The sequence below is a fragment of the Salvia hispanica genome, chromosome 4 (assembly GCF_023119035.1).
Source record: "Salvia hispanica cultivar TCC Black 2014 chromosome 4, UniMelb_Shisp_WGS_1.0, whole genome shotgun sequence".
NCBI classification, from domain to species: domain Eukaryota; kingdom Viridiplantae; phylum Streptophyta; class Magnoliopsida; order Lamiales; family Lamiaceae; genus Salvia; species Salvia hispanica.
In genome coordinates, this window is record NC_062968.1 from 3,064,693 (window position 1) to 3,133,351 (window position 68,659).

General features: G+C 35.8%; 11 protein-coding genes across 17 annotated transcripts; 8 read left to right on the top strand and 3 right to left on the bottom strand.

The window, feature by feature from the left end:
- Positions 1-1,941: 1,941 nt before the first annotated feature.
- Positions 1,942-6,733, top strand: LOC125222019 (transcription initiation factor TFIID subunit 6). 2 transcript variants are annotated; one of them, XM_048124402.1, is made up of 13 exons: positions 1,942-2,085; positions 2,160-2,323; positions 2,438-2,524; positions 2,707-2,808; positions 2,897-3,014; positions 3,216-3,319; positions 3,403-3,540; positions 3,614-3,709; positions 4,038-4,162; positions 4,329-4,461; positions 4,666-4,791; positions 5,670-5,778; positions 6,139-6,733. In XM_048124402.1, exons 2-13 carry the CDS (start codon positions 2,198-2,200, stop codon positions 6,492-6,494), a joined length of 1,620 nt encoding a protein of 539 aa, XP_047980359.1. In that variant the 5' UTR covers positions 1,942-2,085; positions 2,160-2,197; the 3' UTR covers positions 6,495-6,733. The 2 variants fall into 2 exon arrangements, with proteins under 2 accessions (XP_047980359.1, XP_047980358.1); XM_048124401.1 differs by having other exon boundaries at positions 2,175-2,323.
- A 325-nt stretch (positions 6,734-7,058) lies between these two features.
- On the bottom strand, positions 7,059-9,408 carry LOC125222020 (V-type proton ATPase subunit e1-like). Its single transcript, XM_048124403.1, has 4 exons — positions 9,248-9,408; positions 8,897-9,037; positions 8,473-8,520; positions 7,059-7,370 (listed from the first exon to the last, which is right to left on the bottom strand). Exons 2-4 carry the CDS (start codon positions 8,992-8,994, stop codon positions 7,304-7,306), a joined length of 213 nt encoding a protein of 70 aa, XP_047980360.1. The 5' UTR covers positions 8,995-9,037; positions 9,248-9,408; the 3' UTR covers positions 7,059-7,303.
- A 1,227-nt stretch (positions 9,409-10,635) lies between these two features.
- Positions 10,636-11,397, top strand: LOC125217928. Its single transcript, XM_048119505.1, has 2 exons — positions 10,636-10,963; positions 11,051-11,397. The coding sequence occupies exons 1-2, from the start codon at positions 10,636-10,638 to the stop codon at positions 11,395-11,397; spliced, it is 675 nt and encodes a 224-aa protein (XP_047975462.1).
- Positions 11,398-13,663: 2,266 nt separating this feature from the next.
- Positions 13,664-17,409, top strand: LOC125185338 (sodium/hydrogen exchanger 4). 4 transcript variants are annotated; one of them, XM_048081862.1, is made up of 14 exons: positions 13,664-14,038; positions 14,107-14,225; positions 14,299-14,396; positions 14,477-14,536; positions 14,622-14,668; positions 14,741-14,935; positions 15,028-15,074; positions 15,164-15,230; positions 15,380-15,480; positions 15,709-15,810; positions 16,229-16,320; positions 16,605-16,667; positions 16,753-16,836; positions 16,960-17,052. In XM_048081862.1, the coding sequence occupies exons 1-13, from the start codon at positions 13,874-13,876 to the stop codon at positions 16,827-16,829; spliced, it is 1,233 nt and encodes a 410-aa protein (XP_047937819.1). In that variant the 5' UTR covers positions 13,664-13,873; the 3' UTR covers positions 16,830-16,836; positions 16,960-17,052. The 4 variants fall into 4 exon arrangements, with proteins under 4 accessions (XP_047937819.1, XP_047937817.1, XP_047937816.1 ...); XM_048081860.1 differs by having other exon boundaries at positions 13,667-14,038; positions 16,912-17,012; XM_048081859.1 differs by having other exon boundaries at positions 13,675-14,038; positions 16,176-16,320; positions 16,960-17,409.
- A 1,257-nt stretch (positions 17,410-18,666) lies between these two features.
- Positions 18,667-20,721, top strand: LOC125224222 (rho GDP-dissociation inhibitor 1-like). Of its 2 annotated transcripts, XM_048127587.1 has the most exons (6): positions 18,667-18,800; positions 18,975-19,158; positions 19,279-19,345; positions 19,447-19,665; positions 19,749-19,873; positions 20,432-20,721. In XM_048127587.1, exons 2-6 carry the CDS (start codon positions 18,988-18,990, stop codon positions 20,507-20,509), a joined length of 660 nt encoding a protein of 219 aa, XP_047983544.1. In that variant the 5' UTR covers positions 18,667-18,800; positions 18,975-18,987; the 3' UTR covers positions 20,510-20,721. The 2 variants fall into 2 exon arrangements, with proteins under 2 accessions (XP_047983544.1, XP_047983543.1); XM_048127586.1 differs by lacking the exon at positions 18,667-18,800 and having other exon boundaries at positions 18,879-19,158.
- Positions 20,722-21,857: 1,136 nt separating this feature from the next.
- Positions 21,858-25,534, top strand: LOC125185411 (serine/threonine-protein phosphatase PP-X isozyme 2). Its single transcript, XM_048081933.1, has 8 exons — positions 21,858-22,204; positions 23,715-23,867; positions 24,012-24,074; positions 24,148-24,233; positions 24,534-24,609; positions 24,689-24,957; positions 25,031-25,109; positions 25,244-25,534. Exons 1-8 carry the CDS (start codon positions 22,064-22,066, stop codon positions 25,292-25,294), a joined length of 918 nt encoding a protein of 305 aa, XP_047937890.1. The 5' UTR covers positions 21,858-22,063; the 3' UTR covers positions 25,295-25,534.
- A 2,156-nt stretch (positions 25,535-27,690) lies between these two features.
- LOC125217945 lies at positions 27,691-28,269 on the top strand. Its single transcript, XM_048119526.1, has one exon. It carries the CDS (start codon positions 27,691-27,693, stop codon positions 28,267-28,269), a length of 579 nt encoding a protein of 192 aa, XP_047975483.1.
- A 2,619-nt stretch (positions 28,270-30,888) lies between these two features.
- On the bottom strand, positions 30,889-31,600 carry LOC125217954 (xanthotoxol synthase-like). Its single transcript, XM_048119534.1, has 2 exons — positions 31,137-31,600; positions 30,889-31,090 (listed from the first exon to the last, which is right to left on the bottom strand). The coding sequence occupies exons 1-2, from the start codon at positions 31,598-31,600 to the stop codon at positions 30,889-30,891; spliced, it is 666 nt and encodes a 221-aa protein (XP_047975491.1).
- Positions 31,601-43,077: 11,477 nt separating this feature from the next.
- LOC125222423 lies at positions 43,078-49,577 on the top strand. Of its 2 annotated transcripts, none has more exons than XM_048125016.1 (8): positions 43,078-43,227; positions 43,357-43,832; positions 45,415-45,754; positions 46,067-47,358; positions 48,090-48,203; positions 48,343-48,497; positions 49,032-49,101; positions 49,372-49,577. In XM_048125016.1, exons 2-7 carry the CDS (start codon positions 43,404-43,406, stop codon positions 49,078-49,080), a joined length of 2,379 nt encoding a protein of 792 aa, XP_047980973.1. In that variant the 5' UTR covers positions 43,078-43,227; positions 43,357-43,403; the 3' UTR covers positions 49,081-49,101; positions 49,372-49,577. The 2 variants fall into 2 exon arrangements, with proteins under 2 accessions (XP_047980973.1, XP_047980974.1); XM_048125017.1 differs by having other exon boundaries at positions 49,380-49,577.
- Positions 49,578-58,635: 9,058 nt separating this feature from the next.
- On the top strand, positions 58,636-61,242 carry LOC125219683 (indole-3-acetate O-methyltransferase 1). Its single transcript, XM_048121727.1, has 4 exons — positions 58,636-58,823; positions 59,017-59,433; positions 60,134-60,409; positions 60,638-61,242. The coding sequence occupies exons 1-4, from the start codon at positions 58,713-58,715 to the stop codon at positions 60,989-60,991; spliced, it is 1,158 nt and encodes a 385-aa protein (XP_047977684.1). The 5' UTR covers positions 58,636-58,712; the 3' UTR covers positions 60,992-61,242.
- Positions 61,243-65,155: 3,913 nt separating this feature from the next.
- LOC125223227 (protein HOMOLOG OF MAMMALIAN LYST-INTERACTING PROTEIN 5-like) lies at positions 65,156-68,588 on the bottom strand. The gene is made up of 6 exons (XM_048126264.1): positions 68,425-68,588; positions 68,176-68,276; positions 67,850-67,959; positions 66,942-67,017; positions 66,729-66,869; positions 65,156-66,198 (listed from the first exon to the last, which is right to left on the bottom strand). The coding sequence occupies exons 1-6, from the start codon at positions 68,516-68,518 to the stop codon at positions 65,290-65,292; spliced, it is 1,431 nt and encodes a 476-aa protein (XP_047982221.1). The 5' UTR covers positions 68,519-68,588; the 3' UTR covers positions 65,156-65,289.
- Positions 68,589-68,659: the final 71 nt, after the last annotated feature.

The window sequence follows — 68,659 nt, forward strand, 5'->3', positions numbered from 1 at the left end:
ATTAGGAGTCACTTTGATTTTTATGTCATCGTTGAGACCGCCAACTGCTGCCTCTACATTTAACATCGTCGTCTCCAACTCTAGTTCTATCTCAAATTTTGCTTGTCTTGGAATTTTGACATATTTTAGAGACTATATATTCACAAAAACTTTGGTAAGTGCTAATATAATGTCTTCCACAAAATACTCTTTTATTAGAAAGATGTCACGGATATAATACTCAGTTCCGGCGTTAGATTGTGAAAGATGCATTCCCCTTTGCTTGTTTTTTTAAAATCAAGTTTTTGAGTATCTTAGTATTTTTCAGGACTGGATACTCAAGTCATGGTACCCGAAAAAATTTCAGAACCAGGTATTAGTAGGCAAAAAATCAGATTTCGGCTTCGGATACCTGCAAATCAGATCGAGTATTTGCAAAGACACATTTGGACTTCTGTGCCCGCACTTACGAGTTTGGATAAGGGTGGGAATATAGATACTCGTGGTTACTCGACCCGAAAATATCAATTACCCGTACCCGAAAATTAACGTATACACAAACCTGACCCGAAGTGTGTATTGGGTATTCGATATTCGACACAAGTATCTAAACCTGATGAATCGGGTACCCAAATACCTGATATTGTTTATATACTAGGAATTGAATTCTCCTTTTCAATAAAAATGAATGAAATTCTTTTATTTGTTATGCAAATAATACGATTTACTATGTCTTTTTGATGCTGGAAAATACAAAATACAATAATAATAAATATAACTACTTTGTTGTATTTATTTTATTTTCAAGACAGATTAATATTACGTGAAAATTCAAATTGACTAATATCTTTTATATTACATTTATTTTATATAAAACTAAAAAAGGTAGTTGTCACGTTTAATTTAAAACTCACGAATAACTTAATGAGAATTGACAATGCAAAATGTAAAAATTAATAAATAAGCAATCAAATAGTATAATTCATAAATCATAGTAATAGTTAAATAAAAAAAATCATGCTAGTGATTAATAAATGGGGCGTGGCACGCTTTAAAAATATGCAGTTCTTGTTTAAATGATCTCTACAATGAGAATTATACATTATATAGATGGAAAAAAATTTTAAACAATAAAGTGGGTGTTAATTGGGTATTTGGATATATCCGATACCCAAAAGTGTTACCCAATACTCATTATTTCTTAAACTCTATTACTCAAATTTGTACCCGGTCACATAAAATTGGATATTGGGTATCTAATACCCTACGACTATTGAGTCGGGTACGGGTAAATTTAATTACCGATATTCATATTCCCACTCTTTGGTTTGGTCATGAAATTAGGTAACTACGGTGTAGAATTTGTTTAATAGAAGTAGATTAAAATATTCGATATATAAATATTTGTACTTTGCATGTTTTTTTAGGGTCTTTATTTAGTCAATTTTAAATGATAGTCAAATATGTCATTTAATTATATATTTTATACATTTTTATATTTTACGTATTTTCTTCTATTCGAACCAACGACAAAGAAGAGTCCAGTACCACGATGATCTGGATAAAGTTTATCATTTCATTGTTTTTACTTTAGATGCTGATTAAAATTAGATTTATTTTGATGTCATCTTATTTTGCCAAATTTCATAATTTTAGAGGTAATTATATAGTATTAAATGAATGACATATATGCTTTTTTTCAATTCAAACACTCCTATATTGTAGATTTTTAAAATTGTTTGTTAACTTGAATTTTTACTATCCAGACATGAATAAATTTAGATTGAATTTGTTTCATATCTAACCTAGCCAAGTTTGTATTAAATTATTGACTTAGGTTCGACTTGAAAATAATAAATTGTTGGAATTTTGGAATATACTTGTATTTTAAAATTAAAATACTACAGTAGTAAAATCGTTAAAATTGCAAAACCGCACCATTAGTCTCTCGCCATTGTTTTTCAGTTCACTTTTTTTTATTTTTCGCATCCCTCTTCGTGAACACAAGCGATTTCAAGCCTGAATTTCTCCCCATTCTTGCCGGTACGCCAGCAGCCGGCACAGCTGCTGCCGCCCTCACTGCCTCCTTTTTCAACCATCGAATAAGTAAGAAATTCATGCTCCTTTTCAATTTTAGGTTAATCAGCTGTTTTTCTACCGTTTAATCATAGTATTGATAGAATTCGAAATCTCAGAAAGCGCTGAAGTTTCCGTGACGATGAGCATCGTACCGAAGGAAACAATTGAGGTTATAGCCCAGAGCATTGGCATCAGCAATTTATCTCCCGATGTGTTGCCTGCTCTGGCTGCCGATGTCGAGTACCGTATTCGAGAAATAATGCAGGTCAATAAAATTTCCGTCTTTGATATTTTCTCGATTGTTGATTTTGCTTTTTGTGCGCAATTTTGATGTATACGGTTGGTGCCTGTAAGGTTTAAAATTGTGAATTTGTTGCAGGAATCTATCAAATGCATGAGGCATTCGAAGAGAACTACTTTAACTACGGATGACGTTGATAGTGCCCTCGGTTTAAGAAATGTCGAGGTGCTTTTATTCAAATAGAATTTCATTTATACACTCATGATAGTATTTGATGGAATAATGTAATTCTCGATGTGTCCTTCGAAGTATATTGCTCTACTTTGTTGTGCATTTCATGGTTCTTGTTGGTGCAACTATTGGTCATTGTTTGTGACTGTTGGTTGTGGGTTTTGACAATTGTGTAGCCAATATATGGATTTGCTTCTGGAGATCCACTGCGATTCAAACGGGCAGCAGGGCACAAGGATTTGTTCTATATAGAAGAAAAGGATGTGGAATTCAAGGAAGTATGTGATCATGAATGCCTGCTGAATAAAATCTTAGACAATTGTTGTAAAATTATTAGTCACAATTGTATGGTTTTACCTTACTTAGGTGATTGAAGCTCCTCTACCTAAGGCCCCACTGGACACCACAGTAGTTGCTCATTGGTTAGCTATTGAGGGAGTTCAACCTGCTATTCCTGAAAATCCCCCTCCCGAAGCTCTTCAAAGTATGTATATATCATAGCACCGGTATCTTACATTTGTATGCACGTGTTAAATACTGTCGATCAGCATGTTCCTTTTATGATATTCCTCTATCCTCTTCCACCTTCCTGTTCTTGCCGGACCAAATAATTACTCCATATGGCAATGCATATGTGTTTCTTAAAGTTCAGTTTTTGTAAAATGATGAGTTGTTTTTCTGGAAGTGCTTTCACTTCCTGCGGATAACAGAAAGACTGAAGTCAAAGAGGATGGAGCATCTGTTGACATTAAATTACCTATAAAGCATGTGGTTTCACAGGAACTTCAGGTGCTGCTGATGGTTTTATTTATTTTTTTATATGCCTGTCGAGAAGATAATACATCTCATGTTTTTCTTGCCTTGTGCTGCAGCTTTACTTTGAAAAAATTACCGAGTTGACTGTGACCAGATCCGAGTCCCCTTTATTTAAAGCTGCATTAGTGAGCTTGGCAACTGACTCAGGGATTCACCCCTTGGTTCCTTATTTTACACTTTTTGTTGCTGATGAGGTAAAACTAATGTAATCTCCATCTAGACTAACAACGGTTCCAGATTATAAATGCTGAACAGTAACAATGGCAGGTTTCTCGGAATTTGAATAACTTTTCTCTACTTTTTGCTTTGATGCGTCTTGTCCGGAGCCTTCTTCGGAATCCTCATATACACATCGAGCCATATGTAAGTTATTCTTGCATATACTCCCTTTTCATTTATTTTGCCCAGTTCAGATTTTCTTGCTTTCTGATTTATATAGTGTGTGTCACAGTGTTCTCCTAGTACTAGGTGACTTTAATCTTAGTATAAAATTAGTCTTTGGATTCTTTATTTAGTTATATGTTGGCGTGTAGTAGTTTCTTTGCTCCTTAGGCCTCATTTAAACACTTGAGGTTGCAATTTGTGTATCTTATGGTGCATGATCTTTTGCTTCTCAAGCAGCAATTTACTTTTTCTTTTTTGAATTGATCTCCATGAATGTTGAATTCTGATACTTCAAACTTCTAATTAGCTGCACCAACTGATGCCCTCGGTGCTGACATGCCTGGTTGCTAAAAGATTAGGAAATAAGTTCTCTGACAATCACTGGGAACTGAGAAATTTCACCGCTAGTCTAGTTGCCTCAATATGCAAGAGGTGAGAGATCGTCATATATACCTTCCATTACATAATGTATGATGTGGCTCTCTTCTGTTTCTCTATAAAAGTTGGGTGCATCACGTGTCTTTGCAATTTGCATCAACCTGCTATCTATCATCTCAATAAATTTTTAGGTTAACTTCTTTATGACACTACTCTGCAGATTTGGCCAGGTTTATTACAATCTCCAGCCACGTGTGACCAAGACAATGTTGACTGCTTTCATCGATCCATCAAAAACTCTCCCTCAACATTATGGTGCTGTTCGGGGGATAGCAGCCCTTGGAGCTAATGTGGTATTTCCCCCTTTTTACCCCTCTCGATGTGTGTGACTATGTATGTACTCTTTGTAATATCCATGATAATTTATATTTTATTTGCAAAAAAATGCACAATGTTAAAATACGAGACTTTGTGCACACTACCAGAACTATATGTTGTGTTGTTTAATACTGTCCCTTAACTATCCTAAGATGACCTCTGTTAAACATGCTAACCAGGTTCGATTACTTATTCTTCCCAATCTTGATCCTTATTTGCGGCTTCTGGAGCCAGAAATGCAACTAGAGAAGCAAAAGAATGAGATCAAGAGGCATGAAGCCTGGCTTGTATATGGGGCTCTATTGGTAAGATATGTTGACCCATTTTTCCGTGACAAAGAATGGTTACTAAAAATATCTTGTGCAATGTGCATCTGGTGCTATCTGAGAAGGTTCTTCCAGATATATATGAGATTGTTTTTTTTCCAAATTCCTGTTGTCTTTGATGATACTTTGACTTTGTTTTTCTGCTGCCATCTGTAGAAGTGTATTGAGGACCTTATTTGAAAGATGTCTTCTAATCCTCTTACTATTTTTGTACATTCTCTTTCAAGAAGTTCATTAACTGGAAATATAGCAAATGCCGTAAATTGGTACTTATACTTCCAGTTTCTTTGTCTGAAGATAATTTGAGGGTGAGTGGCTTGTTAATAATGACAGTTGGCAACTGTTAAAACTGCATGATGTGTGCAAACTATTAACGAGCCTACTATTTCTCATAGGGGACTTTTGCATTATAAATTATCTTCTTTGGGGGCACATGGGAGTTGTTGGCTACTATGTTAGTTCGGACTAGTGATATTCTATGGTGTATTCTAAGCATGGAAAGTTCTATTATCTCGAAAAGATTTGGGAGGATTCAAATTAGTATAACACTGGTCTTGTTAATACTGAAATACTAGTAGAGTGTTCTAAGCCCTGAAGTAGATCAAGATGCATTATCATAAACAAAGGCCACTTACTATTCTTCCACTCAGTACAACAAGTGGAGGACCAATGAATTTATAATTATTGAATTTCAACATCTGAACTGCATTTCATTTGTTGCTATGATTGTGGAATGGAATAGCTGTATGTACCCCCAAAGGTTGTATTTAGTGGTAGCTCTGTCCTTTCTTGTACCTAGATTGTCATTGCACATTTGGCCCCAGCTGAATCTAACTAATGAGATACTATCTTATCAGCGCGCAGCTGGTTTGTGCGTCTATGATCGGCTGAAGATGCTACCTTCTCTGCCATCTCCACCAGCACGTACTGTCTGTAGGAGCAATAGCAAAGTCGTGACTACTTCAAGTATGTTTCTCTTCAGCTTCACTTACTGATTCAATGAAACTGTTCATCATTTGATGTCTTAGTACTCTTGTGTAACTAATATTTGGGGTTTGGGGTGGCTCTTGGTGTTTTAGTACTCTTGTGTAACTAATATTTAAAATAATGTATATATGCTTAGTTTCAACTACTTGTTCTTCTGTTTAAAGTAGTATTCTGAACTCAAAATATGACCAGCATGAAAATGAATAAATCGTTTGCTGTCTCGCTAGCTCTATCCTAGGAGGCTGATTAATTTTTGGGACTATTTACAATTTTGAAATTGCACTTCCTTCCATCAATGTTGAGAGTCTAATGCATTTATCTGCTCCAAATTGTGTTCAGATAAACGTAAAGCCACCATGGATAACATGATGCACCAAGCACCGTTGAAGAAACTGGCAACAGACAGTTCTATGGGTGCAAACTCTCTGCCGGCAGACATAGCAGGAGCTAGTGGTGGATATTCAACAAATACTGGAGCTGCAGACTCATCAAGGGCCTCAGGGAACAACAATGTGGCTGGATCAAGCAGCAGAAGAGAGATAGTTGGTGGTCAAGGATTCAAGACTTCATCTGCTCTTGAGCAGGCGTGGAAGGAGGATACAGATGCCGCACAATTGCTGCCCTCACTGTATGAATATTTTGGTGAAAGCATGTTAACATTTGTTCCTTTACCCGAAGCGTCCTTATTCTTGTGATCTTTCCTCCACCCCAATGCCTACACAAGAGAATTAGTGTTTGCTGTCGTCTTTTTACAGATATGTTCTCCCTGGTTAGTGTTCTGTTCTTCGGGAACGAAGATCACATTTCCAAAATACTAATGTAGATTCATTCGCATAATTAGGAAAGATTGTTAGATTATATGCTATCTATGTTTTGTAGAACTCTGCACAGATTATGGTATTTTCTGAAATTCAAGTAATTTCATAAACTACAATTTTCCACTGCTATATTTACTGCTCCAGTCCAGTTGTATGCACCCGTGCTTCATAACATGTTCTCATTTTTCCAAAGGATAAATTTGATTGACCCATTGAAGGTTTGTAGTGATAAATCACAAAATTAATCTGATTCGTCATGTAAAATTATATATAGTTAATTGCCAGAAGACGAAAACATATAGTACTAGATTCTTTTGTTTCAATTAAGTTGAATTTGATTTGATTCAACGATTCGAAGATTAAACACAACAAAGATGATCATGTTGTTGGTGCAGTGTAGAAGGAAACATGGAAGTTTTCAAGCAGAAAACAGATACACAATAACACAAACCATATTTATTCTCTCTCAAGGTACATAAACCAAGATAGCAACGTTCAAATGAATAAGATCCATGGAAAGGATTACAAATAGGAAAATGGCGTACAATCTGATAAATACTTCGAAGATGTTTTCATTAACAAAAATGTAATATAAATATTACATAAGAGGGTTCCAATGTAATTCACTGCTTTTGGCTTACCCCTGTAACACTCAACGATGCAGGGTTCATGGGCACTTGGAGATCTCATTCCTCTTCATTCAGAATGGGAACAATCAGAGGGTTCATCTGTGCCAAGTATACTATCGCCCACCTGCGTATGCACAACATACAATCTTACAACTATGACAAAAATGAAAAAGAGTAGCTCACTAAATCAAGAAGACATCTCTTTCCACCATTTATTATATGAGCAGAACCAAGAGGCGTGACTTGACTATTTTGATATAGATAAGAGGATACATGTGGTTTGAGAAATGTAAGTATCCAGTTAAAAATGTCAAGTTTTGGCCTACAAGGACATTCTACACTCTTATCTTGGAGTTATCTTACCCAAAATGACCAAAAATGTGTGTTCTTATCATGTTTTGCTGTATCTATCTTCCCTACCAAACTACCCCTTAGTGTCCAGCATTGTTATAATCCAATTTTCCACACATAATGTGACATCCATCAGGTCATTTTTCTCAAAAACAATTATCCTGATTCTAGCAGTCCTGAAATCCTTCTCAGTTCTAGACCAAGCATGCCACCCACCAGTACTTTATTTGTATTTATACAAGTTGGAGAGAAATGTAATATGTGTTTTTCACAATTTCAGGTAACATTCCTTCCCCAACTCAAGCTTACATGAGAGAGAGAGAGAGATTATGCTCTTAAATGTGCCGCTATGATCTAACCTAAAGGACCCAGACCCCAACTGATGCCCATCAAAATTCTGTGTAAGTCTAGACATCACTGGTCACGTAAATAGTTAACAACATTGTTGTCAATTAATGTATAACCAAATTTTATGTAGTTGGTCACTTCCCTCAATATGTGGAGGATTAAAAATAACCAAATGTCAATGTTCATCTACAAGGCAATAGTACCTAAAATGTTTTTAAAACTTTGTTAAAATGATAACAATAAGATCAAGTCAAGGATTGTTCTAAGAAGGGAACTTGTTTAAAGGATTTTGAGACAGGAATTTCAGTTTTGCTGAAAAGAAGAGCACTGCCACTGGCCCATTTTGCACACATACACAGATTCCAGTCAAAGGAGCTAAACTAGTACATAGAACTTCACCTCAGCTACACTATTGGAAGAATAGATGATTTAAGTTATGCAAAAAAAGAAAGATACCGACGAATGCTTATTACCAAGGTCAACAACATGCATCATCACTTTTTTGTAAACAAGGAGAACAAACTTACATCATCCAACAGCAAACAGTCGCTGTAATAATCAATGTCAGAAGTAACCTGCATTGCAGAATACAATTGCATTAACATAAACTCTTTCCACAAATTAAAGTGAGTTTCGAGACACAGTTCGCTATTTAACGAGACACAGTCCAGCTACCAAACATAGAAAATAGCTGGACACATACAAATTAAACTGAGTTCCGAGACAGTTCGCTATTACTATCACTTAATAAAGCATGGAGATGAATAACATATAACCAAAGATTATGGTCAACAGGTAAGAACATTGTTCTAGAGCAACCAAAAAGTCAAGATAGCTCAATAGAAATTACAAATAAAAACTTACAGCAGAAATCATGGCAATAATTAACTTCAGAAACCACATGCCAAAAAAAAGCAACCTAATGGAGAAAATCTTAAAATGTCAACATACAGGTTAGTGGATGGCCCTTTGTTGCAGCAGATTCTGGTTAACAATGATGCGATTATGCCAACCAATACGAAGATCAGAGTAGTCACCAAAAACCCCATTTCCGATGCTTTTCCCAAATACAGTTATAATCAACGCTTTTACCTGCCGAGATAATATAATTAACTAATTTCAATAAACAGATCCATCACCAATCCAATCTAGAATTTAACAATTTGATATCTTAGCTTTTCTGAAAAAAGAAAATACGAGAATGAGATGATCTGGAATTGAAATTTTAACGGGATCGATGCATTGATAAGAAACCTCGACATCAAATAGAGAAGTAAAAATGAACATCGGTGTGGGGAAAACCTTGATTACGGTGACCGGCGAAATCTTCCGGTGATGGGGAGTGCTAGATCCGTCGTGGCTTTGATGAGATTGAAATTTAATAATCAAATCTTTTGCAACGAATCGCGTTGCAATTTGATAGCCTGGGCCTCGAATTTTTATTTAGTAAAGGAGTAATTAAAATATAGTGATAGGCTTTCTACTAATTCAGCCCAATAAATTGCAATTCGTTGAGTAAAATATAGCAGTACAAGTAAATTGGAGGCAGTATGGTAATATTGCTAACATAAAATTTAAAATATATTTTTTTTAATAATAAGATGAAATTAGTAACTCTTTATGTCCTACAAAGTTTGTCCCAGTTTGATCCAGTGTGGATTTTAAAAAATTATTTGACTTTGTATTAAATTGGGGTGTGTAGTGAAATAAGGGTCTCACACTGAAGAGATTGGTAATTTTGTGGAACGGACGAAAAATGATAAAATGAGACAAAAGGGAGTAATTTTTTGGATATCCTACGTCATTTCATAAATTAAAGTCTATATGATTAAGTTAATTCCATTTCAGACGGTAGCCACTAACACCAATCCGTGTAAGGATTCATTAGAGCATCCATAATGGGGCGGACGATGGCTTAACCATCGTCTGCGGATGAAGCGCGGACGATTTTCATCGTCCGTCGCATCGTTCGCCACTGTGGCATCGCGGACGATGCTCACGCGTTTTTTTTTCTTTCAATTTTTTTTCTTATTTAGACAGCACAATTCTCTACCATTTCACACACTCCAATTTCACATCTCTTCAATTTCTCTTCAATTATTCTCTCATCTTCTCAAAAATAATCCCGACGACTACGATTTGAGTACATCGGATGGCTGCAGACGGGCCTTGACTCGAGCCTTGTTCGATGTCGTTAATGAAGGCGCGGTGGAATGCTTGGCACAAATGCAGCGGGAAGCAGGCGAGCGGCGGCGGCGGTGGCGGCGCGGGTCCCTCGGCCGATACGACGTCGGACGTATATCCCGCGCGAGCACGACGTAGCTCATGAACGTCTGTTCGCAGATTATTTTGCGAGAGAATCCACGGTGGGGCCCGAATGTTTTTCATCGCCGTTTTAGAATGAGCCGAAATCTTTTTCTCTGCATTGTGCACACGTTGGAGGGACGTGATATATACTTCCAGTATCGGGGAGACGGCATCGGCAGACCCGGACTTACGCCGTTGCGAGAAGTGCACGGTTGCGATCCGGCGGTTGGCCTACGGCACCACGGCGGATATGTTCGGCGAGTACCTTCACGTCGGGGGATACAACTGGCCGCGAATGTCTCAAGAAATTTTGTAAGATAATTGTGGAGGCTTTTGGCGACACATATTTGCCACGCCCGACTGCTGATGATTGCCAGAGGCTGATGAGGATGCACGAGACGGTGCACGGCTTCCCTGGGATGCTAGAGATTATCGACTGTATGCATTGGCAGTGGAAGAACTGCCCTACGGCGTGGAGAGACCAATTTACCAGCGGCTACAAGGGCGGCCACCCTACGATGATCCTGGAAGCCGTCGCCGACCACCGCCTCTGGATCTGGCATGCCTACTTCAGTGTAGTCGGGTCGAATAACGACATCAACGTCCTCAACTCGTCCACCCTCTTCGCGGATCAGTGCAGGGGTCGCGGACCGGCCATCGAGTTCACTGCCAACGGCCGCAGACATCATATGGGGTACTACTTGGCCGATGGCATATATCCAAGGTGGCCTGTTTTTTTGAAGACGATCGGCAACTTGCCCAATTGGTGAGAGGAGAGTCTTGTTTGCGGCAAAGCAGGAGTCTGCGCGAAAGGATGTGGAGTGGGCTTTTGGGGTGCTCCAATCGCGGTAAGCAATCGTGAAAGGTCCGACGCGTTTCTGGTACAAGGAAGTCATCGTGACGTCATGTATGCGTGCATCATTATGCATAACATGATAGTCGAACAAGAAGTTGGACATGTCACCGATTGGGTGGATGATGAAGCCGGACCTAGCTCCAGCACGGCGACCCCGCCTGTCACTCGAGGATTACCGATGGGTTTCGGTGAGGTTCTACAGCGACAGACCTCAATGCGCAGCCAACAAGACCATACTCAGCTTATGACCGACATGATTGAAGAAGTTTGGAACCGCAACCGCCGTTGAGAATTTGTAGTTTTTTCACATTCGTAGTGTAATGTTTTAATTTTAATGAAATGAAGTTTTTTTTTTCCAAATTTTGAAGTATTCAAATATTCAAATAGTAGATAAAATGCTTAGGGCGGGCTATAGTCCGCTTCATTGCAGGTGGAAGTGGCGGAGGACAAAATGCCCTTAGTCACTAACAATACTTTAATTTTTTTTCTCTCTTACTTTCACCAATTATGCATTAAAACTTGTATCAAATCAAATATTCATATGTTTTAGAGAAGGATGAAGTTTTAAATTTGGTCTTTAGAGTTATCGTAAATTGCACGTTCGGTAGCCTCGCACTGTGCGACTCTACCTCCGCATAAATGGATATACGCATGTTTGAGTTTTGGGGAATTTAATTCGTTCTTCTTTCAAAATATGGGATCAAGATAAGCGGATCTTTTATATTTTTGCTAATTTCTCTTTCTTTCTTATTCTTTTCCATCACAAATTATGTGAACCAACTAAACTGTCCATTGTCTTATCTTTTCTTATTTATCCGTGTGATAGATTGGGATGATTGATCCAATCAACCTAGCAATAATAAACCATGGACAACTCGTTGTGAATTTGCCGCTAATTAGGTCGATCCTCCCAAAATTGTCACGTGAATAAAATAAGACAATGGGTGGTTTGATCTGTTCGCATTCTAACAAGGAAAAAGGATTAAAAAAAGAGAAAAAAAAGAAGAAACCCTTAAAATGGAAAATTTAGTGTCCGGATCTCATATTCCAAAAGACCAACAAATTTAATTTTGATTTTAAAAAATTCAAGTTGATTAGTTTTTCGAATTAGATGTGATAGCCATTGTAATGTACTACTAGCTCCGTCCCGGAAGTTTGTCCCATTTTTCCATTTCTATCTATCCCCTAAAATTTGTCCCATTTTACTTTTTACTAAAAAGTAGTGGACCTCATATTTCACTAACTCATTCCTACTCACATTTTATTAATAAAACTAATACTTCACTCGTTCGTGAATATTTGTCATTTATTTTCTTTTTCATCCGTCCCTAAAAATTTGTCACCTTTCACTTTTACTATACCATTTTTGGTAATGGACTCTACATTCCACTAACTCATTCCCACTCACATTTTATTTTAAAGAGAGAACATCTTTTTTGGTCCACGAACTTTGACAAAGTATCATTTTAGATCTGTGAACTTTGAAAATATCATTTGAGGTCCATCAACTAGGGTTAATATCATTTAAAGTACTTTTTTACTATTTTCAAGTTTTATTAGACGAAAATACCCTCAATAGTCAATACCTTAAATGGTATATATTTTTAATAAACTTATCATATATTCATATTTTTTATAAATATCTTTACAATATATTTTTGACGAATTTTCTAAATATAATTTGACCTTCAATATTATCAGTTAATTTTTTGACATGCAAGTAAAATTGCTTCTTCAATTTTTTATATTAAAGAATTTTAAAATTGAATAAAGAACTTTTCTTTAATAATAAAAAATTGAATAAAGATCTTTTCTTGCATGTCACAAGATTAGGTGATAATATTGAAGGTCAAATTATATTTAGAAAATTCATCAAAAATATATAGTAAAGATATTTATAAAAAATATGAGTATATGATAAGTTTATTAAAAATATTATACGCTTAAAGATATTGAAGGTATTTTTGTCCTGAAAAACTTGGAAATAGTAAAAAAGTACTTCAATTGATATTAACTCATAGTTGACAGACCTCAAATGATATTTTTAAAGTTCACGGACCTAAAATGATACTTTGGCAAAATTCATGGAAAAAAAAAAGATGTTCTCTCTATTTTAAAATTAATATATAAAAATATGACCCACATGCCACCAACTTTTTCAACTCACTTTTTATTACATTTCTTAAAACTTGTGTCGGGCCAAATGGTGTTGAATTTTGGAGGACGGAAGGAGTGTATAAAAGTAGGATTCACAATCCACTAACTTTTTTAACTGACTTTTCGTTACATTTTTTAAAATCCGTACCGGATCAAAGTGGGACAATATTTGGAGGATGGAGGTAGGAAATCATTTGAAATCAGATACAGATAATACTACTGAAGAAGAATACATTTGAAAACGTGCATGGGTGATGAGAGAATTGAGCGGATGAGATTGTATCCATGCAGCTAGCAAAATACTCATACTTAATGCTTATCCAATTTTGCAATGAAACAGTAAAAAAGGGAAATCGGAAAAAATCAAAATAGGTTCGGTCCAGTAATCAGTTTGGTGCAGAGGGTGTAGTGTGGCCTATGGCGGTGTGACTGTGAGGAAGAGAGAGAAGAAGCAGGAGCAGTGAAACACGTACCACTATGCGCCCTCGAATTCGCGCCACCTGGCTCATTCTACCTCTACACATCACTCCCTTCCCTTCTCTCCATCATCACCATCATCATCATCCTCGCCTAATTCTCACTACCCCTAAATCGATCATTCAATTTCAATGGAACTGGATACCCTATGGAATACCGCCGCTAACCTCGCCGATTCGCACCAGCAGGTGGTTCCGCTCACCGTCTTCGTCGCCGTCCTCTGCTTCTGCTTGATCCTCGGCCACTTACTCGAAGAGAATCGATGGGTCAACGAATCAATCACCGCTCTCATTATCGTACATACACTCACATTTTCTCTAAATTGCACATCTCTCCATCAATTTCTTATTTTTTCTCATTTTAGGGATTAACCGCGGGGACGATCGTTCTGTTGATTAGCAAAGGGAAGAGTTCACACATACTCAGATTTGATGAAGAGATTTTCTTCATCTATCTCCTTCCGCCCATCATTTTCAATGCAGGGTGAGAATTTTGTGCTCAATTGCATTCAGCAGTAGTAAGTATGTATGTAATTTATGATTATTGTGTGGTGTAGATTCCAGGTTAAGAAGAAACAGTTCTTCCATAACTTCTTCCCCATAATGTTGTTTGGGATTGTGGGAGTTTTCATATCGTCATCCATAGTTACAGCTGGTAATTTTATATTGTACTACTATTCATCTATTTTTTTTACCTCTGCATAGCTTGATTTTTCCATATCTTCGTTTCTGTAGGCAGCTGGTTCATTTTCCCCAAATTCGGTTTTGTTGGTCTGACTCATCGCGACTTTCTTGGTTCGTTCATTAGTTTCATTCGTTATTTGATTTTGTCAAATTCGAATGGTGAGTGCTAATTTATCTAACCTTCTTTCCTCAAAAGGCATTGGAACAATTTTTTCATCCACAGACACCGTATGCACTCTGCAGGTGAGGATAAGCTGGATAACTATAGACTATAGTAGTTATAGAGCTCAAGAAATGACATGAATCTTGATGTAGGTTCTGAATCAAGATGACACTCCATTGCTCTACAGCCTAGTCTTTGGTGAAGGGGTAGTAAACGATGCTACTTCAGTCGTTCTGTTTAATGCAATTCAAAAGCTTGATGTCAACAAAATAGATGGCTGGAAAGCAGCCGGAGTTTTAGTAGATTTCCTGTACCTATTCTCCACAAGCACTGCTTTAGGAGTTGCTGTGAGTTTGAGCTTGAATATTATGTTACATTTATCCATTCTCTAGTTCTCGAATCATGAATTGAAAAGCCAATTTTCTCTCTGTGCGTTCAGTCTGGCCTTGTGACTGCATACATTCTCAAGGGCTTATGCTTTGGACGGTAAACTTCTATTTATCTATGTGTTAGTTTTAACAAGTTTGATAACTCTTCTATCATATAAGGAGGACTTTGGTTTATATTCTCTGTAGACATTCAAGTATTCGAGAGATCGCTCTTATGGTCCTTATGGCATACCTTTCCTACATGTTGGCTGAGGTAATGGAAATAATGGAATCAATGTACCATAGCTACCTCATAGTTTACATGCAAATTGAATACGATATATTTCCGTGCAACATACTTTCTGAAGTATATTCATATAAAAACGTCTCTGTAAACTAACTGGGATGTTCTTGTTTTGACAGCTTTTCGACCTCAGTGGGATTCTGACTGTGTTCTTTTCTGGGATTTTTATGTCTCATTATGCATGGCATAATGTGACTGACAGTTCAAGAATCACGACCAAGTATGTCGATTATTTAGGCTTGCAAATATCGGGTGTTATTCTACTCCAAGTCACACTTTGATTTAGAGAAGAGATCATTATACTTGTTTGTTGTGGTTATGTTATACACCCACGATGATGATACTAAATTTATAAATAGCCACATAATGCAAAAATACAGATGAAAAATGAAGCAAAGTCCTCATTATGAATCAGTATCTTAGACATTTTAACTAATTTTATTTGCAGGCATGTGTTTGCGATGATGTCCTTTATTGCAGAAACATTTATATTCTTATACGTGGGAATGGATGCCCTGGATATCGAGAAATGGAAAATGAGCAAATTAAGGTAGCAACTCTTCTTTCAAAACCATTAACTTTTCCCTTTTCAATACTTTTTAATGGTAAGAACATAGTATAGTAGTTAACTCTATGGTTTAGTGATATGTTTCTTGTGCTTGCCTTATTTCAAGTCTTAAATAGCGTTTACAAACATGAAGCAAGTTTCCTGACCCAATAGTTACCTTTTTAAGGTGGTGAGCGGATAACCCTCCCTCTTATAAGGCGTTATAAGGGGGTGAGTGAGACCAATTTATAACGGTGGTTGTTGATTGTATGATGGTTTTCAAGAAAGTATGTGATGATTTTCATACTTTGCATCTCTCAGAAAATTGTTATCTATGGACTAAAATGTTATACAAATATTCCTTACAGTCTCTGGAATGCAATTGGTATATACTGTAGCGTCATGTTCCTGATATTACTAGGCCGTGCTGCTTTTGTTTTTCCTCTATCGGCAATATCAAATTGTATGGACCGAACTTCAACCCGATCAACTCCAATATCATTCAAGCACCAGGTTAGCACACTTGTTAAGTTTTTACTACAAAATTATCGTGTGTTGCTAGGCAAGGTTGGCCCATGATCACTTATGATGTTGAAGACAAGCTGCGGCACTTCATTAGTTTATTGGTCCATAAAAACACCAGTGTAAATATGTAGAAATGTAACTATAGGGATAGCCGGCAATAAGTAAAGAATCAAATCAGTATAGGCAAAATCTATGGATCGACTATACTGTGTACTCATTTCTTGCATAAACTCCCACGATTCGATTTATATATAGTTCCTCTGCTCAACTAGGTCGTCATTTGGTGGGCCGGGCTGATGAGAGGAGCAGTCTCCATTGCTTTGGCATTCAAGCAGGTAAGGCATATGCTCAGTTACTGATGCCATTGTTGTTTCTGAAAAGAGAAGTAAATGAAAACCTTTCTTCTTGGACACATTGTAGTTCACTCATTACGGCGTGCCACTAGACCCAGTAAATGCCACCATGGTGACAACGACAGCAATAGTAGTCGTCTTTAGCACATTGGTGAGTCGTTTACAAAATATGATCATTTCCTTGTCCCGAATGAATAGAGCTCTGATGATGAGAATCTAATTGCAGGTCTTCGGCTTCTTAACAAAGCCACTAATACACTACTTACTCCCTCAGGGAGGCACCAACACTCTAGACCGTGATCCAACGCTTACCAAAGAGGACATGAGGCTTCCTCTGCTTTCGTTCGAGGAATCAGCTTCGACGAACCTCAGCCGAGCAAAAGATGGTCTGACGAGGCTGATGGAGAGGCCTGTTTATACTATACATTCCTTCTGGCGGAGATTTGATGATGCTTACATGAGGCCAACTTTCGGCGGCCCGACAAGTGACCAGAGCTCACCGTGAGGGAGACTGTGGAAATGCCGCTGCATGAATATGGTCGGAGGTCAGTTACAAGGGATCTGGTTTTCCGATGTGATCAGCCACACTTGTTTTTTTACTATGATCAAGTGTAACATCTCGTTGATTCAGGTCTTTTTTTTTGGTTGAAAAACGGTTTCACTCGGACTAGAAGAATAGAATTGTCGTTTTTGGCCCCTCTGGAGAAATGAGTTAAATTGAATCCATCTAATTAGTTAAATTTATTTATTTGTTGCTAACGAAAATGTAATTGAATAAAATGTCTCAAAACTCTTTAATGTAATATTGATATATTTTATTATATAATTTGGATGCAGCAAAATGTTAGTTAATATCATACTTGTTCTCCGCTGGTTTGTTGGGACTTAATTAATGACAATTCAGACAAAATTCTAATAGAAAAAAAAAAAAAAAAAAAGCCGACACACAAATCTTGGATCACCTTTGTTGGATGACCAAATTATTTTGTAAGTATATGAATTATTTTTGTTTACCAACCAATATCTCAACTATACACAATATCAGTAATCTTATGAGTTATTATTAAATGAGAACCACATCTATAAGTTAAATATACGTATTAGTTTGCAGGGGTAATCAAATGCTAACTAATTCCCAATTCAGAACCCAGAATTTCAATCAAATGCTAACTAATTCCCAATTCAGAATCCAGAATTTCAACATTATATTGTAAATTTCTCAACATATAGATATATCTTTATCAACATAATATGTAAATTTAAATCTCAACACAAAGAATAATTTTATCAACACAAATCTATTGAGAAAGTTTTGTCTTTGTGTTGATAATTTTAATACATAATATTGAGATAGTTCTGGGTTCTGGATTAGAATGTTGGTTTAATTTTACCGCGACCCTTAGTTTGCATATCAAAACATGAGTATATTTTAATAATAACAATTTTATTGTAATTTTACATATCCGATTGGTACAAAACAAATTCTTGAAACTGAACAAAAGAAAGTTGGGTCTAATACTATTATAGTACTAGTAGTATATCTTTGAATTATTTTTATACCAATTGACACTCAAAAATCAACAAAATGGTATAAAAGTCAGGAAAATCGAGATCATCTATTTTACGATATAATATGAGATGGAAATCACATTATAACCCTAATGGAAGATGGTCTTAGGGGATTATGACCTATATATATAAATGTGATGTGATATGGAAGTCTTTTCCAATGAGTTAGCAACTTAGCATATATTTATGACCAAAAATATGAGGGGTACAAAACACAGATTTGTCAAGAAAAATTAGAAGAAGGCCGCATTTCTTGGACATCTAATATTAATATTTCCCTCAATATAAATAAATAAATACATAAATTCCATGAATATTATTAAATCTCCCTGTATAATATCGGATCACCACAAATAAAGTCGCAATCCCCTTTTTGATCGATGACCATCTCCCATCATTTTTCACCACCTAAACAAGTTTCATATATTTGGTGCTCTCTTTTTTTCTCATTTTCCCTTTTCTTCTTCTAGAAGGCGTTCATGATTATGAAGCTGTTGGCAATCTGTTAGTTAAAGACAACATTCCCATTAATTTACCCTTTTTCTGGTATGTTCCATCATTTTCCCATTCTCTTGTCTTTAATTATTATATTTTCTTTCTCATAATGTGGCATACTTTGTTGCAAGGGACGCGTGTTTTCTTTCTTTTCTCTTTATCCACAAAATCTTATGCATTGTTTTAGTAAAATATATACATATATTTTGATATGGGATCGGACAGAAAGAGAGAAACAATGACTTCGGAGGGTAGTTCGTCGTTGAAAGAGGAGTTATCCGATTCCGATGGAAAACCAGTTAGTCGGAATCCGAGTGAAGCCTCCATGTACACTGAGGACGACGAAGAAGTCGGCCATATCCAGATCGGTCCTAAATGTACAATCAAGGAACATCTCGAGAAAGATAAGGTTTTTTTTTTTTTTTTTTTTTTTTTTTTCTAATAAATTTTTTAAAAAATAAATAGTACTACTCCTTACTACTACTATATTAATTTTTCTCGAGAAATAATAAAATTGCTTTTATTTTAGGATGATGAGAGCTTGAGGAAGTGGAAGGAACAACTCCTAGGAGGTGTGGATGTGAACGCCATTGATGGTATCTATTTAAATTTTTTCATGCAAATAATAATATAAATAATGATATGTATATAGGGATGTAAATTGAAAACAAATTAATTCAAATATAAAATTTGTTAGAGGCTCAAGAGCCAGATGTGAAGATAATGAGCCTGATGATATCATCGGAGGGGAGGCCGGACATTGTGCTTCCGATCCCGGAGTCGGGGAACATTAAAGGGTTGTGGTTCACGCTAAAGGAAGGAAGCCATTACCGTCTCCGATTTTCGATCAAGGTCAGCAATGACATTGTTTTAGGCCTCAGGTACACTAACACGGTGTGGAAGTCTGGCATCAAAGGTATTATGCATACTCTCTTTTTTTTGTTATAGGTCTTCTTGATTGGCTAACATATCATTGTATTGTGTTTTTACGTAAATAAGTCGATAGCTCGAAACAAATGCTCGGAACCTTTAGCCCTCAGGCGGAGCCCTACTTGCACGAAATGGACGAAGAGACTACTCCGTCTGGGGTTTTTGCTAGAGGCTCGTATTCAGCAAGAACTAAGGTACTCTTTTTCTAAAATTTATTGTTCAATTGGACCACGAACTTTCATTTCGTTAGGATTTTCCCAACCCGACCCGAATAGCATAATTCAAAATATTAAAGTTGTGTTTTGTTTATTCAAAAGTTGTCATTTGTTATGTAATAATTGTGACTGTATGTATTATTGTGCCAAATAGGATCCAAGTAATCAATTTAGTGACAAATAGGATTAAAATTGACATGTAGACAATCCGGGTTTCGTTGTTGACCCGCCGGGGGAAAATCCTAACGAAATGTAAGTTCGTGGTTTTAAAATAAATCTCATAGTTCATGGAAAAATCGGAATTCGGGGAAAGGTTTTAGTTTAAAAAGCCAAAAACCCATAATATAATTACTAATTAGCTAGGGTGAATACATGCAAGGCAAATTGACCTAATTGATGATTTTCTAATCAAGAAATGCCAAAAATTTATGTTTAGTATAATTATAATTCTTTTAGTAAAAACACTTACTTTTATTCTATTATTATTTTTTGGGTGTGATGGTAATATTTATAAAATGAAATGATGTATTTATTCAGTTCATAGATGATGACAAGAAGTGCTATTTGGAGATCAACTACACATTTGACATTCAGAAAGAGTGGGCAAAGTCTTAAAAATTGCTGCTGCAAGGATTTACTTCCCTCAAATAAGCCCGGCCCCACAGCCACGTCACTAGACTGCCACTTGTGATCGTTAACAATTTTATTTTTTAATTGTTGTTTTAGACTTTTATTTAAATATGTCTGATAAAATTAGTTACAAAATGTTTTAGATAAAAATGTCGAGGAGCTTTTTTTTTTTTTTTTTTTTTTTTTAAAGTGAAACATTTTAGTTGCATCTATAATTGCCTGTGTTAAATTAGTCCATTTTCATGGCTCAACTTTGGTAGAATGTTGAGGTTTAAAATGTTAAATTATGAAGTGATACTTTTTATGTCTTAACATTTTATTATTGGAGAATAAATATGTTACTTGGTAATTTTATAAAAACAGGAATTGCGCTGAAAGTAATAATAATAGGCATAAGTGTTGATTTGTAATTGATTGATCATGAGGGATTTCATTATTACAATTTACAAAAGTAATAATAATAGGCATAAGTGTTGATTTGTAAAGCAGTAGATGAATTGACTACTATTATATACGTAATAATTTTTTTATTAATTTACATAAATATTTCATGTATTTTTAGTATTTTTTTATTCACAACTATTTCAATTGAAAGTTATTTATCCATAGTTGAGCTAAGGCTTGTGCCTAACACTTATATTTGGACTTTGGGTTGTTCTTTGGAATATTTGTTGGACCATATTTTGAGCTATTGGCTCAGCTACAATTTGTCTGATCTAAGATTTTTTTGTACTGGGATTAAGTTGGGATTAAGTTGGTCGGACAACTCAGTTAAGTCAGTAGCACACAAAAGGTTGTTCAAGTATGTCTCACGACCTATTAACAAGCTAAACACATGTTAGGATATATCTCGGATTTTAAATACTATGAGTCGAAATCATCAATTACTCCAACTCCCCTAGTCGTCATGTCTTTCTGAATGAGTAGTTGTGGATGAATTCAACATGCATCTTTGGTAGGGCCTAGTCGTTATGTCTTTCTGAATGAGTAGTTGTGGATGAATTCAGTATGCATGTTTGGTAGGGTAGATAACTCATCTATAATGAAATTCTATGAACAAAAATGACATTATTTTTATTTTAATTAATATAAAGTTTTAATGTATTTTTGGCATTATTTGATAAACTATTTTAATTGGAACTTTAGAAGTTACTTTCTGAAGAAAAAAAAAAAGAAAAATAGGTGAAGAATGAAGACTGAAGTATAGAAATACTCTGTTTCAAAATTTAGTGATTTCCGTTATTTTCATTTGAAGAAGTATATGGACTTAAATGTTAATTAAGCGGAAATGAGGGAGTGGAACTCTAAATTCTGATAATCATTTCGAATCGAGAAAACCCATTTGTGTTGAGAGCTGCGAGAAAAAGCAAGCCCCAGCTCAACCTCAGCTGATTCCAGCTGCAAGCTTGCAGCAGTTTACAATTGCGTCGTCAACGCTATCTGGATGCGTAACATTTTTAGAAATTTGAAGTGGATTTGATTTGGTAGCCAGAAAGAGCATAAGTAGGGGTTGGGAAGTGTTAATCTTCGTTGAAAGAGATGTCAGACCTAGACCGGCAAATCGAGCAGCTCAAGAGATGCGAACCGCTCACGGAAACTGAGGTGAAGGCGCTTTGCCTCAAGGCAATGGAAATCCTCGTCGAAGAGAGCAATGTTCAGCGCGTAGATGCACCAGTCACCGTAAGTATACAACCACCAAGTATAGAATCTTATTTTTCCTGGATTTATTGCAATCATGTCTAGTTTTGAGTTTGTATTAGAGTATGTGAACGGAAAATCATGTTTTTCCTTTTTGCGTTTCGTTTTCCCTACTTAAAGCTGAAATCCTCAAGTCGAATAACATAGTGAAACTGTCTCCGAATGTAACAATTGATATGGGTGAATGGTAATTGCTGGAAAACCGAGCTTATTGTTTCAATCATTGTAACCAGAGACCACCTACATATGTTCTTGTTATGTTTGTGTGATGTGCTTGAAGCATTTAAAGCACAAGGTAGAATAAGTGAACCATTCAATCCTGAAGTTTCTGATGTCCAAAATCATGTGTGCAGTTAAAAGACTTAATATGTCGGCACGTCCCCCTTAATATTTATTCTTTAGTCAATAGGTTTACCTTGGACAACTGCTATGAAGTATACTTCTCTTGACAGTTGCTTAGCTGCTTAATACTAGTATTACACATCAGCTGGATATGTTTCCCTGAATTTGATTCTGCGTAGTGGTCACATGCCTCTTTCCTATATTATATGCTCACATGTCAACTGCCCTGAGCTTTGACTATATTGGGCCAAAATTCTTAAAACAATTCAGTTTAACGTTTTTGTTTCGTAATTGAGTAAGGGGATAACAAGCTCCAGTTCATTACGAAGCTTCTATTGGACAATCTAATGTTTTAAACGAGCCAGGTTTAATTGAGTCTTTGAGGTTGCTAATGAATTAAACTGGGGAATATGAGTCTCAGAAAAGTGTGTTATCATTTATTAAAATGGTTCACTTGTTTAAAGCATCCAACGCAGAGAGTATTTACATTTTCATTAGAAGACAATTAGGCAATTCTGGTTAGGGCTTCAATATTGGGATAACTCTTTAACCCCTTTTACCTCCCAATCAATACAGAAGCTTTCAAATAAGATTACCTCAGGAATTTTATATAGCTTTCTGTATTAAGGCAATAGTCAGAGAAATAAATGCAACATGTATTGCAGGGGCTAATAATTACTAGGAAGTCAGTCTAGTCCTTGCATTGAAGTAACTTACTCCTTGATAGTAATATGTGTGGCCTTTTGTTTGAAATTGCTGACTTTTCCTTATCACAGATTCACAATGGCATGATTTCCCTCTAATTGCTGTGACAGTTGAATTGATTATGCATTTAAGTAATTTTGTAGCCTGTGTACTAAGTCCAATAACTCTGAGAGTGATATGGGTGTGTGAGTGGGTGTGTGCGCGCACGTGTAGAAAAAGAGAAGATTTGAAAAACAAAAATCCAAATTTGTCCTCTTAGGCTCTTACCCAACCGTTTATCTAGTATATACTGTAGTTTTGTGCTAAATCACTGATGCTACTGATATAGATGCTGTATTTCCACATTTGAAGATGTTCTGCCATGCATTTGCTTTCATCTATTTATTTTCTGTTACTAATTGGTTTAATTCTAAATATTTCTCTTTTTGTAAATTGGTTGACATAGATCTGTGGTGACATACATGGGCAATTCTATGACTTGAAAGAACTTTTTAGAGTAGGTGGTGATTGTCCGAAGACAAATTACTTGTTTCTTGGAGATTTTGTTGATAGAGGATTTTACTCAGTCGAGACCTTTTTGCTTCTGCTTGCACTGAAGGTAACTACTTTTTTTTTACTTATATATTGAGTGGTCTCAGACTCTCAGTATATGCGATGAACACTTATCTAGTATTCTATGTTTGGCAATTATGGTATAATGCTTCACGTTTGCTAAAAGATAGTGCATATGGGCAATGAACAGGTAAGATATCCTGATAGGATAACTCTTATAAGAGGGAACCATGAGAGCCGGCAGATAACACAGGTTTAGTTTCTGTTCTGTGTGAAGTTTAAGCTATGATGTCGCATAAATATTTATGACTGCTCTCTTCTTCCAGGTGTACGGTTTCTATGATGAGTGCCTACGGAAATATGGTTCTGTCAATGTTTGGAGATATTGCACTGATATTTTTGATTACTTAAGGTTGAGGGTTTTAGATGTTTCATCAGGTCTTTGTGAAATGAAAGTGAAAAAATTGGTGCACTCTTGAATTGCATATTTACAGGCTGCTAAAATATAACAAAAGAAATAGAAATGAAGGCTGAATGGATTAATAATTCAGTTAGATAGTGATACACGGTCATAAATAGACATGCATAATATAACCTCCACTTATGTATTCATGAGCATATCTTAACATTCCGGTTGTCCTTGGCATAGTTTATAATTGGAAAGGCTGCTGCAATAGTATGATATCTTTTCCTCCATGCCCATCTTTTGCAGCCTTTCAGCGCTCATCGAGAACAAAATATTTAGTGTTCATGGGGGTCTTTCACCTGCCATTTCCACATTAGACCAGGTCTAAGTTTTATTTTGAATCCAAAATTCCACTATTTGTTGTACAACGTTTATAGGCATTGACATCATTGATATTTTAGATACGTGTAATAGACCGCAAGCAAGAAGTTCCTCATGATGGGGCCATGTGTGATCTTTTATGGTCAGATCCAGAAGATATTGTTGATGGTTGGGGTTTGAGCCCTCGTGGAGCAGGTTTCCTATTTGGTGGAAGTGTCGTCAGTTCGTTCAATCACACCAATAATATCGACTACATATGCCGTGCTCATCAGTTGGTAATGGAAGGTTATAAATGGATGTTTAACAGCCAGATAGTTACGGTCTGGTCAGCCCCAAATTACTGTTACAGGTAAACTGCAATTCGTTTCGGCCCTGTCTTCTGATTTTCCTTGAACCATCTATGTATTGTGCCTGCGCTACAGATGTGGAAATGTGGCTGCAATCCTGGAGCTGAATGAAAACCTCGAAAGTGAATTCCGTGTTTTTGAAGCTGCACCACAGGTACAACTTAGATACGATTGATCGTTCGATTGTACATGTGCACCGATAGGTGTTGCATCTACATGAAAGATTTTCTGTTGTAGTAGTATGATATGTTATTGAGTAGCCATGATTATAACCTCTTGATATTTCAGGAATCAAGAGGAGCGCCTGTGAAAAAGCCACCTCCCGATTACTTCTTGTAGGAGTGAAGTGCTAATTTATTGGAGATTGTGGCAACAATATTAGGTGAGTTGTAAATCTGCAGGCAATGGTTGCTCACAACCTTACTTAGTGCTAGATTCTGTTGTATTTTCTAAATTGTTTGCTGTTAGAATAGAGGTGTTGTATTTCAGATGATCATTGTATACAGACGTGGCCATTCTCAGAAGCAGGAAAAAATGGGTAATTTCTCTGACAAACTTAATGGGAAATTGTTTCGAGCATTTTTATGTAGTTTTGAGCATAACTGTAATTGGATACATCATTTTGTACAGCTTTTCTGATTTTCATACGAATGTTGAATCAAAGTATCCAACTGTCACGTGTTACAAAATTCATGGGTTGGTAGTTTAGTACATGCATATATAACAGAATTTCCTATATGATGACCACGATGCTCTAAGCTTCAAAGTAAAACATTGTGAAACAAAATAAAGCATAGTATGTAATTGCAATTATATACAATGCCAATTTGGTAAACCATATTACATATTTACATGGAGTATTATTTTATGCGTACCAAAATAGAGGTCTGATCAATTGTTAACTCTATTTTCAATTGCTAATTACAATTAATTTAAGATTATAAGATTTTTAGAGATCTAATAGCCTATAAATTGTCATGTGTAATTTTATTTTTTATTATTATTTAAATTTAAAAAAATAAAAAATTTATCAAAATTAGGATTTTGAATCAAATTGTCAATATAGTGTACTATACATATCAATATTATTCCTTAAATATGTCAACACAATCAATTTAACATTGATCGTTGTACATGCATTATATTGATATAATATGATAGCTATGTTGTAGTTAGCAATTTAAGGGTGAGATACCAATATAAAGCACCCCTACCAAAATAAATATTTAATATATTTGACGAGTAGGAATACTGTTTTATTTCTATTGTCTTTATGTTTTTATTTATTAATTAAAATAAAATTTGATGATATTTTATATCGGACTCCATATTTTATTTATGCTAAAATATCTTATTATTAAATAGGAGTATGTTTGTAACATTAAAATTTATTTATACATTTCATTTAGTTGTTAGTATATCATTAGTAAATTAATTTGACCAAATATTGAAAATGAAGTCATAATACTTATTTCTCCTCGTATATAATTCAGTGATATGAAGTACTCCAGTATACTCAATCAAAATTGTACTACTATTATAAGTTTGAGAACTTTCGGAAATATAGTAATCACATAAGATTTGTTGTTAACTTCAATTTTTATTAGGTAATGACAAGTAAATCTTGGACGTATATTCTTAACCTCAATTCGGAGTCTTAACAAAACCTGTGTAGATTCTATGAAACATGTTAATCAATAGACAAAATATTCATCGTTTATTCACTTTCATTCTTGGTTCACCCCTCCAAGATTATTCTAACCATATAAGCATATCATTACAATGAAATATTGTTCCTTCTCCCATACCATTTGCTGCCATCGTAATCTCTTTTTCATCCTCGTCTCCGAACTACATCATCGTTATCTTATCTCTCTTTTTGTTTGATAGTGAAGGAACAAAAAATGAATAATTTATGACGTGATACATTTATTTGAAAAGTTCCGGATAAAATTGTATAAAAAACGATATTTTTATTGAATTTTTTGTTAAATTATAAGGAGATTTTCTGTTTGACCACATTCAACTAAATATTAAGTAATTATAGTATAACATTTTCAATGAAACACAATACCCATTAAACCTGCCGAAGGTTTATCGAACCGGCGGTTAAACCGAAACCGTAACCGCCAGTTACGGTTCCGAACCGAAACCGTGAGAATTTATCCAAACAGAAACCGTCGATTTTTGAACCGTGGTTCGGTTCAGATTTAAAAATTTTCGAACCGAAACCGTGTCGGAACCGCCGGTTCCGTACGGTTTCAAATCAGAACAGCGAAAAACCGTGAAACTAAGCCGGAACGACAAAAAAATGACGGTTCGAAACCGTAAAAAACCGTCGGTTCGGAACCGAAACCGGAATCGGCGGTTTTGGAACCGGAACCGCGAAACACCCTCACAGTTCGGTTCCGGTTCAATAATTTCCAAAACCGTAACCGCCGATTCCTGAACCATGGACACCTCTAATACCCATGCTCATTAAATAATATTCATATAAAAAAACGATCAATATTATTAAAAGACAAAATCAATGACATTGGTAATCACAAAATGTTAGTACGTAATTACCGCATAACATCAAATCTATATAGAGGGAGATAAGTAATTAGGAATAAATGCAAAATCCGGAATTCATATTAGAGCGCTATGATTAGCAAGTAATCAGCCAATTAAATTAAATAAAACGCAGGTATATAAGTGTTGACGTTCCCTACTTAAACCCCAAGGCAGGGGAAATGGCTTTTCCCCACAAGAGAAGAAAGCTACTGAAATCGCTGTCGGCGGTAATCGCCGCCGCCCTAGCCGTAGCGCTGCTGATCCTCATCCTCGCGCTCACCGTCTTCAAGGCCAGGCATCCGGTCATCACCGTCAACTCAATCGCCGTCTCCGGCCTCAATTTCTCCTTCGACGTCGCGAGGCTCGGCGTGCGCCTCAACCTCAGCCTCGGCACCAACGTCACCGTGCGGAACCCCAACCGCGTCGGATTCCGGTACGGCGACAGCCGCGCGGTCCTCCGGTTCCGCGGCGGCGACGTCGGCGAGGTTCCGATCCCCGGCGGCGAGATCGGGGCGCGCGACACGAGGAATCTGGACCTGACGCTGGCGCTGATGACGGATCGGCTGATCTTCGACTCCGATTTCTACGCGGAGGCGTTCTCCGGCACGCTGCGGTTCGAGACGGCGATCAGGATGGCGGGGAAAGTGCGGGTGGTTTTGGATTTCCGCGTGGTGTCGTACACGAGCTGCGATCTGGATATTCGCCTCGCCACACGTATGGTTTCCAACCAGACCTGTCGTTATAAGATTAAAATTTAATTTTACTACTTTTGCTTTTTTGCATTATTAAGAAGATAGATTTAACATTTGTGCTAAACTTATGTTAATGGAGGTTTTAGAGTTGGGGGAGTGTGCTAATTTTATTTCATTTTTCAAGGAGATATGAATTTTGAGTGGGGAAACACAAATATCTATATGGAAAAAGTTTATTGAATAGGAAATTTTGAAATCTCTCTATAAAGTAGCAAAGTCGACTGTTTGGTTGTCTTTCACTTATTTCGAGGTCGAGAATCTGGATTGGGTTGGGCCCAAACCAAAGCACTTTATTTATTTATTTATTTTAATAATAATAATAATAATAATAATCATTTTAGCAATAATCAATAATCAATATAGAATTATATTTCATGTTTTAATTAATGCGCCTAGAACTATTTTTGGATATAGATAAATAAATTGATAACAACAATAAATTTTGAAATTATGGAAATCAATAAATTCCTAATTTAACCGATTCAAATTCTATGTCCTTTTTCACATCTCATATTTTTCCAATTATATTATTATTATTGTTATTAGCCTGAATTACTATTTGTAATTAAAAACGAAGCTTAAACTACTACTACTAATTAACCACGATTAAAATTTTAAATATCTATGCTTTTATTGGAATAATTAAAATCATACTAGTAATTATAAAATTAACCACATAAAACGGCAATCGAAAAATGGGACACAAACAAAATAAGAAAGTTATACATATAAAATCTGTGCGTGTAAAACTTGGAGACATTAATAGAAAATATAAAATTACTACTAATTTAACTTTATTACATTCGAGACAATTATGTCTCAATAATCAGTATAATTACCCTAGTTATAAATAAATTAGACCAGTACCATTATGAATGACCTGCAATTTCTCAATATAAATTTCTTTAAAAAATTATAAAATCCAAGATGGTCTCCCTCTCACTTCAAGATGAAAGATCTATGGTCACCAAATGTTGAAAAGAGACCACTTGGTCTTCGTGCAACAAAAAACTATTATCACTGGGTACAATTTTAGTGGTGCTTAAATATTTTTACTAATATTCATTAATCATTAATATAATCTACCAAACATAAAAATTTTATATAAAAATTCATAATTTTTTCATTTTTTATAAATAAAGATCCAATTTCCTATATTTCTAACAAAAATCACTGCTACTTTTCTCCGCATATAACCTATCTTTCTTTTTTCATAATCTCTTATTACAAGATATTCTCCACATATGTTTTTAGTTTATTTTCTTGCATGATCTCTTACTTCCTAGTACTCGCTATAAAAATAAATACTAAGTACTTACTATTTAATACACATAATTATTTTAGTATTAAAAAATAAGTATAAAAATCTGTACATATATAAAAGGTGAGTTTTAGGCCGTTTTTGAATATTTATGAATTTTGAGTATAAATTTAAATATTTGTAAATATAGGGTGTGAAATAAAACATGAAATAACCGCTGAAATATAAATGACTCCAATATTGAAAATGTTACATTCATATGAATTGAAACGGTTAAATTCAAATGAACAAACTAATCAATTACAATATTATTATGTTGATAGAATATACAAAATTATAAAGTTGATTACACTATTAGTTTCCCTCGTGTGGGAAGACTATTTCCAAATACATAGAGATATGAGGTGGAAAAACACTTATAAAAACTTCCCTAAATGTGCATGATTAATTTAGTCTATATATGCCACAACAAATAGACTAACAAATGGGGTGAAAAAATAACTGATAAAAACTTTCCAAATGTGTAGGATTTACTTAAGTACCGTATCTCACAAAGTATAATGTTTTACAGATTCAGGGGCCGACTTATGTATGCATGGATCATTGTGAATTTTAGCAATTGCTTATTCTTTTTAATTGTTCATAAACTATTTAGATGTCTATAATTAAAAATTGTTTTAAAAAAAAAAAATCGGTAGATAATGCTCGAATGCTCGCATTCCAGGGAATGTCGGCATTGACACCATCTCAATAGTTGAGCGTGCAACATGTACCGCGTACGTCAGGCGAGCGGTCGCCAATTTTCCCTTTCGTATGAGCTGTCTCATACCGTCAGCCCATACAACGCCGCTCGCAACCGTGGTCACATGTATATATTTTTTTGTAAGTATAAAGGTAAATCCATCTAAACCAAGGCCGAATCCTAGCTTGGGGGACATGACAGGACTCTACTTGTTGGAGAGGTGGCGGAGACCGCTCGTCAAATTAACCGGTATAGATTGCCGATGAACGGATTCATTATAATTTTATCAATGAAATATCAATTTTAAGGTGAGGAGATTGAAATTATTGTGCTTGCAAACATTATGTTCTTTTAGGAATTATAATTTGGAAGATCTTGATGGAAGAAATGAAAATAAAATGGGATGAAAAAAAAGGTAGCAAGTAAATCAAAAGAATAAAACAAAATTGGTGAAATAGAATTTGTCGAGCTCGACAACGGTGTAATTGTTTACACCTGGGCTTGTTTAGAATTTAATACTAGTCCAGCAAACACAATAAAAGTTAAGGCTCAATAAAATAATAATATGCTAAAAGCCCAATTATAATCATCTTCTTTCCCAAATTTTTATGCGCCGCAGCGTCTAACCGTAAACAGCTTTGATGTGTTCTAATGTAAGAGGAAATGAAGAGGATCCATTTTCTTTAATCCTTAACATAATATCAATGAAGTCACCATCCACAGATTTAGGCCTATTAGGATTCATATGCTCTTGAATTAGTTCCTCACAGAAAGAAACCATGTTATGAAAATTATGATCGAGCTTTGCAGCCATTCCAGAGAGGCTGTCAATCCATCGAAGCCAAGGCAAGTTATCTTCCATAAAAAAACCTCCAATTAGGGGCTGAGTTTCGCGAAGAAGATCCATGAAACGATCCTTTCCACAAATCTTCCCAAACACAACTCTGGAGATGATATTGCTTAAAAGAGACATAGTCGTCTCTAGCAATCTTCTCCATCATCTTGCTCACTTCGTCTCTGAAAATGGGCAGAAATGTTTGACCTTGCTTGGTGCTGAAGAGATGGAGGGTGGAGATCTTCCTCAACTTCCTCCACGTGTCGTTGTAGGGTGAAAACGCGACGTCTATGCGGTCATACGACAGGGTGACAAGAGCAGGTCGGCTTGAGAAAACGGCGTCGTGTGATTTCAACGAGGCGCCGCATTCCGAGCTTGAGAGACATGGCGGGGCCGTATTGCGTGGAGAGGCGTTGGAGGTACGTGTGCGGAAACCGGCCTTCGACTTGGTGCAGGTTGCCGATGACCTGCAGCCCCGGTGGTTTGAGTTTGTTGCCATTTTTAGGTTTCTGTATTTGGAAATAGAGAATGCAGATTATGAAAGAGAAAAAAAGAGTAAAATAAGTGACGTTATTATATATATCTAGGTTTTGAGGTAGTGTATATGAGTATAAAAAGATGAATACCAAAATGGTACTCTACATCACAACAAGTCTCTTCATTTTATGAGGGATGCAACATGTTAACTCATATAACATTCACTATATTAAAATATACTAATAGGATAGAGACTTTTGGGAGATCGTAGATAAGGACAATAATAGAAGGTACGAAATTCAAGATGGGAAATTTTTTCCTTCGAAAATATTGTACAATTGATATAATTATACTGATACACAATTAGCTATATATTTGTGCTTGGAAGTAGAAGATGATAATTATTAGGAGAAGTAAAAACAAGAGAAGAAACATCATATTTTGAGTAGTTTGAGAATTGAGATAGTAATGTTTTGAAAAAAAACGCACAATCGGAAAAAAAAACTATATAGTGCGATACAACTACTTGATAAATTGCCGACTGAACATGCACATCCGATATATTAGCTATATATGCAATACTAAGTACTATCATATACTAATATAACTACTTGATGAGATCGCCGACTACACATACATATCCGTTATATTAACTATATATGCGACTACATTAGTACGTTTTATATAAGGCTAGTACTTACTAAATCTATCACCAATATATCATAATCCAAGAATTCACGATAGAATTGAGTTGAAAAGAATGCACTATCGCCAAAAAAACTAGCTAATAAGTTGATTCTACATCATGCATTTAGTGATATGAGAAATGTTATGCTAGGCGACTAATTTGAGCGCTGGATGAGCGCCATTCCACGACAGACAACTGTTTACTTCTTTTGCATTTATTATCAATATTAAATTAGCTCACCTCTCTGGTTAGTCAACACCGCTCCACTTCCTTCTGTTTTTTCCAATTGAGAAAGAAACTCATCAAATAATCTCTCTCCACCATTCTTTTATAAAATTGAACTCTGCGTAATGTTATCCTTCCATTGTTTTGACTACATTTTCAAGAATTTTTGCATAGAAGTCAAGTAGAGATAGGCGTCTAGCAAAGCTCACCAATTTAGGGGAAGTTCAGGCTACTATTTCAATTGAAATTTTATCTCAAAAGAGGAAAAAAAATGGCAAATAGAAAAAGTTTCGTTGAATTTAACTTCCTCTAAATGAGCTGCATAAATTGGTCTTCATTCTCGAGGAATTCCAACCTTTCTTAACAATTCTTAAAACACAATTCATCATTTTCTCTAAAAGGACAACGGTGCTTCCACAATTCCAACTCTCCCAAATTTGGAATTCCACCGCCGACCACTAGACTCATCCCCAAATATTCGAATCTTCAAATTTTGAATCTATGAACGTAGAAACTATGATGTTAACGGTTTTTTATGAGAAAGAATAGAGTAGAAAAGCTTAAAATTTGGGGAGATGGAAGAAGGGTACTAAAGGGTTAAAGAAGAAAAGCTTTAAATTTGCAGAGCATCCATAATGATGAAGAAAATTAAAACATTATTAGAGAGTGAAAAATGGGTGGTCGAATAATTGCGATCTTTCAATGAAATTATTAAATTGGGGTAGCAAATATCGAGAAGCTGGGGAAGGATAGATACATTATTGAAGGAAAGGAATACAGGTGCTGGGAATTCATATTTCACGGTGAAAAAAAACGATGTTGCAATTGCCAAGTTATATATAATGGACAAAAAATAAAGAAAAGAACGAGATCTAGAGCTTTTGTAAAAAGAAATGATGGAGAGCGGTGTTCACGGAGGGAGAGAGGTTGATGAGAGAGAAATTCATAGATAAAAAAGGAATCTTCAAACGTGGAATGGAAGCGCTCACCTGTCGCTTAAATTCAATCGCCTAGCATATCATTTCTCTAGTGATATAACTACTTGATAAGATCGTCGACTGCACATACACATCCAATATATTAGTTATATATGCAATATATGAATTATGCAGATAATCAATATTTATCTAAATAGGGAGTAGTAGTATGTTTTTATATAAAGCTAGTACTTATTGAATCGGTCAGCAATGATATCATAATCCTAGAATTGCAATAGTAATATGTTGAAAAAAACGTACAATTGCCAAAAACTAGTACATAGCAATCAAATTGATTCTTCATCATGCATATAATGATACAATTACTTGATAAGATCGCCGCCTGCACATACACATCCAATATATTAGCTATATTTACAAATTTGCAATATACACGTAGAATACAGATTTAATTATCATCAAACTATTATTTGTAATACTATAAGCCTTGAATTGATTGCATACATGGGATGGGATAGACGAATCAAAATTTATTAAAACAGTACATTTTATATAAGTCTACTACTTAATCATAATCCAAATATCCAAGAATTCAAAATAGAATGTTAGATATGTTGTTTAGCCTACGGCCAAAATCAGGGGCAGACACAGTAAAGACTAAAGAAGAGGGTAGGGCAAGCCTTTACCCAAATTTTATTTTATTTTTATTTTTTTCTGTTTTTCTATTTTCTTTAAAAATTGCAAAATTTGTCTTAAGCCCTTACTATATAAGTGTCTTTGAAGCATAAATTACTAAAATTGAATAATTAGAGGGGCTGAATTTAATCTGAAATTTATTTTTGCAGAACAAAATGAAGGACAATGGCCGTCGTTTGTCGCAGGGAAGTAGAATAAAACCCCTTATAAAGAGTGGCTGTAGTTTTGTTTTTACTAAGCGTGCCAAGCCCTTTATTACTAATAGACGTGCTATCAAACGGCTTGATTAAATTATGGGTGATGCATTTACAAAGAGCCATGTCAGCATAATCTAATTTCATAATTAAATTTTCAATAAACAAATATATAAATCAATTCTAACTTTAATAGAATATATTTGCATTGCAACTTTCTTCACAAAATTCGTGTTCTTGGTAGTATTAATGCGTGAGATAAGTTTTTCTCTAGTTTTTTTTCTCTAATTTTCAATTCAATGATGTAAATTTATTTTTAATGGTTGAGTTTTGCTTGTTTAATTTGAATTTAAGTTGTTTGGATTTAAGATTAAAGATTTTTTATGCTAGTTCATTCCAAAAAATTATTATCCATTTCTATTTATAGTAGTAACCTTTTTTATCTCTAAAGTTGGTCTCAATCTTCTTCAATAACAAAATTGTAATTACTCTTTCTTTTTATCTCTTTTTGTATTAAAATCTGTACAATATCAATAATATCTATTTTAATGAATATTAATAGAAAGTGAGTCACGCCTTATTAGAAAAAAATAAAATTTCTGAAACAGTATATTTTTTTTTTGGAAATGGACAAAAAAGAAAAAAAAAATCTATTTTGACAAGACAGACGAAGTCCCTAATTGAGCCCTTACTGGAAAAAATTTTCTGAGTCCACCCCTGGTTATAGCATATATTAGTATATTCATCAAAAAAGCTATAATTTCCGGTATTATAGCTAGTTATTGAGCTATTGGATATTAATCTAAAACCATCAAGCTCATTACATAAGTTTTATTGACAATGCTATCACTATTGTGATACAGAAAATCACAACAGTAGCGTGAACTACGAAAACCGTAAAATCAACAAAATTAAGGTTACAAAATCTAATTAAAGAGTGAAAGTTTACACTGTACTATGACGGCCCTTAGCTATTATAAAAAATAAAAAGTGGGGTTTGGAGCCATCATTATTTAAAAGCTCTATGGTAATTGTCATTATCATACGTAGGGAAATTTGTGTAATCTATTTGCATTTATTTTTATCCTAGGTAGGACCCAACCACTTGTATTTAATGTGATGGAAACAAATTTGTTGACCAAAGTATTTTTCAAGATAATTTCGTGATAATATATTTATTTTGTAATTTATAATGGCACGCTATAATATCGACTATGCGATGATTTCTAGCATATGAGAGGTGCCTGAATTAACAAGTGGATTTTGGAGGCGAAATCATCAGTTTAGGACATTGATAACTAAAATTATAAACTTAATTTGGTTAAATCTGGGTATTTCCCGCAAACTTTAAAATTGGTCTAAGATATTACAAACTTTACGTTTTATTTGTTATTTCTGAACCTAACCAAAATAAGATATCTTCGGTCAAAAACTTATTCTACATGGGCAACTGTGAAATGTTTATGATAATATTATACCACTTTTAAATTTGTGGCAAGAAGGAAAAAAAGTCACGTTAATTTAGTGTTGCCAAGTAAGATAAAAAATGTACGTAAGTTAGTCGGATATAGTGATCGACCTGCCGTGGGAAATAACTAACAAAATGTAAAGTCTGTGATATTTTAGTCCAATTTTAAAGTTCGCGGGAAATATAAAAATATGTCCAAGTTTATAGTTTTAGGGAACAACTAGTTTTTACCCCGTGCCAGGTCAACTATTTGTTATCAAAATACGTTCGGAGAAGAAGACCGTAGTATATTCATTTTCTCAAATTCGATTCGCCCCGTGACCTTCGCTCCTTGCGCCGCGTGCCGTGGACTTGGATCTTGGCAATTGGTCTTTGGGGCGGGTCGTTGACCCCTGCCTAATCTTTTTGGACCACCTTAGTCGTAACAAGGTCCAGGGCGTCCATGTCGTGATTGGACCCAACGCGAAGCATGTGTCAAAAGGTCCACGGTCCGCGACGCATAGCGCATTGATGCACTATTTATTAGCAAACACAATTTATTATTTTTGTATATTTATATTGTCACTGGCGCTATAATTATATTAAGTGGTGTCACAAAAAATTAATATTTTATCACTTATGATGAATTAATAAGTGGTGCATAATATGTATATTTAACGATGGGATAATTAAACCTATTAAAATAGAGTTTATCAAAAATTAACTGTTCAAACAAAATAAAATAGCCTGCTACCAAATTTTTGTTTACTAATTATATTATCGTTGAAATCAGGATTTGACACTTAATTAGTCTGGGATACAACTGATTTTATATTAAAATTTAATTATCTTATCTCTAGGTGATCATGCTGAGTAAGATATATATTATACTATTAAGAACTATATTTTTACAAAAAGAAAATTTGCAGTATTTAAAATTATAAAGTAGTATAAAAAATAGTAGATCGAGTATATATGTTTTATGTTCCAACAAACCACGTTTAAAAGTGCAATAAATAAAGATAAACGTTATAAACGTTCAAAAGAGTTATCATTATTCATTAATATAATAGTGTTAATTCAACCTATTAATGTAATGTTTTTTGTGTAGTTTATCATTTGAATTTTTTTATGGTCATAATTTTGATCTTTTCAATATTATGAGTTATCAATTTATTATTTAGTTAAAATTGTGATTTACACTATTTTTAGTATAGAAATAGGAAGGATTGTTTTTCAAAAGTGTCAACAATTGATATAGTCTCTTCATCGTTGTCCAAATAATTGTGTTTGTCTTCACTCCATTTCAAATATGTTTAATTTTATGTGTTTATGTATAAAATGAATTGAGGAGCATATATTTATTGAATTGTTATTATATAGTAGTACAATATATATTTTTAAATATTATTTATTTATATTATTTCTTATTTTAAATAATCAATTAAGAATTTAAAACTGTGTATGACAGAAAAAATATTCCGTCGTGCATCGCACGCGGGTTAAAACTAGTACAGTATATAATAATGACGTGGTTGGGGCATGAGTTGTCATCGCTAAACTATAAAAAAGGTGTGCGTGGATTGGTAAAACATTGAAGACGTTACAAGAGTAGAGTGATTGGTTAGATGATCAACAAAGTACGATAATTTTCATACAGTACGGCTGCCAACATAGTATGAATTAATTAAATTTTAGCGACTTTATAAGGATTTAAATAAATTATGAATCAAAATTTTACTCAAATTAATCATGAATGTAGGATGAATAATTCCAATATAGATTAAGGGGGTTTACGCTTGTAACACTATAATCCAAAACTAAGACTAACTTTATACCTTTGGATTTTGAAATGAGTAGATGAGTCATGAGATTAAAGCTCACAAATTTCAATAAATAATAGACATTTATTTTGTAGTATTAAATAATCATAACTTTCTGTATACTAATCTACAAGTTTCCCTCGTGTGGGAAGACTATTTCCAAATACATAGAGATATGAGGTGGGAAAATACTTATAAAAACTTCCCTAAATGTGCATGATTAATTTAGTCTATGTATGCCACAACGAATAGACTAACAAATGGGGTGAGAAAATAACTGATAAAAACTTTCCAAATGTGTAGGATTTACTTAAGTACCGTATCTCACAAAGTATAATGTTTTACAGATTCAGGGGCCGACTTATGTATGGATCATTGTGAATTTTAGCAATTGCTTATTCTTTTTAATTGTTCATAAACTATTTAGATGTCTATAATTAAAAATTATTTTTTTTTTAAAAAAAATCAGTAGATAATGCTCGAATGCTCGCATTCCAGGGAATGTCGGCATTGATACCATCTCAATAGTTGAGCGTGCAACATGTACCGCGTATGTCAGGCGAGCGGTCGCCAGTTTTCCCTTTCATATGAGCTGTCTCATACCGTCAGCCCATACAACGCCGCTCGCAACCGTGAAGTATAAAGGTAAATCCATCTAAACCAAGGCCGAATCCTAGCTTGGGGGACATGACAGGACTCTACTTGTTGGAGAGGTGGCGGAGACCGCTCGTCTAACTAACCGGTGTAGATTGCCGATGAACGGATTCATTATAATTTTATCCATGAAATATTAATTTTAAGGTGAGGAGATTGAAATTATTGTGCTTGCAAACATTATATTCTTTTAGGAATTATAATTTGGAAGATCTTGATGGAAGAAATGAAAATAAAATGGGATGAAAAAAAAGGTAGCAAGTAAATCAAAAGAATAAAACAAAATTGGTGAAATAGAATTTGTCGGCTCGACAACAGTGTAATTGTTTACACCTGGGCTTGTTTAGAATTTAATACTAGTCCAGCAAACACAATAAAAGTTAAGGCCCAATAAAACTAATAATATACTAGAATCCCAATTATAATCATCTCGATGCATTTCTTTGATTATAAGTGAAACACTTGTTCGAATATTAAAAAATAATTAAATTTATTTTTCCATAAGTACAATCAATTTAATTGCGAATGTATTGACATTGTACGTTCAACGTACACATATTTTTTTTAGTTTGTAAAAAGTTAGGGTGCTTTTGATTGCCTTGATAGTGCAAACCTTGATATGGTTATTTAAATTGGTTTTACATGATAGTGCTATGAGATATATATCTCACGTGGATGTTTGGTTGGCCTGACAGTGCACCTTGGATAACTTATGTGGTTTTTGATTTGGCCTACAAAATAGCAACGTGATTTGACTAATATGCCCTCATTAAATTTTGTAATGACCAGTTTGTCCTTGGAAAATCCTATGTCATACACTCCAAAATCAAAATGGCGCCCAATTAAAAATCGCGTCTCTCTCAAATTTTAGCCAAGATCGATCCTTGGTCGGAAGAGATTAACGAGAATTAAAGAGCGGTCGCCGAGCAAGCAATCAATAAGTGATGTCATATAACTTACAAGTAGAGCTGGCAGCGCATAAGTATTTGTTAGGGAGATATAAAACAGAGAAATAAAAACTGGATATCTGAAAGTCGTGTTTATAACTTTCAGATCAAATCAATTTTGGGGTTCAACCAAAATGTTTGATCGGATAAAATTCAGAGTATTAGAAGATCATATGTTTTTATTTTTTGATTATATTGAACCAGAAAATGATCAGTAGAAGAAGAAGATGAAACAGTGCAATGAAACATTGCAACTGTTGGGAGATGAAACCGAAAATAACCGAATTTCAAAGGTTTCCAAAATTGCAATTTAGTCCTTCGACCCCAGCCAGGGGCTCTGCCCCTTGGACCCCGCTATCCGGGGGCGCTGCCCCCGGACCCCCGTTCATCTATCTAGGAGCTTCGCTCAAATAAGCGTGCACTTCGCACCTCCATACTTAAATGATGTATCATTATAACAATAACCGATCATTCAAGTTAATCTCGGGTGAACAAGTCTCCAAGAGGGCTCCACTCCCGACTCCTGGCCTCTCTCTGCCGGCTTTTTCTAAGTCGATGACGGATTCCGACGCGACTTCCGACGTTGCGCCCTTCCCCTTCCGCCTCCCCTTCGCCTTCTTCACTCCCTCCGGGCGCTCGTGCGGACCATCCCCACTCAAGTCGATGTGGGCCGCGCTCCCCTCGCTCTCCGAACCGCTAAGTCGCGAGCGCACCGATTTCCCGTGCAGCGCGCTCGTGCATTCCCGTCCGGAATTTGGGGAGATCCTTCAGCTTATCGTAGATGTTCCAATACTTGAAGCCCTTCGTCGACAAGTACTGGCTACTATACATCCGGATGGCCTCATCTCGGACCATGTGCTCGTTCTGGCCACTCGTCATGTGAGTCATCAAGTTAGAATAAATACCGTTGAAGTGCCCGCAGTCCCTCATGAGGCGCTCCCAATGCCGACGGATCGCCTCGCTGCCATGGTCCTTCATTGAGGCAGTCTTGTGGCTCCCGTACTTCGCGGCAATCCGCTCCCCAGAACATGATCTCAGTCTGGTAGTTGCTGCGCTCCGCGTCCTGTGACGTGTCCGCCCAGCAGGCCGGCTATCAGCTCGGACTCTTGCAGAGTGTAAGTAGTCCTTACCCGCTTCGGCCTCTCATCGGAACCCGTATCAGTCGCAGCCGACGACGCCGGCGCCTTCCCCCTCCCGCTCCTAGAAGGCGGCTCGGTGGGCGTTTCTTCCACCTCGAAGTCCTCCGCGCTCAGTGTCGCGGCCTGAGATTCTTGGTCGCCTGGGGTTGATCCGGGGGTGTCGAACTGGGGCCGATACACATCGTCGGCTGGAAAGGGCATTCTGCCGGCAGAGTTGAAGTACGGAGAAAGTCTCCGCGCCGGAGGAGTCTGCAAAGGAGACGGACCCCCGTATGGAAGTTGGCCGGGAGGAGAACCCATCGCCAACAACGACTGCATCCACTGCTCGTTTGCTTCATCCGTGTTGGGAATTTGTGAACTCGACTCTTTCCCCTTACCCTTATCCTTACCCGATCGGGAACTTTTCTTCCAAAAGCTCATAATTTTGATGAAAATTGAAGATTGGGAGAAGAGATTGAAAATGGAGAGAATGAAGATTGTGGGTGATGAATGGAGGAAGTGGAGGAAATATTTATAGGGGTGGAATGTAAAATAGCCGTTGGGTTCAAAAAAAAAAAAAAAAATTTTAATTATCGCCGATTATCGCCGAGCGTCGCCACAGTGGCCGGCGATCGCTCGGCGATAATCCGGCGTTAGAACGCCACTCGGCGAAGCAACGGCAACATCGGATCATAATTATCCGCGTTTCGGGTGAACAAGTCTCCAAGAGGGCTCCACTCCCGACTCCTGGCGTCTCTCTGCATTACTATCACCTAATAGTAATGTTTTTATCTGCAGGAGACATATTTGCATCACAGTTAATGCATTAAAATTAGAATGACTATCTCTAGGATTTTCAGCATAGAAACATAATTCAGGCAAAATAGCATCATAAAGTATTGCCTTAACAATACTCTGCAATCCACAAATCACATCTAATGCCACCAAAATGGCGCATTGATCCACCACTTCAACCACATACCCCAATTTGGGCGTGTCCATCATCGACAGCGCTGCTCTTGAAACACAGAATCTCGAACCATTGCTAGCATTTCTCCCACCGCCATACTCTTCGCAGAGCAGCCGGAAGCAATCCTCGATCAAATTCCGTTGGTACTTGCACTTGGCAAGAGCAGAAGCTAATGTCCTATCCAACGGCAACGAGTTCTCCAGGAAGAGAATCTCCAAATACAACTTCACCGTAGAGGAAACTGCGTTTTCGTCGCGTTTGGATTCATAAAGGTGTTACCGGAAATTAGCAAATTGAACAGTTAAAAAAGATTGTGAATTAATTACATTCGTCGGCGGCAGTCACATACAATATTCGTCGCCAGTGGAGGTCGGAGCGGAAGGCCGACCGCAGTGTCGCCCAAAATATGGTTGAATTAGATGGTGTGAGGAAGAAGAGAGTGGTGTTTTAGACAATGCTGAGTTTATCACACAATCTCGATCGGTGCCATAGTGTGTTATCGACCTGGGTAGGGTTGTATGGGTTTTGCAGGTAGGTATCTTATTCCGTACCGGGTCGTGCATACTTTACCGGGTTCTTGAGGTGGCATTTCATACCAAACAAAGTGGAGGAAGAACTTAGAGCATCTCCAATGGTCGGCTAGCGACCGGCTAGCCGAACCATTGGAGTCGGCTAGCGCTAAATAGGCCAAAATATCGGCGTCCGCTGGCCGATCGACCAACGCTAGCCGATGCGCTGGCCGCCATTGTGGCGTGCCGATCGGCCAGCGCCGATTTTCAATTTTTTTTTTTAAATCTATATAAACGCGATTTTCTCTCTCTCTAAATTTCTGTACAAGAGCAACATCTAACGATGAACAACAACAACTAGGCCCAATACAAAACAAACGAACCCTAATGTATATTTTGGTTTTTATATATAGAACAATATAATAATTATAATGTAATTATAATCCACCGTTATGGACAAAATTGAATAAACGATGAGACAAAATCGAGTAAGCTAACAATAATGTAGATTGCATATTTCAAGCTAATTACAACTAGACCTGCCCAAGGTTTATTGAACCGGCGGTTAAAACCAAAATCGTAACCGCTGGTTACGGTTTCAAACCGAAACCGTGAGAATTTATCTGAACCGAAACCGTCGATTTTTGAACCGTGGTTCGGTTCAGGTTCAAAAATTTTCAAACCAAAATCGTGCCGGAACCGGACGGTTTCAAACCAACACCGCGAAAAATCATCGGAAAACCGTGAAATCAAGCTGGAACCGCAAAAAACTGGCGTTCGGAACCTGAGAAACCGTAAAAAACCACTAGAAACCCATCGGTTCAGAACCGAAACCGAAACCGGCGTTTTTGGAACCGAAACCGTAACCGCGAAACACACTCGCGGTTCGATTCCGGTTCAACAATTTCTAAAATCGGAACCGGCGATTACGAACCATAACCGCCGGTTCCTGAACCGTGTGCACCTCTAATTACAACACATCATATGGTTATGTCCACGTAATTAAGTGAAGTAGGAGTATAATTTCAGTTGCTATGTCAATATTCGTTGAATTTTTTTTGGTAACATTTTTTTCCTCAAATGATACATAAACTCCAAATAACGAGACAAAATCAAATACGTAGTATTAATTTTATTAATAAATAATAGTAAGAAAATAAATGTAGAAAAAGTAAGTCACCCGTTGGTGATACTAGTCGGTGAATGCGACTGTAGCATCAGCCAATTGGAAATCAGCAAATATAAAAGGCGAAAATAAGAAAAAAGGGAAAATTAAAACGTAAAAACACCCAAACCCTGTCTCTCTCTCTCTCCTCTCTCTGGTTCAAGTTTTTTTGCTGGCCACGACCCCCAAACCCCTATTCACTTACATGCGATTTGATTTTTGATTTACTCACCGCTCAAAGCTCCACTCTCTACCTCTCTATTACCCGCCAAAAGGTTTATTTTTAAGTTTTTTTTTTTACGATTACGATTCCTAATTTCATCTTCCCCCTCTCTCCCATCCCCCTAGGGTTTGTTTTCCCCTCTCTCAGTGTCAATTATCATGGCTCGCTCTTTTGATTGCAGGTTTGACCGGATTCTCGCCCCGATTCCACGCGACTGCTCTTTCTCGGATGGAATCAGCGGTCGGCACCACTCCCGAGGCGAGATCGGAGCCTGTCGCTGAAAAGAGGGCAGCGGAGGAGGACCTGGATGTCTCTAAAGAAGCCTCGCCGCCGCCTCCGAAGAGGAGTAGAGGATTGGGCGACCGGCATTTGGTTGGGGATGTTCGGAAGGTAGCTGAGATGGTCCTGGTGTTAGCTGCCATGGGGAAAATGCGGGGAGGAAAGGGCCCCACTGATGTTGAGAAGGAATTGATGGCGGAGGCCCGGAACAAGTTGGCCCTGGTTTGCGAGGGTTTTGCCCCCAAGGACGTTTTCCCGAGCGAGGGTTTTGGGGGTGTTATTGAGGATTTGGGGCTTAATAGATTGAAAGAGCAGAACCAAGGGTTTCGGCCTCCTAAAATGTCCATAGCGGAGAAGCTATTGGCATCTAAGAAAAAGGTTTGTTCTTTGATTTTTGTGATTTTGACTACTTTGTTTGGTGCTGTTTGTGGTAATCTAGGGATCATGCCTCTAATAACAGTGAAAATTGTCTTCATGATGATTTTGGATGGATTATAGATTTGGAATTCCACTGTTAGAGGATATTCAATTCATAAACTGTTCTACACATGCAATCATTCTCATGCTTCTAGTGTTTCTGTGTTTGGTGGAAGCCTCCCAGTGTCTCGTTTAATGTGCTATGAATGTTACCCCCGTTCTTGTACCTTTTAAGTAGAAAGTTTTGCTTGAAATATTTGTGTTTCTCAAGTGTAATGTACAGTAATTTGAATCATTTAATTCTTCGTGCTTTTGTACCCATTTATGCGTATAATTTTGCGGCCCCTCAGCTGTGCAGTAAATAAATCTACTTATATACTCGCTAAGATGTGATTAAGTATGTGGATTAGACGTGGAAGTCATCAAGTTTCAAGAAAAAAGAAAATTATATGAAACTTGTTAGTGGTATAATCTTACTAATATCAAACGCCATGGCCCAAGGAGTAGGATAGATTATTATGCACATTATGCTTAGGATAGTAACTTTAAGATAGAGATTAGTCATTATGGGTATCTGTTAAACCCGGTGCAACATAATTCCATGTTTGACTTGATTACACTGATACATTGTACACCTACACTTGCACAAATAGGCTTACAGTTGTTGTGTTTTCATCATAAAGTTGAACCCTATGTGTGCATTTGTGTGTCTTTTTCAGCATTAATCTTAAAACTTTCTTAGTTCATAATTCATATTCATGGGAATTTAATGGATGGTTACTATCAATTATTCGTTGCAGCAAACTGAAGCTCAGGTTACCTTGACTAGATAGTTTTATGACAGGACAAAACAGTCACACTAGGTGACAGATTCCTACATGTTGGAAATCTTAGCTTTTAGTTTTCGTTATCTGAATCCTGAACCATCCACATTTGCTTTTGTGGTGATTCGTTTAAAAGATGTCAAAACTTCAAGGAATAATTCTTTCATGCTTTATGGATATTTGGTTTAAAGTTTGGACTACTATAATCCGAGAAGATTATATCTGGCAATAAACAAGATTTGATAAGATGAGAGTGGCTTAAAATTTACAAAGTATGTACTTCTAAGATATTCAAGTTTTTAATGTGTGAATTTCATTTTGTTTATTCTATGTGCATATGATGAATTCCAGGGATTGTTCTGAAAATATTAGACGCTTAGCAAAATAGTGCTAATGACAGTAAAGGAAAATGTAAAATATAGGGATTGCTGGATTGCATGGCATCTTGTTTTGTTAAAACATGGTTTATTTACAATATCTTTCATAATTGGATCTGTGGTCTGAAATATTACTTCCCATTTTATACGGTTTCTTTGTAGTGGTAGTACTGTAACAAATATTTTTTGCGCTTAGCTAATAGCTACAACATATAGGATCCTGCATTTGCTTTTAAAAGCTTGTATAGTCCATTAGCAGAATTAATATAGGAGGTTTGTTGCATTTCTCTCACAGCACTGAATTCCCAGTAACATGTGCTTTATCCTGTATTTTATTGTTAGATGGAGAAAGCAGAAAATTTCTCACTGCCATCTACTCCTCATTCATCTCGTCTTCATCCAAACTCTGGATCAGCTGCTGAAAGTCGAAACATGGCACATCCAATTCGAATGCCTCAGTCTGACAAATCAATTCACATGACAATATCTTCTGGAAGTTTCCAATCTCCTTTAGTCCATACTGCGGCAGTAAATTCTGCACCATTACCATATCAGCTTCCTACTAGCGAGATAAGACCAGTACCTGGCCATTCGAATTCTGCAGCACTACCAAGAGTTGACCGGTCACACATCAGATCAGATGGAAGACCAAACGGTTCTTCACACCCTCAGCAAATTCAAGGTAAAATGAAGCTTGCTTTTAAGTGTTGAAGGATTAATTCCTCTGCTGTGTAGTTAAATCTTTGAAAACTGTTCCTCGTAGATAATAGCTTCTGCTTGCACAAGGTTAATACTTATGCTGAAACCTTACTCTGCTAGCACATCACTTTAAACGTAGATTAGGTAATCCAGTGTAGATATCTATTCTATTGTAATCTAATAAGGTGTCTTATTTTGTACCGCAATAGGAGTTGTAGGACCATGTAGCATTTTCTCAGTGTACTTCATTGCTCATTATTTGATATTCAAACTTTTGCAATATGTCATTTTGCAGCTAATTACTCTACTAACTCAACTGTGAGGACTTCAACATGGTCAGTGCACCCACAGCCTGTACTTCCTTCCCATCAGGCATCAGATAATAAGGTGCCTGTAAATATGTCCCTTAAGGTTGAGGGAGGGGCTGTACTAGCCCCCCAAGCAACAGCTAGGGCAGTTGGTTCTCAGATAGGACCACTGTCACAAGGCACTAGCCATGTCCAGCCTCCTCCTCCACTGGGAAATACACATTCTGAGATTTGTAAGATTGTCCAGAAATTATTGCAACCACGGATCACTGAACGACCTACTTGGATTCCTCCTTCTAGGGACTACATGAGTAAGGCTTTGACTTGTCAAATTTGCAAGTCGATGGTAACAGAGATAGATAGTATACTCATTTGTGATAATTGTGAGAAAGGGTATCATATAAAGTGCCTCCAAACTACTAATCAAAAGGGAGTTCCAAGAGGGGAGTGGCATTGTGGAACGTGTTTGTCTGCAAGCAATGGCAAACCTTTGCCTCCTAAATATGGGCGTGTCATGAGAAATGTCAATACACCAAAACTGCCATCAAATCCAGCATCTATTACATCTACTTCAAGTAAATTACATGGTACTTCAGAAGAAAAAGTCAGCCAGATGAAAGAAATATTTAATGGGAGTGCTACTGTGGAAAACAGTTCAAGTGGAGTTGTAGGTGATAAAGATAGCCACCAGACATCTGGATCTGAGAAAGAAGAAAATAAACCAATGCCGGAGAATGCTAATGCCTCTATTGGTGCTAAGATGGATGACCTAGTATCATCTGGGAATTGCCCAAAAAAGTTGATAACCACCGATTCTGCAAATGTTTCATCTATAAACTCAGATGACGTGAAATCTGCTGAAATAAAATTAAATTCTTTGACTGAGCCAGCAATAGCTCTTAACACATCTGATAAGTTGGAGGAAATTCCGAAGTCTGTAGAAGCAAGTCCGCAGGAGAAATCTCTGGAAAATCAATTCTTGCCAACAGATGCAAAAGAATCTCATGGTGATGAATCTTCAAACAACACAGATCACCTGAACGATCGAGAGGTTGTGTATGGTAATCTTCCAGAAATTGCTGCGAATGTTGAGGAAACAAACCAGGAAAACTCTTCATCACGCAGTTTGCATTCTGTCAACTGGATTGGTGACCCTGTCCAGATTTTGGATGAAAAAATTTATTATTCATCTTGCTGCATCAGTGGACATCTATATAAACTTATGGATTATGTTCTTATTCAGTTTGACAATGGCAAACTTACACCTTCAAAGCTACAGGTCAGCTTGTGATAATTTCCCCTGTAATCTTTTGATGCTTAAAGTGATTGACTAGTATTGTCTTACATGCTTGTCTTAAAAAATATTTCAGGCACCTTTTCCCAATCAAGCTAGTTAAGATAGTGATACTATATTATGAAATCTGATAATGGGCCTACAAATTCACTCTTATGATTCCTGATGAATTTGTTGAATTGATTCCTGGTGATAATTGAGACAGCTGTTTTTATGACGAGAAAATTCAATGCAAGGAAATTGCTACTCCGTATAATTGTATTTATGTCTGGATTTTGTTACTCAATTTGCACCTATGAGTTAAGGATACCGTGCATAAAAGATGGTTTTGCATTCTTCAACATTGTTCTTACAGTACAATTGTGATTAGTTGTGAAACTCTGCATTATTTTTTGAAAGAGAGAGATTTTAGCATTTGTGCATCATGCATTTATGGATTTTTCTGGAGTCTGTACTATCCATCATGTTATAGGGCCTAAATTTTACTAATATTTAATAAGTATAAATCTGCTCTTGGTTTGACCAGTGCTTTATGCCAAGATAATCTACTGAAATGACTGACTAACCTTGATGAGGCCGCAATATAGATTCTGTTGGATTGATCGGAATGATGTATTTTTCAGAACTGTTTTCCTAATTTTTTATGTTAGGGACAAAATATGCTATATTTTGTGTGTTGGTTTTCTTACATCATGAACATTGCTTCATTGTTGCAGGCTATGTGGGAGGATAAAAGTACCGCAACAAAGTGGGTAATGGTGAATCAATGTTACTTTCCTGGTGATTTGCCTAAGGCTGTTGGCCGTCCATGCGGCCTTGAAAGCAGTGAGGTGAAGTCCTGTTTAGTTTGTCGATATTTTTTGGTTTCTTATGTTGTCAATGTGGTGACTTACTGACATGGTTTATTAACTAGAATGAGTGGTTTGTGAAGCTCCATTTATAGACATCTTGTTCTTGTGAATTTTTCAGGTTTATGAGTCAACTTGTAGTAGATCAGTGATGGCTGGCTTAATAGAAGGCCCTTGTGAAGTCCTCACTCCAAGAAGATTTGCTGAAGAAAGTGATAGGAGAATTCGTTCCGGGAGACAAATTATTGACAATTTGCCTCCAGTTTATCTGTGCAAGTGAGTTAATTTGCTAAATGCGTAGCTACTACTGAGTTACATCTCTTTCACTATGAGAAACAGTGTGCATGGCTGGTCATAATTTGGCTATTTAATTGTGAGATGTATTCTAGGGATAGAAGCCTGTTGCTCCTCAATAGTAACCAAGATTTCCTTACTAGCTATTATTCAGGTTATGCTAGTAAATGGAAAACATGACATATTTACCATTAGCATATATGCCTTTGTTGCTACCCATACTCTTCAGTTCCCAGTCTCCTCCACTGTATGTATCTGTTCTGTAATGGTGGCTGGTCTTCTGAGCTGGTTTTAATTACAATACATTATGATATTTGAAGATGAGAGTAGGTTACGAAGAACCCAATGGATTATCAGCTTTAGTAGTTACTTGCAATAAGAGATACATTTAGTAGGATTGATCATAAAAGCTCACCTGTTTGTCAAGTGAATTCCCTAAATAAAAATGGCTACAAATATACATATATACATGCATTCTGGGTACCTTCTGTTAAATACATCTCTCTTGTGTGACAGATGGATTTATGATGAAGCAAAAGGACTATTCCGGGACATTTCCTGTTAAAGAATGTTGCGATCATATTAGGTGAGTGAGTTAATTATATTGATCTCTTTTAGCACATCTCATTCTTATCAAGTGAGCACATGCATACCTGTTAGGAATCACACAATATTCCAGGTGGTTAGGTTTCGTATTTATAATGTTTTGCTTTTTACCTTATATGGTTCGATAGTCCCTTAAGCGTGTGCATCTTACACTGTTCAGCTCAAATCTCATCATGTCCTCAGTAAATTAGTATACATGTTTGATTCTGAATGTTTCTGCTGTCGTTAACCCGTAGTAACTTCGTGCTAGATCAACAGAAGGTTGCGCTGGTGTAACATGGAGCAGTTTGTAACGGGTATAGCAAACGGGATGATGCCGAAATCCAGTTTTGTGTACAATAGGTAGCTCTTAATTGTAGCCTGTAGACTCTGTAGTGTATCATTATGTGGTTAGGCGGATTTACTTGCAACCCTTTTAACGCTCATTCCCAATAATATATGATTGTTGAATGTAAATGTGACTACTACTTTTGTTAGCTCCTACTTATTTAGATACAAACTGATTCTACATTAAAAATGTACACTAAGAAGAAACATATGCTCTCCTTGTGGCCTCACTGGTTCTGGGCTTCTTGTCTTGGTAATTGGGCCCAAATTTCATAGAATTTTTTTCTCTGAGGAAAGTACTCCATATTGTTAGGTTGTATACTTTGTATTACATGTTGAATTGACGTCCAAATAAAGGTGAGGCATGATGTGTATTCATAATTTAGTTATGGAGGTGGGTTGTCACATCCACATAAACAGTAATGATAGGAGATGAACATGATTCAATTCGACCTCAAATTTGAACAAGCCTAAGCCTATACAAATTTGTTGGATGCTTGTCTTTGTGGAACAGTAATTACGCTGTCGGCTACCCAACAGTATCATATCATTCCTATTCAGCAACTTCAACATACTTATATTTGTGGCTGCTAAGTGCTAACGTTTTCTCTACTTTTCTACAATCCATATTATCCATATCAATTGCATATAAAGTAATTCACAGATTTAAAGTGAGGTGGCATATAGATAACATAACATCATATCTTCTCTTTGCGAGATGGAATGCATCTGTGAAGTAGGTTGTAGACATTGCGAGTAGATGCCAACTCCAATTTCACTACTGCAATATTGCCAATTGACATAATTGAAATAGAATGGGAAGATTATGAATTTAGCCAAGCATTGAGCTAACAATTTTAGTCAAGATACACACACAAAATTTATGGGTTTGTATCGAGCCTTATTGGGTTTGTCTCCTTATTGGATATTAATCCCTTAGGCACTACATAATTTCAGGTTGGATTCTAGTAGCCAATTACAAATAATAATATTATTTAATTATTTTTATTCTCTTAAAAAAAGATATACTTTGGTTTTATTCTCTAAGTTTGTGTAAATGAGGTTTTAATCATGTAATATCAGGTTTTAATCGTGTAAATTATGTTTTTATCACGTGAATCAGGTTTAGTCGTGTAGTAATAAGTTTTAAACGTGTAAATTAGATTCATGTCATATTCTGTTATGTCAACTCATCGGGTTTGAAGGGAGTATGCCAGATTCGTGTTCGGATTGAGGATTTTTTAACATGTCGGAATTTGGATAAGTGCTTCGAGTTCGGTTGTAATCAAGTTGACCCGATAACGATCTAACCTATTCAATTTGCCTCCCCTAATCATACGTGATATAAAAACAAAAGGATTGATTGTGCCTCGAGATGAAGTGATGGCAGCTCAATCCACGCCGATCAACACAACTTATATAAGTATATTGTTGAACAAGTCCAAAATTAAGTGCGGATCGATTTGATTACTCACAACACGCAATAGAGGATAGGGTCTACTAAACCTAATATCTTTGTTACTACTCATAAGATCCAAAAAAAGAAGAAAACAAAATCTACTATAATTAAATAACTAAAGTCTATATCTCCATTAAATTCATTCAAGTTTCAAGATTTGTTAGTCTCATATATTCCCTACATGTATGTATATCATGTATAAACTGATGGAGACACCCAACAGTTTCCCTTTTCAAGAAAACCCCTCACTCTTCGTTGCTCATAGAATTTTGTGAAATAAAATTATGAATCACAATACGTGTTTTAAAACATCAGTTAATTGAATTTTTTGGATGATTATATTCTTTTACTAATCGGCAGCTCTCTGCAGTTGAAATTTCTTGTTGAGTGATGCAACCTATAAATAATTTATCAAGAAAATGCCACAAAATTACATAAACAAAAATATCTCTTACTCTCTTTTCTGTTGGTGATAGTTAAGTATAGTAAACTTACAATTATAGTTGACAATTGAATTAACTGCTGTTGATTAATTGACCAAATAACCGGGGCCATGTTGGAATTATGCCTGAAAATCCCCAACACAAAGTTGAAATAATTGAATAATATAGGAAAATGTGTTCCTTACAGACCTGCATGCTGTTCTATTGGAAATAGAAACCCTTGTCTAAATAATTGCTATCTAATAGTACTTCATATATAGTATATATTATACACATCTACCTATCTAGCCTCCTACAACATATGTATTTGTCTTCTCTCTTTTTTTTTCCTGAAAAAAATGAAATCAATGTAAATAATACTAATACGTAGGCATGTGCAACTCTTAACTGAGACAATGATTTATAGACACTCTTTATATTTTCATTTTGCTTGTATTATAAATGTAGTTTGTCTCATGTCTATTTTGTGATCAAAGGGAGCTAGTACTTCTTAAGTTATGTAAGAAGCCTAAGTGTCTGTATTACAATTGCACCTATCACTATTTTGTAATTGTGATTAACTATACTCAAAATTCGTTAATGCTAGTTTCTCTCGTGAGAGAAATTATGTGTCATTGTGAATTATAAATTCGTAGAATGTTATCATATTGTGAATTCTTTATGAGTTGTGGTTTTATCCAACTTTACCGTTTCCACTTTTAAGTTAAATTGTTTGTCCCATAATAGATGTCACACTTTTCTTTTTAATTTGTCCTACATAAGATATCATATTATATTTTTAGAAGAAGCTCTCTCTCACGTTAATATAAATATGCTATTTTCTCTCCACCTAAAGCACAAAACATTATTTTAAATCTCATGCCATTCTCTAAATTATGCCATCTATTATGGGACGGAGGAAGTATATTATTCTTATTTTTTGTTTGATTTTCCAAGAGTGGTATTAGAGCAAGTCCAAGTCTCTTAATATTTTAAATGTGCTCAGTGGTTGCAATGTTGTTTTTTATCTTCCTCTTCATAAGTGATTTCCTGATAAATGTCCAAGTGCCTCTTGTGAGACGACCATTCAATTAAGATGAATAAACATTAATACATCAGATATATACTTCAAGTTTTGCAAAGTTTAGCGTGGAGAAATTTGATGCAAGAATCAACTTTGGATTGTGCCAATTAAAAGTCAAATACTACTACTATATATGTGTTAATAGAATCTAACGTACACAAGTTCTTAAAGGTAGACCTTCAATTGGAGATACAAACAAGAAAGAGAGTCTAGTATTAGTAATGTATATTAAAAGGATTTAAATATAAGGGCGACAAACATCTATGAACATCTTTATGAACTGCTCTGCCTGTTGCTACTGCCGCTGTCTCAAGATTGTTTCATCGTTGGATTATGCCATAAAATTCCTTAGGCCCTACTTCCATTATATTCATTTGCTTGATGCGATGGAATGAAGAAGATAACAAAATGAAAATACAAAGAAATTGTCATTTCATTCATAATCTTAGTAATGTATATTAAAAGGATTTAAATATAAGGGCGACAAACATCTATGAACATCTTTATGAACTGCTCTGCCTGTTGCTACTGCCGCTGTCTCAAGATTGTTTCATCGTTGGATTATGCCATAAAATTCCTTAGGCCCTACTTCCATTATATTCATTTGCTTGATGCGATGGAATGAAGAAGATAACAAAATGAAAATACAAAGAAATTGTCATTTCATTCATAATCTTCGTTCCATCCTATCATACCAAACAGGGCTGTGAATTTATACATTTGTATTTTTTTTACAAAATCAACTTTAGTAAATCACATTTCCAAATAATTAATTATTAGGAAGTAGTACTTATATACGCTTAACATGCAAAAAATTGCGACAGAATATGAAGAAGAAGCGAACTTAGTAAATTTAAATAACCAAATGTTGACAATGTGATAGTAAGATTGCATTGCAAAAATAAGGCTATAATTCTTGAAAAGAGGTTGTTGTCGGAATTTCATCTAAATTATTTTTGTTTTTGAAAAAAGAATGGTTGCCAAAATTGGTTGTGCGTGCGACATGGGTCATATTCAAGGAGGACAAATGATACAAAGCCTGAAAAAAAATTCCTTGCAAAAACATTAAGCATAATTATATTTTTCTTTACAACAGTGTTTTACAGTTGCAAATCCAGCTTTTGACCCACCAAGAAATTGCACCTGTGACACTGATGCCCCACATAACGTAAGATGCCAATTCAATTAATTTGCTTTCGTTCGTAATAATATTAATTCAAAACAAAACAATATGCAATGCAATAATAATATTCGAACACTCAATTAATTAGTAGTACTTGGGCAATTCAATCCAAAAAGGCAAACAAAATAAAATATAAAAATCAAATGAAAAGGAAAAAAGGCCGAATGCAACAAACAATAACTTTCAGTACGTCCGTATATAATAATTTTATAAAAAGAAAATATATATTAATATGGGCCAGTGTGTGTGAGATGCTCAAACATAATAACTACACTATATTTATGCACAAATAATTGCTGCTACTCCAAGCTGTCTGCATGCAATTATTTCCTATAAAATCCAGCGTATAATGCAAGAATGCTATCACTCTAAAACACAACAAATACATAACAAATTCTAGAGGATCAATACTCAATAGTGAGTACTTTTATAGTATAAACAAAAGACGAATGTGTTTTGTTTGAATAACCCTGATCATTGATATTTCTGATAATGGATTTTATTTTCTTCTTTCTTGTGCCATAAAAGCTTCAAATGAGTTATATGAGGATATTTGGGCTTCAATACATAAACTTTAGTCCAATAAACTTGTCAATTGTTTACAAATTAATGCCACAAATGGATGTCCAAAACATCTACATGGCTTAAACAACCAATGTACACAATGGCGTACTTCAACTAGCAACCATATCATTAATTTGCCACTTTAGCTTGTCATGATAACATCTTATTCATTGATAAAAGACGTACTTCAACTAGCAACTAGTATAATCTTAAGACTTAAGTTCAAAATTGTTCCTTTTACATTCCTCCACAAAGATTTTTGGTCTTAAGGCAAGAAATTTTTCCGATAGAAATATAAATTACCTTTCACGATAGATAATCAGAACTTATATAGGTTGTGAATTACTGCTTTACTTTTGCGAGGAACCGACTCACTCACCCTCTGCATGCAATGCAAAAGACTTACATTTGTTTACTTTTAGACAAAATTACCCGTAAAACACAACATAAACGGAAATCAAAACACAATGTGTTCAAAAGTTATTTATTCACATAATTGGATAAAAGTGTGTAGAATTACATATACATGCCGCTCGAAACATGCTGTATATTATAAATAGGGGTAGCAAAATGGGTAGCGGGTAGTGGGTAATTCCCATTTCGACCCGCTACCCGCCGGGTATTGAGTACTCGCTATCCGATGATAACGGGAAACAGGGCGGGATCGGAGAGTGTGTTTTAGATTTTTGCGGGTAGCGGGTATACCCATTACCCGCACGGGTATACCCGTTAGTCCCAATAATACCCGTTATTATTAGTCATAGCCATATTCCATCTTTTAATACTCCCTCCGTTCCATATTAATAGAGGTGTTTCAATATTTAAAGTGGAGAAAAAAAATAAATAGTTAAGTAATAATAGTCATACACACACTCATTTTGAAAAACTAAAAATAAATAGATAGAATAGAGAAAAAATTAAGTAAGAGAGATAATAATGTAGAGAAGAGTATTTATATTATTATATTGTTAAAATGAGTGAAGAAAATGAAATGACTCTATTAAGGCCGAACAATGGGAGTACTTTATTTATATAATCTAAGAGTTGTTTTGAAACATTTTATATTCCAACGAACATACAATTGAAAACTCACCGGAACTAGCTATAGTGTCCCCTCACTTTTATTCTATATCTATTCAACGTATAAAGTGAAAAGCTACTGTTTGGTCCGACAAAATAAACACAGACACAATTCCGCGCACTACTCACCTCTAATCTCCATTTTAATCAATTATAAATCGATTTCAAGGTGTGGGGACTAAGGCTTGGTTATTATTGTTTGGGAATTGGGATAGATATTAATTAAAATGGCATGAGTTAGTTATAATTAATATCATAGATGTGGAATGATAAAAAGGAAGATGATAAATATGATGCTATTTGAGACGACAGCATTGTTGTAATGGCTGCCACATTGCCACCATGCACAACTGTGTAGTCGGATTCAAATATCATCTGCCTTTTTTCTTGTCTTTTATGGAGTTATTTAATGTCTTGTTTGCATCGAGAGAGTCATACTCATATTTAGGAGATTTCAAGTGTAGTATAGTAATAAATTTGACGAGGGTAAATGTTCGATTTTATCCTGTTTTGGGTATGTTGAAATTAAATTTTTGTGGTAATAGAATGCAGGGAAAAGTTCTCTAGCTATCGAAATATCGACAAAATATCGACATTTCAACTGAAATTTCACGTTGATTATCCAAAATTACGCACCAATTACTCAATCGATGTGTAATTTTAAGCGGGAACGTTGATATTACGATCATTTGAATTATTTGTAGAGCAACTTTATTCTGAAAAATGAAATAAGTACTAAATGATACTAATATCTGAATTTGTGATACATTTTTGAGTAAGTGCCTATCAAACAATGGATAAAAACTAAGTATTTACATAAATTTGAGGCTGTGAGTAAAAAAATATCAAACTTAGTGATATGCCAAGTAGTCCATGGAGTACTATGTTTTTATTATTAAAAGATGTGTCTAATTTGATGAATTTGATATTATTGAAAACAAAAATATGCTAGATTAATATGGGGAAATAGATTAATCTCAAAATATCTATAATTAATATCTCAACGAATTGGGGAATGACATTTCAAATTTGCGTAAAGACGACTATGTACTTCGAAACTATCATTTTATTACTTATTTCTTATGAGTATTAAGTTGAAAAAGAATTTCGACTAGTTTGTTGGGAAACATGTGATCTTTGCTGAGATCTCTCTAATCTCTCAATCATACCGATGAGAAAATTAAGTGGAAAGAACTGTTTATTAGTACGTCCCTTTAAATTCATTACAGTATAACTATTTAAATAATGATCCCACTTTTTAGAACATGACAAAGATTATCAAGGGTAGACTACACTGATTAGTCTCTTAATCATGATTAATTAGATATGGCGAAATCAGTTTTACCGTTGGTAGTTAATTTATTAAGTAGCATTGGCTTAATAATCAGAAAAAATGCAGGGCCCACACAATGCGATTCCCAATAATTTAATATACGAAACCTAAGATCAATCAAACTTTCATATTATCTGTATAATATAATTCCTCATTTTAATGGTTGAAAACAATTTATTTTATATTTTATATTCCTTTTACACACATAAATTTCTATTATGCTAAAAAACCATCACAAGTTTTGTTTTATTTAATGAAATTTAATTTGTGTAGGGTTAAAATTTCAATCCCCGTGACTGCGCTGCGTAATTCATGAGACATTGCAACCTCTTAAGTCAAACCCTATGTCCATTAACTAGCAAAGTTTACTTAATTAGTGCAAGCCGTTGAATCAGTTATATCTTTAACTTGATTTGAAATTTATTATACTATTAACTATGAATTTGATGATTAGAATCTTCCTTCAATCTTGCTACTAACCTTTCTGGTTCCATTTTCATTTAACTAAATAAAAGCAGTACAATAACTTATAAACTGATTGTCCAAATTGGTTAGTTCACTTGAGCAGCACATGTATATCTAAAATAAATAAAAATTATTGGAAAAATTAGAGTTATAAAAAAGATCAGAGGTACCTCTGATCTTAATATTACTCGGCGGAGCTAATTGCGATCTTGAAATTTGAGGCAAGAAAAAAAAATCGAAAATTGTTATTGTTAGTATTTAGTTTAATTAGTAATTTCATATGATCGTTAATTTCTACATCGAAAAATCACATATGTCATTCAAAAGCGTCATATCGAAGTAACATATAATCAAAATAAAACTCATTTAACATCACATATTGTAAAACTCTTTCCGGCATTTACAATTGTACTAATTAACTATATAGTAAAATCCACCTAGAAAAGTCTTATTGTGAAATAAAGAATGAAAACACCTTTTTCTCTTTTTTGAATATCCGGATGTTGCGTGATCATCTTTTCTTCAGAAATGGTCAAGCTCCATGGACCAAATCTCAAATCGAAAACTATAAAATAAAATCATCTCAATTAATTTAAAAAAAGATATGTTGCTTGCTTGTACATTGGTCCCATTTATTGGAGGGGAATCAATCTGAAGATATGAATCTACTTAATTTGTTAAAAGGAATTTGAAAATGTAAAGACTTATTTCCCCCTCTCCCCTCCCAACGTCCCTTCCTTTCTCCTCCTCTCCACGGCGGACTCGTTCCCTCTCATCCATCGCCATTTTCGTCTCCTTTCCACTCCTCCCTTAACCTTTAAACATCATTTAATTCTTAAATCTCTTGCTCAAGCTTAGGACGAAGGGAGTATAATTTTATAAGTAGTCTAACAAAATCATAATTGAATAAGTTCATAAAATGAATTTTGGATGAACATATAATAGTTATGATGACACCTTCTTGACAGTTAGAGCTAGAATTGCATTGTACAAATTCATGTGTTTATTTTGTATAACTGATGTGATGATATTGTACAACTGATATGCTACATGATGTGATGGCATTGTATATAAAGCACACTATATAACATTGTATATCATGTGTGATGACATTGTACATCTAACTAGTGTTATGACATTATACCATGTGTAGTACAAATTCGAGCTATATAATAGTACATAAAAAGGATGATCTATATGATTAGCTATTGAGCTTCCTATATAGTATAGAAATAGTATTATCAATCTTTTAGTAAGAAAACCCTAAAGTGATTAAATGAGAATTACGTAGAGATTCAAACATTGAAACCCGGCGTCAATCTTGGGCCTGATTTCTTGAATCTGCATGTGAGGCCCATTCTCGCTTTTCAACTTTATTACTACCAAACTTAATTAAGATTTAATCTATAATTTCATCTGCAAAAAACAAATCAATAATTTATACATGTATCTTTATGGTGACACAATGAATAGAAGCATAATTCGTTGATGGTGTTGAAATATGAGAGAGAGCCGACAATGTCAGGAAGTAAAGAAATCTGTACATGAATTTTGATCCCTATCCACTCTCTCACCCTCCCTATATAAACCCCACTTCACTCCCCATTTTTCTTGCTCACTCCAATCAATCATCACTCCCAAATTCACCTCTCTTAATTCTCTCTATTCATATCCATGGCTCCCACTGCTGAAAATGTTGTAGTTTCCAACATCAAACTCGAGCGAATGCTCAGCATGAAAGGTGGCAAAGGCGAAGCTAGCTACGTCAACAACTCTCAAGCCCAGGTTTATTTCAATTTCTTATCCCACATCGTCTTGTTAATGATTTTGTCTCTTTTATAGTACTATATTCTATAACAACTTTTTCTTTATAAGACATTTTATTTTTAAGGGGCTGAGTGACCTATTTCTGATGATCTGATAATAGAAGATTCTAGAATGTTACTAATTTGATGCATGTGTGTGTTTAATTAATTAGGCGCAACATGCCCGGTCGATGGTGCACCTGTTGAGGGAGACCCTCGACCGGGTGCGGCTGAGCGAGGCGGAGGAGGAGGTGCCCTTCGTGGTGGCGGACCTCGGGTGCTCGTGCGGGAGCAACACCATATACATGGTGGACTTCATCATAAAGCACATGATGAAGCGCCACGAGGCGGCCGGCCTCCACCCGCCCGAGTTCTCGGCCTTCTTCTCCGATCTCCCCTCCAACGACTTCAACGTCCTCTTCCAGCTCCTCCCCCCCTACGGCGGCGTCAGCATGGAGGAGTGCCTCGCCTCCGACACCCACCGCTCTTACTTTGCTGCTGGAGTCCCCGGCACCTTCTACCGCCGCCTCTTCCCGGCCAAGTCCGTCGACGTCTTCTATTCCGCCTTTTCTCTCCACTGGCTATCTCAGGTAACTAAATAATGACTCATTTTGCCATTTTTGTAACGTCCGCGATTTAAAGTCTCATTTAGTAATTTTTGTTGTCGTACTTGTTTTTGTTAGATTTAATTACTCATCTAATTTTGGGCATGTTATTGAACTTGATTTATAGATGTACTTTAATTTAGTTCACAATTATCAAAAGTTAACAAATTTTTTTACTACTACTTTTTAATAAAATCGTGTCACGGATGTAACTAGAGTTAATTTCATTCAAGCTATGACGCCGGAAATTAGGTTAATGTCTGTCCTCTAAATAGGTTAGGTATAATTAAAAATGAATAATTTTGACTGGGTTTTGTCGATTATCGAGGATGATTATTGTGTTATGGTGGTTAAGCCTTTGAAAAAAGGTGAAAAAATATTGAATAAAAGTAGTTTGAGAATGGCCCCTAGTTTCATCACAAACCACTTTATGGACTTGTTCAATGATCTAACTTTTTGCCCTTATAAATTTATTCTTGGTTTGTGTTACACGATGATATGTCCCAATCAAAAACATAAGTATATAAATTACTACTAATATTCTTATAGGAGTATACACTATTTTAGTAGTCAAATATTCTTATGCTAAATTACTTGTATTCATGCATGCATGATTTTCAAAAAATACAAAAAAGTGTAGTATTTTTTTTGTGAGCAGTGTTTGATAAATTAAATATGGATGCAGGTGCCTGATGTTGTGTTGGACAAGAGATCAACGGCGTACAATAAAGGGAGAATATTCATCCACGGTGCTAATGAGAGCACAGCTAATGCCTACAAGAAGCAATTTCAGAGTGATTTGGGTGGATTTTTGAGGTCAAGGGCCAAAGAGATCAAAAGAGGTGGATCCATGTTCTTGGTTTGTTTGGGCCGGACCTGCCCCGACCCCACCGACCAGGGCGGCGCCGGCCTTCTCTTCGGTACTCATTTTCAAGATGCTTGGGAAGATCTTGTTCAAGAGGTACTTCCTACTCTCGTTGATCTTAACATTAATTAGGATAAAATCTAGTGTTCCAATTTTTCACTTAATAGTAGTGTGTGTGACACATTGATTGATTAAAGTAATTGGTAAATAGTCAATAGTCAACAGTTGTGTGTGTGGCACATGCACACTATTTCAATATAATAATTCATCTGTCCGCGAATAAAAGACACGTTTTAAAAAAAGTGTGGTGTGACCGATTTGCAGGGCCTAATCACAAGCGAACAACGCGACAAGTTCAACATTCCGGTTTACGCGCCGAGCCTAGAGGATTTCAAGGAGGTGGTGGAAGCCGACGGCTCGCTCGTGATAAACAAGCTGGAAGTCTTCCGAGGCGGGAGCCCGCTTGTGGTGAACCACCCGGACGACGCGGCAGAGATCGGCCGCGCCCTCGCCAACAGCTGCCGCAGCGTCAGCGGCGTCCTCGTCGACGCGCACATCGGCGACCAGCTCAGCGACGAGCTTTTCTCGCGCGTCGCGAGCCGAGCCACGAGCCAAGCCAAGGAGCTCCTCGACCAGCTCCAGTTCTTTCACATTGTGGCGTCCCTATCTTTAGCTTGATTAGAAAAATTAGAGACCTAAAAAAACTGTCTAGCTATGTTGTTGGCAGGTTAATTAATTAATCAACTACTCTTTAATTAATTGTGTTGTTTAGTAGTATCTTAATATTGATTAATTTGTGTTATTAATTAATTAGTGAATGTGTTGTAGTGTAGTAGAGGTGTATGTGGCAGTTGATTTTTAGTTATCATTTTGGGCTTTTTGAGCTCTGATCAAAGTCAAGCTGAATTTATAAAGTTGGGTAAAAGTCATGATTATGTCTAGAGATTAATTGCAACAGTAACATCGACTTTAAGCTTTTGAAACAGCCTTGAATAGTGGAATTTGGATTTGAAAATGTAAGCAAGAAGATGTGTCTACATAATATTGTCGCATGTTAAGTCACCATCGTTCAATCTTGAAAAATAAAAGCTTATCTTAATGGGATGGACAGGGAATAAATGTAAAGGTAAATACTTCTACTATTTTGCACTATATTCTTTTTCAGTATACAGATGTATGGAGCAATATATATGGATTCATCCCCCTTCATAAAGATTCAAAAATAGACCACACATTATTACATGAACACATGAAGGATGCTTCACTTGTCAAAGGCTTTTTAGGAAAAAACACACAATTGAGTTTTCTTGTCCATTAAAAATTGTTAGATTTTTACTATTCATAAAGGCACGTTGATTTCATGCAAAATGTTAGTATATGATAAACATACATGATGTTTACATATAGATGTACAAATTAAATGTTTCTATAATTTACTTTTCATCTTTCATCTTAATTTCTCCTGATCAATGTGATCAGTTCATTTAGGTTGATGACAACAATAATGGCAGGGCAACAGTATGCTGCTGCACACTAGTGGTCAACCCCAAAAACAAAATATAGTGGTAATTTTGTTTGAATACTAATATAAGTATATAAATTCAGAGTTCTAATCAATGTCGAACCAATTTTAAAGACCGAACTAAAGATCAAATTAGGTGCATTAGATCTAGTTTTTTGATGAGATTCGTTGATGTGTAAATTATTTCGGTCTTCATTACAAGCCCATTTTACTTCATTCTAACCGGTTTATTACATCATTTCTGTATGTAATACCTTGAAACTACAGTATGTTTTTACTTACTTCCCGTAGGTGAAATGATTCAACACATGCTTTATTTGAATTCATTGAACTAAGTTTTTTCTTTATTCAATTTTAAAAAGATAATTTACTCCAGTAGGTTTATTACTTAATTCAATAACATTATTACTTCATTGGACAAGCTTTTTTACTTTATTTCAGCAGGACTTTAAATGTTTCTACACATACTTCATTCAAATAGTTTATTACATCATTCCATGTCCTTATTACACCATTCAATTAGGCTATCATTCCATTTTATTGTCAACGTCGTGGTGGCGGTGATAGACATTGTAGAGAGAAAAAACGGTACGCAACGGCAAAACCGCCTGTATATACTGGAATGAAGTAATAATCCTATTGGAATGAAGTAAAAACCTACTGGAATGAAGTTAAATCTTCCTAATATTATATGACTTATTTGCCCCAAGTTGATGTAAAATAGACTCGTGACGAAGGCGAAGATAATTTATATATCAGTGCATCTCATCCATAAAAAACCAGATCCTAAAACCCTAATTTAATTATTTCTGCGGTTCGGCAAAAAGGAGAGGATTTACATATAATGGGACTATAAATTCAAACACCACGTGACTAATCTATATACTACTAGCTTCGTCCTACAAAAATATGCACTCTTCCCTTTTTAGTCTGTCTCACAAAAATATGCACTCTTCTCTTTTTAGTCCGTCTCACAAAAATATACACTCTTTCCTTTTTAGTCCGTCTCCAAGAATATGCACTTTTTTGGAAATGCATTTCTTTCTAATGAGGTGAGACCATTCCCCAATAACAATACCTTAATTATTTGTTCTCTCTATTTCTCTCGTACTTAACCAATTTTATATTAAAATCCGTGACGAGCTCAAAATGCATGTTCTTTACGGAGAAGTATTATTCATCATTTAAGATAAGGATAACGATATCTCGTGCATGGTATTGGTTGGGGTGGAAAAGTATAATCATAAACTCATGTCAGGCCCAGATATACCTATAAAAAGCTGTAATCATGAAATTGGTAGTAGCCTTGTTATAGTTAAGACAGGCCCCTACCCTAGTGGGCTCAGCCCATTAGCATGACATCATGATTCCTGGGCCACAATTGATTAAACATGATTTTTAACATATGCATGTTAACTACAAATCTGATTTTATATCAATTGTTGTTATTAATTATACTCCTTCCGTCCCATAATAAATGACATACTTCGGGAGTGTCATTAGATTTTAAAAGATGTTTTGTGTGTTAATTGGAGAAAAAAAAAATACTTCTATTAATGTGAGAATTTTTTTTCAAAAAATCAAATGTGACATATTTTATGAGACAAACTAAAAAAGAAGTGTGACATTTATTATGGGACGGAGGAGTACTAATATTTCTCTTGTCACGCTAATAAATGTTGCCGACTTCTACGACGACACAATAAAATTATTTTCTATTCTGCTTTGAGTACATATTCAGATAATTGAAAAAATTGGGGCAATTCATAAGGAACAAAATTTAGCAATATAAGGACAAGTGAATTAAGTTTATACATTATCAAAAAGCTATTTTAGGAATAAATTTGAACAAATATGGGCTTATCAACCCAATAATCATGTTCCTCTGTAGAGCGATTGAGAAGAGGAAGGCAAGTGATTACATACATTATTTATACAAACTAGAGAGGAATTTATCAATTCATGAAACACATTGTTTTGAGCGAGTATAAAAAAAATGTACCTCAATTAAAACAAGTCCCATTTCTGGAAATGAGAGATAAGTAGATGAAGAATGTGTTAATAATCCATGCATGCATGAATATCTTCTAGGCAAATCAAAGAGTGATTTCCGTTGCAGCCTTGTATCTGATTATATCTGCTATTTCAGGCGATCTGAACCGTACCTTCTTCTTCAGTTTGGTTTCTCCATCGCATGAGCATGAGCCACATAAGGATGGATGGATTTTTCTTGACGAAGAAGATGCTTGCGTATGCATCATATTGACATAGTACTCATCATCATCGTCGTCAACATCAGCATCATCATCAGCATCAAGAAAATTTGTGTTGTTGAAACCTGGTGAAGATAGGATCAATTCCTCAAGAGTTACCACTTTCTTCTCACCTTCCTTTCTCTCCGGTTCTACGGCTTCCTTCTGCAACGATCCACTAGGACCATTACACAGGAGACCGCAGAAACTTACACCCATTTCGATATTTGGCTTAATTTAGGTGAGCATAGCAGATAAGTAGAGTAGTGGAGTGAGAATCAACATTGTATTCACCGTTGTAACTCAATAAGATCCTATGTAGTTTTGTCTGAATCTAACTTAGAACAAGGCTGTTCAAACCTTAGTATTCGTGAAAACAAGGAGGAATGTAAAGCCAATGCACAAATTTGTCGTGTTATTTTGTCTACCCTTCACTAGTAAATTGTTAGAATGTGCAATGCGATCCCATTTGATCATATAGAGTAACAAGGGCATCTCAAGCATGCTACCAATCGAATCTTCGATTTGACGATTTCACCTCCCAAAAGATAAAATCTATATTAGCAAAATTAAAATAAAAAACACAAACTATAGTATTATAATTTGCTCCATGAATTATTATATTATTGTACTTTTAAATTATTATGGGATAAAGGCTACATCTTCACAAGAAAATGGTTGTAGTATGTAAAGCGTTATAAGTAGTATACATACTCCACTTATATAATGTTTGGTGGAATGTGTCAGCAATTAGCATAGTACTATATGGAATAATTCATTATTTGCTTGACTTGATAGGACAATTAAGCTATTATCTGAATTTATAAGGATCTTTTTCTTTATAAAACTAGAAAACCAAATGAGCCCCAACACGCTTGTTTGGGGGCAATACTCGTGTTGATGCAATTTCAAAGAAAATCATATAATCAACATGATATTTTCAGTTCGATTTTCAGTACAATCCATAAATCTCGAAGCCCATGCATAACCCTGATATTTACGAAAGCGAATGTTATAACATAAAAAATAAATACATAGGAAAGTGCATCAAGGGAAGCTTCAAGAAAATAAAGATAAACAAATACTTATATACAATACAATACAATCCATGCAACAACTTGGACAATTAACAAGTAGATTCACATGCAAGTGAATGAAGCAAGAAATATCAATCTTTGTATGGAATCCATTTGAAAGAGGATTTAGTGGGCAGTTGATTGATTTGTCAACAAATCAAGAGCTTTCTTAAGATGGTCCACTGCAGTAGAAACTTCATCAAATGCCAAGGCCCCGACTGCAAATCTCGCCTCCTTGTGTGCTTCTGCGATTTTCTCAGGTGGAGGCTGGTAACTGCTGTCGTACTCGTATTTTTCCGAGGCTGGCGGTGGAACTTCTGGATGGTTCCCGTTCACGCCACCAGAATTATACTGAGGAGTTGAAGCATATGCTGCTGCTGAGTTAGAGGCTGGTGAACTGGTGTAGGGAGCACCATCAGAACCTTGATAATAGGAAGGGTAATGAGAAGGAGCTGCAGGGAGGCTACTCTCAGTGAAACTCGGGTAGGATTGGAAATTGGGGTATGATGAGAAGGAGGGTATGTCATGGGAAGGGTAGTGTTGGGGGATGTTCTGATGAGGTTCAGGCTGATATGGCGGGTGAGGATGTGACTGGTGATGATAAACAGAATTCTCAGAGCCATTTGGTGGTTGGTGGATGTTTTCAGGTGAATAATTGTCGGTAGGATAATGAGTTGGCGGAGGAGGTGGGGGTGTAACATTGGAGGGTAGTCGAGAGAAACTAGCAGGATGTTGAAAATTATCATGATTATAGGCTTGAGGAAATGAATCTGAATCTGGTGGCATTCTAGCAGCAGAATCTACTCCAGAGTAATTGTCAGAAGGGTGATGAGATTGGGGCGGAAGGCCCGAAGGAGGTGATCCCATAACATTTGACGGTGGTTGAGAGAAATCTGTAGATTGCTGATGACTATCATGATCGTATGTTTGAGGAAATGAATCTGGACCTGGTGCACTTCTTGCGGCAGAATCTGATCTCGCCAGGCTGGATCTGGTGCTTGAATCAGCTGCGTCACTTCTACTTGGTTCAAGATCCTGAAACAACATCTAAATTATAAGAACCCAAGACGCGATTAACTCTTTCCAACTTGGTTTCACCTTAACGGTTTGATCTCAGATATGAATTTTTCATTACTGGCTAGGAACAACAAACGCATTTGTTTTCGAAGACATTAGAGATAATATGATATCTATCTGTGGGAAGGAAAAAGATTGGGAAATACTCCCTCCGTCCCATTAAATATGCAACATTTGCTTTTCGGCACGGAATTTTATGTAATGTTATTTTGTGAGTTAATGAAGAGAGAGTAAAGTAAGTGAGAAGAAAAAATAGAGAGAGTATTGTTTCCATTTTTAGAAACGTTTCATTTCTAATGGGACAAACAAAAAGGAAAACATTTCATTTCTAATGGGACAGAGGGAGTATAAAGTTCAGTTGACCTGACCGACATCAGCAATCAAACAGCAAATTGAAAGCTTCACCTTATTTTAATACACCAGAAGCACATACAACATGCTTCATAGAAGATATCACTAAGAAAAGGAAAATCACATATTACACTTACATTTACGCCATTATATGTACTTGATGGCACTGATAAATCTGTCTCTCCACCAGGAGGACCGGGAATAGGCTTTCTCCCTTCTTTTAGTGCTTTCCTTATATCAGCTGCTTTCCATGCTGCGTACTTCTGTTTCTGTTCAAGCTGTAACAAAGATGATCAAGGAATAAGACATATAAAACGTTAAAATATTTTAGTGAATATAATAGTGCTTACATCAGGCTGAAGTTCGCCAAATTGATTCAGGATTTCAAAAAAAATGCTTGCAGCATAGAAAGTTTTTGCGGTATTTCTGTACAAGGAAAAAGTAATTAGATCAGAAATAGCAAGAGAAAATAAAAATGAACCCCATCAGTTTGCTCGGATTATTTTAGAGTATGCTAGGAATACTGAATTGGAGAAATATCAGAATGATGAAGATTCGGCATAGTTGATTGAGTATGATATGAAGTATGCTTAGACTAGAAATGCGAATTAAATTTTACCAAGCAGTAGCAGGAGGTATAATTTATCATATACGCCAAATGAAATCATAAATCATATTTCCTGACAGAGAGTTCATATCCTATAGACAATGAGAAGGGGAACAAAATTTCTAACATATGTCCCTCGTATGAATCACTTGTCAAAAATATGAGATATGAACCCATCAAAACAATTCCGCAACAGAAAACACATAATGGAAGTGATATATCTACATATGAATCAGGGGTACAGTTGCAAAAATACTTGAAACTCCATGGGCTAGAAAGTCCTAAGTTCAAATTAAGACTCACTAACCGATTTTTCTAAAGAAAACAATCACAGCTTCGTGAAACATTCCCAAACATTCATAATGCAGCAGAAACAATGTACAATAAAGAGAGTTACCAAACAATTTTTGTAGAGAAATACAACAGAATCTCTACAGAAATTATTTATATACAAAAGTACAAGACTTGTAAAGCATCAGATATGGTTCCATATGGTAAAATGCATCATCATCAGTTAGATACTATACCTCATGGTAGAGAAGCTCATGCATTGAAGAAATTAACAAATACACACACACACATCCCACAATAGTAATAATTAATCCCATAAACTACTAAATTGATATGACAGCATGAAAGAAGTTTGCATACAGATCAGCTCGCCCAGCCCTATCTTGTTTGTCAGCTTTGGAAAAGACATTCAAGGCAAATCCCTCAACGTGTAGATGATCATCAGGTCCCAACTGCAGAGACTTTTTATCCTGCAAGAGAAGATCCAACTCATGTCTTCAAAAGATGGAACCACACAAAGCTGAATTAGAATTCAGCAAACACAGGCAATCTCAGTTGTAAAATTTGGTCATATTTGGAGTCTAACTAGGCAATCAAATGCATAATTACTGATTAATCATAAAAACCAATCGGAACTCGCTTAATCATTAATCAGGCAAAGGAAAAAGGGAAACAAGGTCAAAAACCTTTTCGAGCTGATTCATGAGGGAAATAAGGACGGAATTGGTCATCTTAGTGCGATCGCTCTGAGGAATCCGTAACCCTCGTTCCATCGCGTACAATCGACCTGATAAAATAATTTAAAAAAAAGGTAGATGGCGTTGTTTGATTAGATAAAATCATGATTCTCTATCATAATCGTTTTGTTGTTTCAACAACAAAACCTAATTGGAAATTAATGGAGCGAGAGAGAGAGAGAGAGAGATGGGTTTTACAGTAGTAGGCAACGAGGTGTTCGTGTTTCTGGAGCTCATCGGCCCGCTGAAGATAGGGGAGAAGTAGCTTCGCCGGTTCATTTTCCGCCGCCATGGACGACAGAGGAAAGTAGTAGCTTAGCAGAGGTGCAAAGGAAGGAGATAGATACAGATGCCTGCAGAATAATAAAACACGCCAAATCCGATTTACTGTATATCTATTTATTAATGGTTTAATTAGGGGCAAAACCAGGTA

Excerpts from the sequence above, each read along its gene's own strand:
- LOC125222019 (XM_048124402.1), top strand. The coding sequence starts at position 2,198 with ATGAGCATCGTACCGAAGGAAACAATTGAGGTTATAGCCCAGAGCATT. Across the intron at positions 2,809-2,896 it reads AGGATGTGGAATTCAAGGAA|GTGATTGAAGCTCCTCTACC; the intron begins GTATGTGATCAT and ends TACCTTACTTAG. Across the intron at positions 3,541-3,613 it reads CACTTTTTGTTGCTGATGAG|GTTTCTCGGAATTTGAATAA; the intron begins GTAAAACTAATG and ends TAACAATGGCAG.
- LOC125222020 (XM_048124403.1), bottom strand. The coding sequence starts at position 8,994 with ATGGGGTTTTTGGTGACTACTCTGATCTTCGTATTGGTTGGCATAATC. Across the intron at positions 8,521-8,896 it reads AAAGGGCCATCCACTAACCT|GTTACTTCTGACATTGATTA; the intron begins GTATGTTGACAT and ends TCTGCAATGCAG. Across the intron at positions 7,371-8,472 it reads ACTGTTTGCTGTTGGATGAT|GTGGGCGATAGTATACTTGG; the intron begins GTAAGTTTGTTC and ends GTGCATACGCAG.
- LOC125217928 (XM_048119505.1), top strand. The coding sequence starts at position 10,636 with ATGAGGATGCACGAGACGGTGCACGGCTTCCCTGGGATGCTAGAGATT. Across the intron at positions 10,964-11,050 it reads GGGGTACTACTTGGCCGATG|GAGTCTGCGCGAAAGGATGT; the intron begins GCATATATCCAA and ends GCGGCAAAGCAG.
- LOC125185338 (XM_048081858.1), top strand. The coding sequence starts at position 13,874 with ATGGAACTGGATACCCTATGGAATACCGCCGCTAACCTCGCCGATTCG. Across the intron at positions 14,537-14,621 it reads GACTCATCGCGACTTTCTTG|GCATTGGAACAATTTTTTCA; the intron begins GTTCGTTCATTA and ends TTTCCTCAAAAG. Across the intron at positions 16,321-16,604 it reads CAATATCATTCAAGCACCAG|GTCGTCATTTGGTGGGCCGG; the intron begins GTTAGCACACTT and ends CTGCTCAACTAG.
- LOC125224222 (XM_048127586.1), top strand. The coding sequence starts at position 18,961 with ATGGGATCGGACAGAAAGAGAGAAACAATGACTTCGGAGGGTAGTTCG. Across the intron at positions 19,159-19,278 it reads AACATCTCGAGAAAGATAAG|GATGATGAGAGCTTGAGGAA; the intron begins GTTTTTTTTTTT and ends CTTTTATTTTAG. Across the intron at positions 19,666-19,748 it reads GTGGAAGTCTGGCATCAAAG|TCGATAGCTCGAAACAAATG; the intron begins GTATTATGCATA and ends TACGTAAATAAG.
- LOC125185411 (XM_048081933.1), top strand. The coding sequence starts at position 22,064 with ATGTCAGACCTAGACCGGCAAATCGAGCAGCTCAAGAGATGCGAACCG. Across the intron at positions 22,205-23,714 it reads GCGTAGATGCACCAGTCACC|ATCTGTGGTGACATACATGG; the intron begins GTAAGTATACAA and ends TGGTTGACATAG. Across the intron at positions 23,868-24,011 it reads TGCTTCTGCTTGCACTGAAG|GTAAGATATCCTGATAGGAT; the intron begins GTAACTACTTTT and ends GGCAATGAACAG.
- LOC125217945 (XM_048119526.1), top strand. The coding sequence starts at position 27,691 with ATGGCTTTTCCCCACAAGAGAAGAAAGCTACTGAAATCGCTGTCGGCG.
- LOC125217954 (XM_048119534.1), bottom strand. The coding sequence starts at position 31,600 with ATGGCAACAAACTCAAACCACCGGGGCTGCAGGTCATCGGCAACCTGC. Across the intron at positions 31,091-31,136 it reads AACTCAGCCCCTAATTGGAG|CCTCTCTGGAATGGCTGCAA; the intron begins GTTTTTTTATGG and ends ATGGATTGACAG.
- LOC125222423 (XM_048125016.1), top strand. The coding sequence starts at position 43,404 with ATGGAATCAGCGGTCGGCACCACTCCCGAGGCGAGATCGGAGCCTGTC. Across the intron at positions 43,833-45,414 it reads TATTGGCATCTAAGAAAAAG|ATGGAGAAAGCAGAAAATTT; the intron begins GTTTGTTCTTTG and ends TTTTATTGTTAG. Across the intron at positions 48,498-49,031 it reads CCTCCAGTTTATCTGTGCAA|ATGGATTTATGATGAAGCAA; the intron begins GTGAGTTAATTT and ends CTTGTGTGACAG.
- LOC125219683 (XM_048121727.1), top strand. The coding sequence starts at position 58,713 with ATGGCTCCCACTGCTGAAAATGTTGTAGTTTCCAACATCAAACTCGAG. Across the intron at positions 58,824-59,016 it reads TCAACAACTCTCAAGCCCAG|GCGCAACATGCCCGGTCGAT; the intron begins GTTTATTTCAAT and ends TTAATTAATTAG. Across the intron at positions 59,434-60,133 it reads CTCTCCACTGGCTATCTCAG|GTGCCTGATGTTGTGTTGGA; the intron begins GTAACTAAATAA and ends ATATGGATGCAG.
- LOC125223227 (XM_048126264.1), bottom strand. The coding sequence starts at position 68,518 with ATGGCGGCGGAAAATGAACCGGCGAAGCTACTTCTCCCCTATCTTCAG. Across the intron at positions 67,018-67,849 it reads AGGGCTGGGCGAGCTGATCT|AAATACCGCAAAAACTTTCT; the intron begins GTATGCAAACTT and ends TTCCTTGTACAG. Across the intron at positions 66,870-66,941 it reads TTGGCGAACTTCAGCCTGAT|CTTGAACAGAAACAGAAGTA; the intron begins GTAAGCACTATT and ends TCTTTGTTACAG.